Source organism: Lynx rufus, unplaced genomic scaffold, assembly GCF_022079265.1.
Source record: "Lynx rufus isolate CCGP_SWC_20201006 ecotype Redwood Valley unplaced genomic scaffold, mLynRuf1.p SCAF_2, whole genome shotgun sequence".
Classification (NCBI taxonomy): domain Eukaryota; kingdom Metazoa; phylum Chordata; class Mammalia; order Carnivora; family Felidae; genus Lynx; species Lynx rufus.
In genome coordinates, this window is record NW_025814834.1 from 115907790 (window position 1) to 115979878 (window position 72089).

At 43.0% G+C, this 72089-nt stretch overlaps 2 protein-coding genes and 1 pseudogene across 3 annotated transcripts in view; all 3 read left to right on the plus strand.

Annotated features, from left to right (window-relative positions):
• The first annotated feature begins 19744 nt into the window (after window positions 1-19744).
• THEM4 (thioesterase superfamily member 4) lies at window positions 19745-44679 on the plus strand. Its single transcript, XM_047083981.1, has 6 exons — window positions 19745-20093; window positions 27911-28094; window positions 34271-34427; window positions 35026-35136; window positions 40998-41122; window positions 44590-44679. The coding sequence occupies exons 1-6, from the start codon at window positions 19863-19865 to the stop codon at window positions 44628-44630; spliced, it is 849 nt and encodes a 282-aa protein (XP_046939937.1). The 5' UTR covers window positions 19745-19862; the 3' UTR covers window positions 44631-44679.
• Window positions 44680-66482: 21803 nt separating this feature from the next.
• LOC124515261 (golgin subfamily A member 7-like) lies at window positions 66483-66859 on the plus strand (annotated as a pseudogene).
• Window positions 66860-69871: 3012 nt separating this feature from the next.
• THEM5 (thioesterase superfamily member 5) overlaps window positions 69872-72089 on the plus strand; it is a 9625-nt gene continuing 7407 nt past the window's right edge. For both annotated transcript variants that reach the window (XM_047085732.1, XM_047085731.1), the window contains exons 1-2: window positions 69872-70715; window positions 71883-72084. In XM_047085732.1, the coding sequence (XP_046941688.1) occupies window positions 70593-70715; window positions 71883-72084 (325 nt within the window). In that variant the 5' untranslated portion in view covers window positions 69872-70592. The remainder of the gene's footprint in view (window positions 70716-71882; window positions 72085-72089) is intronic.

Here is a 72089-nt window from a genome sequence, read left to right on the forward strand (position 1 = left end):
GGTCAAAATTTTGTCTATGACTATCTGAACCTAGAGCCCAATTCCATTTTATGTATAAATGCAAAGCATTTTTCCCACACCTTGAACATTACTGAATTTTACAGGAATGCAACTGGCATGTAAATCAAGTAAACTTCAGTTGTTTAGAACCTTTCCAAGAATTGTTCACATTTTGTAAAATGAGGTTAACTAACAACAAATTTGAGTCACCAACATAACATACCTGTATCAGCCAGTAACTGTACTATTGCCATCACGGTGATTTCTACGTGTACTTGCGAGATTCTTATTCCATCATATGTCTTCCAAGGTAGCTATGCCTGAGCAATCAGATGCTGGAATCGGTATATTTTATTATAAATTACTACCCTGTCATTTCCCCTTTATATGACTGTTTGGGTATTAGATTGGTTTTTTAAATTATACAACTAGACCATAATCAAGGGTCAGGAGACCCCTCACTCCACAAAAGACTTGCTGTACGAAGTTATAAGAATCAGTAATCTTTCTGGGCCTCCAGTGTCCTCATTCAGATAACAAATATTTACGGAACACCTGCTACTAACCAGAGTGTGGGCTGAGCTTTATCAGGTCAAAGAATGGAACATTGTCCTTGGTCTCAAGGAGATTCTCGGTCACTCTGAAAGAGAAGAGAGGTGACTAGATGCTCTCTGAGGTCTCATTCAGCTTTAACAGTCTACGAATCTATGAATCTAAATAGAATTTAATGTTTACTACCTTTTAGGTACATGAGTGAGGTTCCCTGAGCTCACAAAGTTTGTTATATCGCAGGAAACAGTTATTTGAAAAGTTTCTCCAAAACAGTAAATCACAATCTTTATTTATCTCAATTCAAAGCATGTCTGTGAAACTTTCCTTTTTTCCCCCCAAACTAAGGTACAAGTATTGTTATCACTTTCAATTCCATTTAATTTTAATTCAGTGTCCCCTCCCTCTAAAAAGTCAGTGAGCACCTACTGGCCCTCTCTTCTCTCAGCAGTAATTACTTATTTTATCATACTGATGCTGCTGTTATCTTTACATGTACAGAGGCAATTTTAAATGAGTATATTTTAAGACAAATTTAAGGTTTTTAAAAATAAGAGAAATAATCTTAAGGGAGGGATAGAAGCATAGGGAAGAGAGAAAGTCGCAAAGAATACGGAAGCTTAGGTAAGAAGCACAATGTAATTATGGTGGACAGGATCAGGAAGAAAGTTAAAAGACAACACAAAAACAAAACAATTTTTAAAGAAAAGGAAGAGCAACGTGGTAGGAAAACAGCAGGGAGGAGAGCGAGACACATCCTCTTTGTTTTATTCTTGCCCCCAACAGCTGATACAGTGCCCCTTGGCTTCTCTCTGAGCTGTGCCAAAGGCAAAGGAGCACCAGGGTCAATGGGCCTCTGATGCCCCCTGCAGGTCCTCAAAGCAACTTGCTTTCCCTTTTTTAAAATAGGACTGATTAGCCCGTTATTTAACCTATATAGAGAAACCTGGGTCCGACAAGGAGACAGAGCAAAGCCAAGTTTCCACAGTGTATATTTCTGCGGATGACATCAAGATCATTCTGTGGCATTCCTCATATTAATGAAATGAGAGATTTCACCTGGATTTATCCAAGACCGGTAGTGTAGTTAGTTGTGATTTAGTTAAAATGCATGAAATTTGTCAGAAAGACTGGGTTTGAATTCCTGCTCTATAAACTTATTAATTTGTAATCCTGGGAAAGCTAATTGATCTCTTAGAGCTGCCTCCTCACCTTTAGAATGGACATATCAAGGCAGACCTCATAGGGTTGCTGTGAAGAATTAAATGTGGCATTATGGGTATAAAGTGCCTCATTCAGTGTCTAGTACCTGGTAGCTCTCATCACCTCATTCCAAAGAGAAAAAATACATTAAGAGCTCTAGATCTCTGGTGATACCAGAAGCCACGGAAACATAAATAACTGTCATGTTCTTCATATTCTCTCTCTCTCCCTCTTTCTCTCCCTTTCTCCCCTATTCCTCCACGCTGAAGCTCATTGCAGCTCCTGTGGTTTCTGATCCGGAGTGAGAAATCCCACAGGTGGAGCCCATGTTTCCTGAGCTGCCGCTCCCATGTTTCCTGAGCTGCCGCTCCCCTGTGAGGACTATCCTCACTGTAACTCGAACGTCATTTCCCAGGAGGATCCTTAGAACTCCCAGTACTTCATTCTCGTAGCCCTAGAAACTTGGAGGAGCGTGCACCTACAGACTTTTCCCACAACAGATGTCTGTGCCTAGAAACCTGCTGTCTCCAACCTTAATCCCACTCAGGGGAGGACACAGACACTGTTCATTAGCTGCCGCTCTTACCGTGTCTGCTGTACAGTACTACTTGGCAGAGCACCAAACAGCAACAATCCAAAAGCCATCCGCTCTTCTATGCCGTACGATTTGATGGCGACAAGTTTTGCAGGCCAGGTTTCCAGGAGATCTAGGACGGGTATTCCTAGCAGTCAATTCTGAGCTAGTCTGCATCACTAAACATACTTCATTGCCCTCCAGGCACATTTAGTCCTGCTATGGATGTAAGAACTGGAGAATCTTATCCCTCTTTTCACAGAAGAAGAAACAGTCCCAAGATCTCATTTTATAGATCTATTGCCTCTTCTGTACCCAATTCGGAAACCAAAAAGGTTAAATAACAATTTATCACTGTGTAAGGCTCAGCAGACTAAGTTTTAAAGTTTTCCTAAGCCCTTAATAAGACAGTAGTCATCAGTTAAAGGGACAAACTATTAGGTACTGAGACAGACAATACTGATCAGCTAATTGAGGAAAATTAGTCACAAGTATGTAGGGAAATAAAGATGTATAAAATCTTCCTAATGACTCAAAAGATGTTTATAAATAACCAAAAATTTTACCTACTGACCACAAATTGAGAAGATTTAGGATAAAAGTCAATGGAAGGTACAGATAATTGTCTAAAAACACTTGTAGGCAGAACAGAAGGCCCCCCAAAATGTCCACATTGTAGTCTCCAGAATCTATGAATGCTACCTCATGGGGCAAAAGGGATTTTGCCAGATGTGATTAAACTAAGGAACTTTAAATGAGATTATCCTCAATTGTCTGTGTCGGGCCAATGTACTCACAAGGGTCCTTAAATGTGAAGAGGGAGGCGGAAGAATCCAAGGCGGTATCAGGACAGAAGCAGAGGCTGGAGTGATACCGTTGCAGGCTGCGGCCTAGAACCAAGAACTGAGGGTGCCCTCTAGAGGCTGGAAAAAGCAAGGAAACCGACTCTGTCCTAAATCCTCCAACCCTGCTGACACCTCAGATTTTAGCCCCGGGAGATCCATTTTGAGCTTCTGACCTCCAGAACTATGTTTGCACTATTTTAAGCCACTAAGTTTGTGGTGATTTGTCAGAAGCAATAGGAAACTAATACATGTTATTTTGGCTATTTCAGGTTAATGTGCAGTTTTGGTGAGAACATACTCAACAAAATTGTCAACAAATTCTATGATGTTCCTTTTGTGTGTACTCAGTGTATCACAAGGTATTTTCAGAAGACATGAAAGGAAAAAAAAATTAATACATAAATGGAAGGCAGAGTTACTACAGCCTAATTGGACGTATTAAAACCACAAACTTTATGGAACGTATACCTGCAAACAGTTCCACACAAAGGCACAAAAAGGGGTAATAAACTACAGAAACCTGGTGTTTATTCTTAATGCATTTCTTCACAAGCTGGTAAGATGTCAGTGGACTATTAACTGTGCTTAAAGCCCGCCTCTCCTCATCCAGAACAGTAGCCTAAAAACTGAGATTTTTAATTTCTCAAACGAAAGAAAGTGGCATACATCTGACAAAGAATGTCTAAGAAGCAAACAGAGCCATAATGTTGGTGTTACTTCTCAGTATCTATAAAAAATTTTTTTAGTGTTTATTTATTTTTGAGGGACTGAGAGAGACAAAGCGCCAGCAGGGGAGGGGCAGAGACAGAGAAGGAAACACAGAATCTGAAGCAGGCTCCAGGCTCTGAGCTGTCAGCACAGAGCCCGATGCAGGGCTTGAACCCACAAGCTGTTGAGATCATGACCTGAGCTGAGGTCAGACACTTAACCAACTGAGCCACCCAGGCACGTGTCTACCAAAAATTTTTTGGAGGATTATCTGAAGTATATGTAAGTTGCAGTACATTTTTCTCTGAAATAGGCCAGACTGTCAGAAAGCTATATACCTGTATTTTATTTTTTTGCCTCCCCTACTGGGTCTCTCTGTTACCCTTGAATTTCTTTCCTTGGACTAGGGTACCATCAGCTTATGTTGAGGGACATTACATGGTAGAGCCCTGTGAGGCTTTTTCCTATCTATACAGGCAGGATGTCATCGAGAGTGTTATTCACTGCATTATATAGAATTCCCTCTGAGAACCCCTGTATACATCCATGCCTTAACGTCTCAGTACCAGAAACAGGTGAACTGTTTCTAAGCAGAAAGTGGTTCTTTTGAACTTTTACAGAAATATAATATATATGACATTATACATTTGTCAAAAACCATGGAACTATACAACACAAAGAGCAAGCTCTAATGTAAATTATGGACTTTAGGTATGGCATTACTACTGGTTCATCAACTGTAACAAAGGCAAGGTATTAATAATAAGGGAAACTGTTTGGGGGAGAAGGGGTACATGGAACTCTCTGTACTTCCTGTTTAACTTTTCTGTGAACCTAAAATGCTCTAAAATGGAAAGTCTATCTAAAATATCTATACAGCAAAGGGCATGTATCTGCAGCATAGAGGATTCTGGAAGGATGGGGGCAGGGGTGACAGCAGCTATTTTTCAATCTCTGAATCTCACCTAAAACCAGACAAGCGAGTAGATAGCAAAACCAACACCTTATGGACATTCACAGTGTTGGGAGCAAGAATTTCCTGTCCCCTTCAAGGTCCTTCTGGCTGGACTAAGAATCAAATTGACATGAGACAGATTAACAGGAAAAATTCAAATTTAATTTTGTAGGCACAGGGAATCCCCAAAACGGTCAGGCAACATGAGGTGTATATGTGGTCCTGAGCTAAGGAACAAGAGGTAGGGTCTAGAACTTCAAAGGGAAGGAATGCAATTCCCAGGAAGATACAAAAGAGTAAATGTTTGCCAGGCCACTCAGAAACAATGGGACACAGAGGACTTGGATCAAACAGGCCTTGCCAGGTTCCTCCCTGTACCTAGTTCATGGTACCATGTAGTTATCTATGGTGACAGCTCTCTTCCTGGAGCAGGTCCTCCATCCAAATTCTTTTTAGGCAATTGTCAGAGAGGTAAAGAGCTTTTCCTGAGTCTGCTGAATTGTCTTGCTGAATTTGATTGCTTTTTAACTCAAAATAACCAGACTGCTGTGTGAGGCACAGTCCATTCTTTATCAAGGCATTAAAGAAGCTGTATGAGTTTGCCACAACTTACCTGTTCTACTGCTGATGGCTATCGAGTGGTTTCCATCTCGGTACTGTTACCAAAGAAGCCACTATGGACATTCTTTCCCTCACTTCTGTTCGGTATAAGCCTAGGAGGGGAACCGCTGGGTCACAGAGAATGCGTATGTTCAGCGTTAGTAGATCCTGCCCAACAGTTTGCCAAAGTGATTTTTATCAATTTATACTCTTACTAGTGGAGAATGAGAATTCCAGTTGCTCCTCCAAAACTTGGTGCAAATACAAAACTTGGTATTGTCAGGGTTTTTTTAGTAGCCATTCTGATAGGCATATATTGGTTAATCTGCATTTCCCTAGTGATGAATAAAGCTGGTACCCTTTCATTTGCTTATTGACCATTTGGATATCCTCTCTTCTGATGTGCTTGATCCAGGCAGGTGGGGGAGGGGCTGTGGGTGTGTTGTTAGACCTTTTCTCATTACATAAAGGTGTTCTTCGTATACACAAAGCCCTCTGTCAGATGCATTTTGCAAGTATCTTCTTCTCTGAGGCCTTTTTACTCTTATTGGTTATCTTTGGATTAATAAAAGTTCTTAACTATAATGAAGTTCAACTTATCAATATATTTCATTTATGGTTAGAGATTTTTGTATCTTAAGAAATATTATTTCGGGGCGCCTGGGTGGCGCAGTCGGTTAAGCGTCCGACTTCGGCCAGGTCACGATCTCGCGGTCTGTGAGTTCGAGCCCCGCGTCGGGCTCTGTGCTGACTGCTCGGAGCCTGGAGCCTGTTTCCGATGCTGTGTCTCCCTCTCTCTCTGCCCCTCCCCCGTTCATGCTCTGTCTCTCTCTGTCCCAAAAATAAATAAACGTTGAAAAAAAAAATTAAAAAAAAAAAAAAAAAAAAAAAAAAGAAATATTATTTCTCCTCTAAGGTCATCTTTATGACCTCTACTTCCATGTTCTCTTTTAGAGGTTTTATTGTTCTACCTTTCCTGTGTACGCCTATAATCCATATGGAACTGATTTTTGTGCATGGTATGAAAGAGGGTCAAGGCTCATTTTTTCCCATGAGCTACCCAATGGATCCAGCACCATTTGTTAAAAAGAACATATCTAACCTGCTCTACTGCAATGACACCTTGGTTGTAAAGCAGGCGTCCATATATGTGGAGTCTGTGTCTGCATGCTCTTTCCTATTCTGTGGGAAATAGGTTTAAGAATCCTGTAGGCTTGCTCCAACGGGTTAACAAGGCTTAGGGTGGAAAGGCGCCACAGGGTGAAAGTGCCCAAGGCTAGTCATTAAGTAAGACAAAGCATAGAACCCCCCAACAGTTAGAGGCCATTAAGAGCCAAAATACCCAAGGTTAGCTAATGAAAAGGTGCCTTGTTAGCCTTAAGGCAGCATGCTCCAGCAATCTGACACTTTGGAGATAACAGCTACTTGATTGTATCCCCCACAGAGAAACACTTGTCTATCTGGCATCTGGCACCAATATATCATTGTGCTTTAATCTCAACTTCTACTGCCACTCGCCCCCCAAACCCTTTGCTTCTTACATACACAAATTAACGGTCACTACCTTATTGGTTTCTTCTGCACGTTCATCACATGTGTAAAACCTTGAGAGCTCAATAAGTACAGAGACAAAACGCTTGTTTGGGTCTCTTGTCTCCTCCTGGACACTAGCCTCTCTCATATTCAATTCTGCATCCACTCTCTTGCTGGACAAGAGGGAGCTCCAGACTCAAAGTCTGTGACACTATTCTGTGGATCTGTTTGTCTATCTCAAACCTAATACATCCAAAATGGAATTCCTGATCTTTCCCCCTTAAAACCTGCTCTAAGTCTTACTGTCTGCCTCGTCTCAGTTGCTGGCGGTTCCATACTTCCAGTTGCCCAGGCCCAAACCCTTGGTATCATCCTGACGCAATTCATCAGTGAATCCTGTTACCTTTACCGTCAAACTATATCTGGAGTCACTACCTCTATCACTCCCACCCTGGTCCAAGAGACCATCCTCTCTCATCTAGATGACCACATTAACTTTCTAACTGGTCTCCTTGACTGGTAGTAACTGGTTGGATATGAGGCATGGGAAAGAAGGATGAATCAGGATGCCATCTAGATCTTTTGCCATGAACTTTGGAAACTGCTTTTCAAAATGGGGTAGGGAAGAAACTGGTTTGGGAGCAGAGGGAAGAAAGGCCCCTGCTTCTGTTGACTATCTACCTAGTGGCCAGGGTAATACTTAAATTAGCTCACACGAGTTACATCATGCCCCTGCTACACAGAAAAGACTCCAGTGATGGTAGGAGTAAGAGTCAGAGTCTTAACAATGATCTACAAAGCTCTATGTAATTTGGCTTTCATTAATTAGCTCTTTCCTTTTTTTTTTTTAATGTTTATGAGAGAGAGAGAAAGAAAGAGAGAGAGAATGTGCAGGGGAGGTGCAGAGACAGAGGGAGACACAGAATCCAAAGCAGGCTCCAGGCTCTGAGCTGTCAGCACAGTGCCTTCCTTGGGGCTCGATCTCATGGACCACGAGCTCTTGACTTGAGTGAAGTCAGATGCTTAACTGAACCACCCAAGGCACCCCTAATAGCTCTATATTATTCTCTCCTTTATTCACCATGATATTGCCATAGTGGCCTCTTTGCTATTGCTTTAAAAACCAGGCAAATTCCCACCTCAGGGCCTTTGCACTTGTCATTTTCTCCAAAACCTCATTTTCACCAAGCCTTTGCTGAAGTATCATGTTTTCAGGGAGTCCTTTCCCTGATTACCCCCTTTCTAGTACTCCCTATCTGCTTTTCCTTTTTTTTCTCCTTAGTTCTGATCACCTTGTAACTCTAAAGTCAACAAAAGCAATGTTGAGAAAGACCAACGTTAAAGAAACACTCTTTAATGAAAACCATACACTACAGACTTCTGAGGAATGCATCAGAACATTCATAAAGGACTTCAAAAACTTTTTTTTGTATATTTTGTTTACTGCTATTTCTCCAGCACTTAGAAGAGAACTTAATATATAGATGTTTAATAAACATTTTATAGTTTAAGCTAATGAAATAACTCAAGGCAGAGCCCCTAGATATCTTCAGGACTGGAGAGCCTACCTTGTGATTGGAGGGCTAGAACTTTCTGTCACACCCCGTGAGCTCTGGAGAAGGGAAAGGGGCTGGAGACCGCTCAAACACCAGCGGCCAGTGATTTAATCAATTGTGCCTACATAATGAAATCTCAATTTTAAAAACTCAGACAGGGTCTAGGGGAGATTCCAGGTTGGTGAACCTGATGTGCTGGGCAGGTAGCACACTCAGAGAGGCAGGGAAGCTCTGAACCACCCCCTCCACCCACCCCCTGCCTTTATAATAAAATTGCCATGGTAACTATGGGCTGAGTTCTGCAAGTTGTTGAACTGGGTGGGGAGAGGGGTACAAGAACCTCAGGATTTATAGTCAGCTGGCAGAAGTGAAGGTAGCCTGAGTGCCCGGATCTGCAGGTGGTATCTGAAGTGGGGGCAGCCGTGTGGGATGGAGCCTTCATCCACCTGGTCTGAAAAAGAACAGTCACTCAGCCAGATTTGAACCCACGCTTTTTAGCAGAATATGGTTGAAGAGTAGCCAAGGTTGCCAGATTGCACTCTGTAAAAACAGAGAAAGCAGGATACATGTCCCAAGATGTAATGAGAAAGTTGATGACTCCACATAAAAGCAACTTTGCAGAGATCCAGGAGTTAAAACCTGGATGAGATGAAGTTAAGAGAACCAGAGACAAGGCACTTTAAAGAAAAGAGATCAATACTTTTAACTGCTGAGAAGACACCGAGTAGGATGAGGCCTGACAAATCCCCACTGAATCCAGCAGTGAATGACAATTCAGTATTACCTGGGGATAGAATACACAGGCTGAGAAATGTGGGGTTTCAGAATTGTGGCTGTGGTGGAAGAGAGGAGGCAGCACTGGGAGTGAAGGCATCTGCCAGCATTATGGCATTTCATTTTGGGTGAACGAGCAGGTGGGGTGTGGGGTGTGTGTGCGTGTGTGTGTGTGTGTGTGTGTGTGTGTGTGTGTGTGTAGAGACAGAGAGAAAACGAGTTGGGGAGGGGCAGAGAGAAAGTGAGAGAGAAGATCCCAAGCAGGCTCCAAAGAGCCTGAGGTGGGGCTGGATCTCAGGACCATGAGATTGTGACCTGAGCTGAAACCAAGAGTGGGCACTTAACTGACTGAGCCACCCAGGCGCCCCAAAAGAGCAGGTTTAAACCAAAAGGGGCCAGACGTAGAAAGTGCCAAAGGGTAGGTGCCAGGCCCCCAGCTCAGAAGTCTGGTCACAAAGCAGGCTGACAAGTTGTTAGTTTTACTTTTATAACTTGTGTTGTTTGAATGTTCTTAGCTTGTAGAGTTGGTATTTTCTCTGCATTTAAAAAAAAAAAAAGAAGAAAGAAAAAAAATGAATCTCATTTTTGAGAACAAACAATCCTTTCTTGTGCTACAGCTGCTGCCCCCCCTTCTCCTCACAGGGAGGCTTCCAAGGGGCAGTCAGCCCATTCCTACAGCGTCCTGTCTACTCGCTCCCACCGCTGCCACCCACCCCTGCCACCTACCCCTCCAGTCCAGCCGCTGGCCCCACTTCACCCCAGCAGCTCTAGTAGGGGCCTCCCATGTGTTCTATGCGAATAATTCAAAAGACACTTTCAGGTCTTCTCTCAAGCTTTTTCTATTTGCCAGTTGGACATCTCCATGGGTATCCCCAACTCAACAGATATTCCTTCTTCCCTTTGCCCCCAAACACACTGCTCTTTTTCCCACTCTGATGAGTACCTCCTACCATACCCCACCCAAGCCAGAAACATGGCATCCTGACTTCTTTTCTTCAGGCCCTGGGTCGCATCCATCACTAACCCCCCTCACTGACACCCAGCCTCCAGACAGCTCTCAAGCATATCCCTGATTCAAATGCAATTTCCACAGAGCCTCCGTGGTGATCATTTTCTTTTTTAAATCTAGGCCAGATAATGTCAGTCCTCTGCTAACAGGCCTCTTGTGGCTCCCCACTGCCTAGGGTAAGCACCACCACATTAGTGTGGGTGGTGATGGTTCTTTAGGATCCTGAAGGCCCCACCTGCTGCCCCACCCTCATCTCTTCCTACATCCCCTTCTTAACCGATGCCCAACCCCCACAGAAACCACTGATGGTTCCCTGGACTTGCCAAGTGACTCCATGCTGTCCTCTGGCATTGGGAACTGCTCCTGGACACCCTGCACCTGCACCTGCCCTCTCCTGCTTCACCTACTGGGCCAACTCCCATTGGCCCCACAAGACTTACCTCAGACTTCACCTGCTCAGGGACTTAGTGACTTACACAGGGACAGTTTCATTATTAACCTATTGCAGATTCCCTTTTCAAGACTCTTAAGGCATTTGGGCTAGTGTCTAATCCTAAATGGTTTCATACTGTAGCAAAGCAAGTATGGCCTACAGTAATCCCACAACTATGGAAGTAGATTTGTTTCTTTAGTCACATGTTGGTGCCTCAAAATCAATCCGTTTTGAGTATTTATAAGTATTTATAAATGGTGCTTTTAATTAGTCATGGCATACCAAGCAAAAATAAGCTTTCTTAAAATACAATTCTGTAAAGAACACTGTTTATCCAGAGTAGTCGACCCCACTCACTACCAGAATCTTCATCTAAAAGCTTGGGTGGATCCATCAATCCAGGTGTCTTTACCATAACAAATCTTATGGTAAAGAAAGTGCCAAAAAGGCTTATGGAAGCCTTTAATTCTGAAATTGACAAAAGCAATGTTGAAAAAGACTGACCCAGCACTCTGTGAAAAGAACGACATGGCAGAACCTTTTTAGGAGTGCATCCTAACATCTAAGAAACCCTCTCTTTGATGATAGCACCAGGACATATAATTTTCTCCGTGTTTCATCTGTAAAATAGGGGTAATAATGGTTATCCCACACAATTGTCCTAATGACTAAGTGAAGAGAGCTTTGAATCAGAGATAAAAAGTTGGGAGCATCAGCATATATATAGACAGTGTTTAAATCCATGGGAATTGATGAGATAATCTAGAGAGGTGGGTTGAGAGAGAAAAAGAGTCCCCAGCCTCTTTCCAAATGTTTCCTGTTTATTTGTTCATCCAACAACTATTTTCTGAGTGCCATGATCTACCAGTAACTGCCAGGCGCTGGAGATGCAGGGCTGAGCTTGGAGACGGAGAGAAAGCACGGCCTCCTGAGGGAGGCAGAGGGCACACGAATATCTACTTAATTACAAACTATACTAAGTGCTTGAAAGGAAAAGTCAGAGCTACTGTGGGAGAACGTCATGAGGACCTAATTCAGATTAAATACTGACTGTAAAGCACCTAGCGTTGCCTCTGACACACTTGGTCAAGGAAGGTGTCACTAAGTGACAATTATGCTGACACCAGAGGATTAGCTGGAGTTAGCAAGGTGAAGAGTTGGGGGTAAGAGCACTGCCAGCAGAGGAACAACATACAAGAAGGCCTGAGGCAGGAAAGAACCTAGGGTAGTCCCCGAAAGGGGACCCAATATGACCAGAGCATATGACAGTTAGAAAATGGCAATGAAAAAAAAAAATATACAATACAAAGACAGAGGCCTGGCCACTGAGGACAGAACTCTCTCCCTTGCCACTTGGTTAAAATGACTATGAAAACCACCCAACACCTCTAGATACCACATCAACATAGTAATAACGCAACGTGAATTGCATCTGCCTGAAGTGGTCCTCTTTCTAACCACCCCTTTCTTCACCCCTGTCTCCCCCCCACCCCCCCACAAAGTGCACCCTTTGCCATCCAGAATCTCACTTTGGTGCACTGCCCTGGGGAAAACAATTCAAGAATGCATCCTTCCTAGGCAGAATATATTCAAAGTGCTGAAAGGGAAAAAGGTTCAGCAAAGAATACTCATCCAGCAACACTGTCACTCAGAATAGGAGAGGTAAAGAGTTTCTCAGACAAACAAAAACTTAAGGAATTCATGACTACTAAACCAGACCCACAAGAAATATTAAGGGGATCCCCAAGTGGAAAGGAAGACCATAAGTGAGAGGATGAAAAATAGGAAGCACAAAAGCAGTAAAAATAAATACATTTGTAAAAATCAGTCAAGGGATTCACAAAATAAAAGGATGTAAATGACACCATATACCTAAGGAGTAAAGGTAAAGGAAAGGAGTAAAGAATGGGTTTAAACTTAAGCAACCATCAACTTCATATAGCAAGCTATATGCAGAAGATGGTTAACCAAATGGTTAAACAAAAATCAAAAACCTAATGGTTAACCAAAAATCAAAAATCAGTGATATGCAAAGAATAAGGAGAAAAGAATCCAAGTATATGACTAAAAAAAGCCAGCAGACCATGAGAGCAAGAAAATTATCAGAGAAAACCTATAAAAACAACCACAAAAGAAGTAACAAAATGGCAATAAATACATATTATCAGTAATTACTTTGAATATAAAAGGATTAAATGCCCCAATCAAAAGGCATGTGGTGACAGAGTGGATAAAAAAACAAGACCCATCTATATGTTGCCAGAAGAGACTCATTTCAGACCCAAAGACACCTGCAGCTGGAAAGTGAGGGGATGGAAAAACATTTCTCACGCAAATATGTGTCGAAAGAAAGCCAGGATAGCGATATTTACATTGGACAAAATAGAGTTAAAACAAAACTGTAACAAGAGACAAAGGATACTATATAATAATAAAGGGGACCATCCAACAAACTATACATACATACAACAACTGTAAATATTTATGCCCCCAACATGAAACCACCCAAATACATAAAACAGTTAATAACAAACATAAAGGAACTAATCAATAGTAATATAATAATAGCAGGGGATTTTAACATGCTACTTACATCAGTGGACAGATCATGCAAACAGAAAATCAACAAGGAAAGAGTGGTTTTGAATGACCCATTAGACCAGATGGATCTAACAGATATATTCAGAACATTCCATCCTAAAACAGCAGAAAACACATTCTTTTTGAGTGCACATGGAACATTCTCCAGACTAGATCACAGGTCACAGATATCAGGCCACAAAACAAGTTTCAACATATTCAAAAATATTGAAGTCATACCATACCATCTTTTCTGACCACATTATGAAACTAGAAATGAACCACAGGAAAAAAAAACCTGGAAAGAGCACAAATACATGGAGGTAAAATAACATGCTAAGCAAACAATGAATGGGTCAACCAAGAAATCAAAGAAGAAATAAAAAATGACATGGTTAAAAAATAAATTAAAAAAAATTTTTTTTAACTAAAGAAATAAAAAATTACATGGAAACAAATGTAAACAAAAAAATGGTCCCAAATCTTTGGGATGCAGCAAAAGGAATTCTAAAAGGAAGTTTAGAGGCTCCTGGGTGGCTCAGTCAGTTGAGCATCCAACTTCAGTTCAGGTCATGATCTCATGGTTCATGAGTTTGAGCCCTGAATCAGGCTTGTGGCTGTCAGTGCAGAGCCTGCTTCAGATCCTCTGTCCCCCTCTCACACTCATGCTCTCTCTCTCAAAACTAAATGAACATTTTTTCAAAAGTGAAGTTTATAGCAATACAGGCCTACTTCAGAAAGCAAGAAAAATCTCAAATAAACAACACAATCATACCTAAAGGAGCTAGAAAAACAAGAAACAAAACTCAAAACCAGCAGAAGGAAGGAAATAATAAAATTAGAGCAAAAATAAATGATATAGAAACTGAAAAAAAAAATAGATCTGTTCAATGAAACCACAAGCTGGTTCTTTGAAAAGATCAACAAAATTGATAAACCTCTAGCCAGACTCATCAATTAAAAAAAAAAAAAAAAGGAAGAGAGAAGTCAAACAAAATCACTAATTGTGGGGAATAAGCTTAGGAATCCCCTGGGCTTACACCAATGGGTTAACAAGGCATAAAGAAGTACAAAGCCATAGGATGCTCACACCTGAGTTTGGGTAAACACGCTCAAGACCCCAAGAGAGAGCAGGGGGTTGCAAAGGCACCCAGGATATAGAGGGGCACCCAGAAGAGAGAGGGGGGCAAGGGCCCCCAATAGAAAGCTATATGAGGTAAGCAAGATCAGCCCTTCCAGGTGAAAATGATCCCCAATTTAGTACAATAGCAGAAAGCTGCTTTCACAGGAGGGAAGAACCAAGTTAGGTAAACAGTTAAATAGGGCTATAGACCACTGCACTGCGCTGCGGTGATGCTGCCCAGAGTAGAGATGATTAACAAAAGAAAGGTGTCTTGGGGCGCCTGGGTGGCTCAGTCGGTTGAGCGACCAACTTCGGCTCAGGTCACGATCTCGCAGTCTGTGAGTTCGAGCCCCACATCGGGCTCTGTGCTGACAACTCAGAGCCTGGAGCCTGCTTCTGATTCTGTGTCTCCCTCTCCCTCTGTCCCTCCCCTGCTCATGCTCTGTCTCTCTCGGTCTCAGAAATAAATAAACATTAAAAAAATTAAAAAAAAAAAAAAAAGAAACGTGTCTTGTTAACTCTGACGTCATGTGTCCTATCTGTCTCATCCCCTAGGCTAGCTAAGATAAACTGAGGTGGTGCCTCATGTCCACTGTAAACAACCCTATGCCCGGCTGCCTGGTGCCAAGATTTTGTTTTGTATTAACCCACACCCCTAATCCTGAATATCTTCAAAACCCCCTTTTCCCTCATGCCCATGAGTTAATTTTCACTGATTCATTGTCTCTTTGTGCATGTCCATCACCATGTTTGTAAGCCTTCCAATCCTAATAAAAATGGGGCAAGGACACATATTCCAGGCTGTTGTCTTTTCCCAGACAAGATTCTCACTTTTCATCCTGCGTCCTGCTCTCTTACTAGACCAGAGAGAAATTTAGACCCAGAGACTATGACAACTAATGAAAGAAGAGAAATAACCAACACCACAGAAAGACAAACTATTTTAAGAGAATATTATGAAAAATTATACGCCAACAAATTGGACAACCTAAAAGAAATGGATAAATTCCTAGAATTACACAACCTACCACAATTGAATCAAGAAGAAACAAAACTTGAACTGACCAATAGCTAGTAAAGAAATTAAATCAGAAATCAAAAAAAACTTCCAAGAAACAAAAGTCCAGGACCAGATGGCTTCACAGGAGAATTCTAGCAAACCTTTAAAGAAGAGTTAAAGTGTGCTTGGGTGGCTCAGTCAGTTGAGTGTCTGACTCTTGATTTTGGCTCAGGTCATGATCTCATAGTACATGGGATCAAGCCCAGAACCAGGCTCCATGCTATCAGCCCAGGGATGCTCTCTCCTCTCTCTCTGCCCCTCCCCTGGGTCGTGTGTGCACACATGTTCTCTCTCAAAATAAATAAATAGTAAAAAAATTAAAGAAAATAGAGTTAATATCTATTCTTATCAAACTATTCCAAAAAATAGATGAGGAAGGAAACATTCCAAATTTGTTCTATGAGCCCAGCATTATCCTGATACCAAAACTAGAGAAAGACATCATCAAAAAAGAGAAGTACAGGCCAAATATCTCTGATGCAAAAATCCTCAACAAAATACTAGCAAATCAAATCCAACAATACGCTAAAAAAAATCATTCACAACAATCAAGTAGGATTTATTCCCAGGATGCAAGTGTGGTTCAATATCTGTAAATCAATCAATGTGATTCATCAACAAGAGAAAGGATAAAAACCATATGATCATTTCAGTAGATGCAAAAAAAGCATTTGACTAAGTACAACATAGTCAACCATCCATGATACCCATTCATGATAAACCCTCAACAGAGCAGGTCTAGATGGAATATACTTCAACATAATAAAGACCTTATATAAAAAAATCACAGTGAACATCATACACAATGGGGAAAAACTGAAAGCCTTTCTTTCCCCTAAGGTCAGGAACAAGTCAAGGATGTCCACTCTTACCACTGTTAGTTAACATAATACTGGAAGTCCTAGCCACAGCAATCAGACAACACAAAGAAATAAAAGATAAAGATAACTGGATTACAAGGTAAACTCAAGAGTATACGCTATATATACTCAAGAGTATATGCTAACTGGATGGGGAGAGGGGTTGTGGAACAAGGAGAGGTCAAAGGTGACTCCTAAATTTCTAACCAGGAAATGGTGCCTCATGTAGGGGCACCTGGGTGGCTCAGTCGGGTAAGTGACAGACTTTGGCTCGGGTCAAGATCTCGAGATTCGTGAGTTCCAGCCCTCTGTTGGGCTCTGTGCTGACAGCTCGGAGCCTGGAGCCTGCTTCAGATTCTGTGTCTCCCTCCCTCTCTGCCCCTCCCCTGTGCATGCTCTCTCACTCTCTCTCAGAAATAAATAAAATTAAAACATTTTAACAGATTAAATATGTCAGAAGGAAAAAGATTAGTGAACTTGAAGGCATAGCAATAAAAACTATAGAAAACAAAACAAAGAAAAGGGATTTTTAATAATGAGATTTGGAAAGAAAAAGAGAGCATCAATGAGCTGAGAGACAATGTAAAGTGGCCTAATATACAAGTATCTGGAGTCCTTAAAAGAAGGGAAGAGGGGGGAGAACTGAAAATATACTTGAAGAAGTAACAGCTTACGATTCTCCAAACTTGATGAAAATTATAAATCCACAGATCCAAGAATCTCAATGAGCCCCAAACACAAGAAATATGAAAACATTACATCAAGGCAAATCATAACCAATTTGCTAAAACAAACAAACAAACAAAAAACAGTGATAAAGAGAAAATCTTAAAAGCACCAATAGGCTTGCTCGATGTAGGATGGCCACAAAACTTCAATCTGTAAAAACACATCTGCAAAGTCCAATAAAGAGAATCACAAAAAAAACAAGGTATTCCTGTATGGCAAAAGATGTACAAGACCCACATTACAAAACATTGCTGAGAGAAATTACATGAGTTAAATAAATGGGAAGATATAACTTTGTTCATAAGAAGACCTGCTGATGAAATACAACTATTCATAAGAAGACTTCATTTGCTGAGACATCAAGTCAAAATCACAGCAGGTTTTTTTTTGTAGATATTGACAAGCTGATTCTAAAATTCATATGGAAATGCAAAATATCTCTAGAATAGCCAAAACAACTTTGAAAAAGAACAAAGTTCAAAATAATTTTGAGACTAATTATGAAGCCACAGAAATAAACACAGTATGGTATTAGCATCGAGAAAGAACTGGCTTGGGGCACCTGGGTGGCTCAGTTCGTTAATGGTCCAACGCTTGGTTTCAGTTCCGGTCATGATCTCAACGGTTCCTGGGATGGAGCCCGCGTTGGGCTCTGCGCTGACAACATGGAAACTGCTTGGGAATCTCTCTCTTCCTCTCTCTCAAAATAAATAAATAAACTTAAAACACACACACACACACACAGAAAGTTAACTAGCTCAATGGCACAGAATACAGAGTCCAGCAATAGACCCAAAGGTATATGATAATCAATTTTTTATCCAAGTGCAAAGACAATTAAATGAGGAGAGCTTTTCAACAAAGGGTACTGAAATAATGGGAAATTAGTGTCATAGATACCAATCGCTCACCAAAAAAATGTAGAATGGGGGAGGGGTCTCTCAACTTAGCGCCAAGCTCAAAGCCAAGTTTATTTATCTCTGATAAATCTTTCCCCGTAATGGTCCCTCGAGTTCTACCTTTACTATGTGAGTAGTGACAGAAGTGTGTTGGTGGGAAAACACTATGTAATGAGCATGTGCTGGCTGGTAAGCAATTTTAATAACTATTATGCCAGTAACTTTTAGAGTCTTAAGACTTCAGGATGTACGAGGACTGTCGTATATTGGTAAATGTTTAATAAAAGGGAGAGAAGAGGCCCTCATGTGCAGTGAGTGAATACTCCCAGGCAGTGGATTTCAAGCCGCCAGGTGATGTGACTGAAAGTGGATGTTAAGAGATTTGTGCCTACTATTCCCCCCACACAAATAGGATAGAGGTGAACAACCCCAAGAGCAGATAGTAGTAAAATAATTAGGAAGTTACAGTTTTCAGTACCGAACACCTTCGTTTAAAAAATAATTTATTTAGTGGAGTGCCTGGGTGGCTCAGTTGGTTGAGCATCTGACTTCAGCTCAGGTTATGATCTCGCAGTTCCTGAGTTTGAGTCCTGAATCAGGCTCTGTGCCGACAGCTTAGAGCCCGGAGCCTGCTTTGGATTCTGGGTCTCCCTCTCTCTTGGCCCCTCCCCTGCCTGCACTCTTGTCTCTCCCTCTCAAAAATAAATATACATTAAAAAAAATTTTTTTAGGGGCGCCTGGGTGGCGCAGTCGGTTAAGCGTCCGACTTCAGCCAGGTCACGATCTCGCGGTCCGTGAGTTCGAGCCCCGCGTCAGGCTCTGGGCTGATGGCTCAGAGCCTGGAGCCTGTTTCCGATTCTGTGTCTCCCTCTCTCTCTGCCCCTCCCCCGTTCATGCTCTGTCTCTCTCTGTCCCAAAATAAATAAAAAACGTTGAAAAAAAAAATTTTTTTTTTTAAAATTTTTTTTAATTATTTAATTGTAAGGCGACATAACTTAAGTTTTGATAATGGCAGTATTTAAGGATCGTCTAGCCAAACTCTGAATTTTTAAGTCTGGTCCCATGAGCCAGCGCCAGCACACCACTGGCCCGGGGCAGTTTCCTAAGGAAAGTACAAGGTAACTCCAGGTAACTTCTAACTTCGTGACTCCCAATGAAAGAGAAAGTTCTTCGGTGCACTTTTTTCAGTACGCGCAACAAACAAATGACGAAACAGAGGCCAGGTGCAACTGAAGAGTCCATACATGGTGTCAGGTGGGAAAGGGTTTGAGCTCAGGTCTGTTCCCAAAGCTAGCGACGAACACATCCTACGAGTTTCTCCATTTGAAAACAGCCTGACTTCAACTTTTAGTTCTGCCCCGGGATTTAAGGGGGCGCGGAACGAGGGGCAGCGGAAGAGGCAGAAAAGGAGCATTTTAAACGTATAAATGCCCTTTTAGCAGCCGGAAGGCTCTCTACAAATCAGTACCAACCCGATCCCAGGTACGTGTCTGTGGCCTACGAGCCCTTATTCCTACAACTTCTCGTGTGCGCTCCTACCTGCCAAGAGTCTTAAGTCTTAAGAGGAGGAGGCTGCTTGGGAACACGATTGCGCAAAGTGCCGAAGCGCGAAGCCGGAGGGCGCGGAAGCTGCAGCGGAATGGGCGGCAACCGCGGTGGAGGAGGGGCGGGGTGGGGCGGGGCCGCCCGTTCTCCCCGCCTCCCGGGCCTAGCGCGGGAGGCCGGCCTAGCTCGTCTGCGCCCCAGCGCTCTGGCGGGCGGGGAAGTGGTTAAGGCTGGTTGCCCCCGTAGGGGCGCAGAGTCTAACGAGATCAAAGGCTGCTGCCCCGCCCGCCTCAAGGCGCGCGCCGGGGTCACGTGCCCCTTCGGTGAATGGGAAGGAGCTGGCGTGCAGGGGGCCTAGCACTAATCCGGACCGGAGCCTTGGTCGCTGTCGGAGCCATGCTGCGGAGCTGCGTCTCACGACTGCGCACGCTTGCGGTTCTGGGCGGCCCGCCCGGAGTCGCGCCTCTGCCGGCGAAGGACCCGTGGTCGCCGTGGGTGAATCCCGGAGCCGGGCGGCGGGAGCGGGCGGCCAAGCCAGGCTGCGTCAGGGGTGACCCGGTGAGGACAACTGTGCCGGACTGTTGATCAGCCCGCTGACCGTAGAGTAAACGCTACCGTCAGCCCCAGAGGCGTCGGTTTTATTTTTAGCAGGGGTCGCTTACTTAAAGTCCTGAGGTTCAAAGACGGAGAGGGACAGGGAGGGGACTCCGGTATGAAGCAGCGTGCTGTATGCTGGATTCTGGTCATTAGGTCGGGAAATCCCGCTGCTACTGATGACCAATAAAGAAGGGGTCATGGTTCGGGCAAGGTCACAGCAGGTGCCTGGTGGAGCTGGAGTCTGACTTAGCACTCCGGCTTTTGACCGTCACATTGTAGGGTCGCAAGAAGAGCAGTGTCTCTCCCTAGAGGTTCATCCTAATCGTCTCTGCTTGACGGAAAATTGTATCCTCAAACCAGTTTGTCACTTTTGGTGAGGTTGTTGTAAGATTAAAATGAGGTAATATTGCTTGTTCTGGTGTTCCTATGTTTTGCTTCACTGACATAGTCAATTAATATTAATTAAGCCCCAACAATATGCAAGGCATTAGTCTCTGATGATATCTTTATGACAAGTAAAAACTCTCTCAGTTGAGTTTGGGAGAAAAAGATGAGATTGTAAAATTAAAAAAAAAAAAATGTACTGGCGCAACTGGGTGGCTCAGTAGGTTGAGCCTCTGTTCAGCTCAGGTCATGATCTAACGGTTTGTGAGTTCAAGCCCCAAGTGGGGCTCACTGCTGTCATCGGGGAGCCCGCTTGGGGTCCTCTGTCTCCCTCTCTCTGCCCCGCCGCTGCTCGCAGCTCTCTTTGTGAGCTCTCTCCCAAAAATAAATAAAACATTTTTTTTAAATGTACTGTATGCTAAAATGAAGTACTAAAGGAACATAGAGGAGGGAACAGCTCTGTATTGAGCTCTTTCTTGTACCTTTTAAAGAATAACGTGGGCGAAGGTGCCTGGGTGGCTCAGTGGTTGAGTGTGGGACTCTTGATTTTTGCTCAGGTAATGATCCCAGGGTGTGGTATCAAGCTCTGCATAGGGCTCCATGCTGGGCATGAAGCCTGCTTAGGATTCTCTGTCTCTCCCTCTGCCTGTCTCCCCTGTTCATGTGCACTCTCTCACTCTCTCTCAAATTAACAAACAAACAAAAAAAAGGAATAATGTGCAGATTGGTTATTAACCCAATACCATCTTTCACTTGGGAAAAGATAATGTCCAGTGCCCCTCTCACAACAACAAAGATAAATTCCTTTCTTTAATTAGTCGGTGCCTTGTAATCTGTGTTGAGAATATTTAATAGTACTATTTATAGGCTTTGTGAGTCTTTTCTTTCTGTTCAGTAACTGAATCTTAAAAGGAGACATATTAAAAAGAAGTCATAACTTGGGGCACCAGGCTGGCTCAATCAGTAGAGCATGCAACTCTTGATCTTGGGTGGTGAACTCTAGCTCTATGTTGGGTGTAGAGATTACTTTAAAAAAAAAAGTCATAACTTCAGGTAACAAGCCCCACCTGAAAAATATATTACCAAAGATCAAGTAAGACTTTTCCTCTTCCAAGGGCTACAAAAGGTAATGTTTGTCCCTAACATTTATCCCTCATGTATACAGTCTGTGCTGAAAATTTACAAGTGACTTTACATCAGGTATCTCTTAGTTTTCACCCCCTTGAACTGAAGCTTTCATTGTTTTTATTTCTCACATCACACTGTTCATCTGAGGACCTAAACTCAACATGCCTGTAACTAAAATTAATAGATCCATTTCTACACTTCCCCCTCCTAACACACACACAAACACTAACAAAAACCTCCTTTCTTCTTCCCACCCTAATCTGCAAAGCAGATTGCATCATCCAAGGCTCTCCTACTTCTCTTTCCCCATGATCAGTCTCTCTCCACGTTCCTTGTTCCCAGTATCTTTTAAGTCTTTTTTTTTTTTTTTTTTCATTTCTCTCCACCTAGTTCAACTTCTAATCATATCTCACCTGGATCTTGGCGTCAGTCTTTTAACTGCTTTCCGGGCCGTTCTTCTCACCTTGGAATTCATCCTTTACAACAGAGAGAGGTTTTTGAAACCTAAATTCATGTTACTGCTTTGCTTAAAACTTTGTAAGGCTCCCCATAGTGGAAAAAAGTGTTTTATCATTCAAATGCCACCTTCATGATTTTTTAAAGACTACCTTTCTTTTCTTTTTCTTATTTATTTTTTATTTTACATCCAAATTAGCATGTAGTGCAACAATGATTTCAGGAGTAGGTTCCTTAGTGCCCTTACCCATTTAGCCCATCCCCCCTCCCACAACCCCTCCAGTGCCCCTCAGTTTGTTCTCCATATTTATGAGTCTCTTATGTTTTGTCCCCCTCCCTGTTTTTATATTATTTTTGTTTCCCTTCCCTCATGTTCATCTGTTTTGTCTCTTAAAGTCCTCATACGAGTGAAGTCATATGATTTTTGTCTTTCTCTGATTAATTTCACCTAGCATAATATCCTCCAATTCCATCCACGTAGTTGCAAATGGCAAGATTTCATTCTTTTTGATTGCCAGGTAATACTCCGTTGTACATGTATACCACATCTTCTTTATGCATTCATCTATCGATGGACATTTGGGCTCTTTGCATGCTTTGGCTATTGTTGATAGTGCTGCTATAAACATGGGGGTGCATGTGTCCCTTCAAAACAGCACACCTGTATCCTATGGGTAAACGCCTAGTAGTGCAATTGCTGGGTCGTAGGGTAGTTCTATTTTTAGTTTTTTGAGGAACCTCCATACTGTTTTTCAGAGTGGCTGTACCAGCTTGCATTCCCATAAAGACTACCTTTCTTTAATGAGCTTTATCCTGAGAAATAACTTATGAAGTCACAAGTGTGATGTGTTATTTATGTCCTTTGATAATATGCATTTAAAAATACATAAGTCGTTGTCCTTGTGCCACCTAAAATCATCTTTCATTTTGGCCTTTGGAAACATTGACCTAGCAGGTGAAATCTAAGCCCTGTGTTAAGGCCAAAGAGCCTCTGTGATGTGTTTCATCTTCCACCTTGCAGTCCACATCTGGTTGCTATTCTCTTTGCACCTTACATCCATGAAGACTGAAATCCTGGCAGTGCCCCCAAGGTGTCACACGGTTGTGTCATCTCTCTACACCTTTGCTTGGTGCAACATTCCCCTTCTCTCCTTAGTGAACTTTGTATCCTTTAGAAATCACTCCATCAGTCCTCATCTTTTTGAAGTTTTCCCTGAGTGTCCCTCCTATGTCTGTATGTACCTCTGTTAGGGTATTTTTCACATCCGAGGCTGCAAGCACTTGAGGGCAGAGCCTAAGTCTTCTCTCTTTGTCTTAACCAGTTGCTGGCATAGAGCGAAGTGTATAGCAGATTTTAAAAAGTCACTGCATTTAATTGAATCCCACACTTTCAAAGTTGAAATCAGGTAGGAGAGCCCACAGCCAACGGAGTCATTCTTGAGTTATCTCTATCACCCTGGTCCTTAAAAGGATGCTGGGACTGATCCATCCTACAGTTGCCTGTTTAAGATGAGACCTAGGGATGGGCCAAATCCTACACATTCTATTCTACCTTTCAACTGATATATGTTGGTCAGTACATATTTTATCTGTGATTACTTGTATCTGTTAGTTATTTCCAGAATTCATGTGCTTTAATTTTTTTGAGAGAGAGAGAGTGTGTGTGTGTGTGTGTGTGTGCCCTTGCAAGCAGGGGAGGGACAGAAAAAGGAGAAAGAGAATCTCAAGCAGGCCCTGTCCTGTCAGCACAGAGCCCAACATGGGGCAAGAACTAATGAACCTTGAGATCATGTCCTGAGCCAAAATCAAGAGTTCGTTGCTTAACCAACCAATTGAGCCACCCAGATGCCCCCAGAATTCATGTACTTTAAAAGCCATGTGATTGAGACTGGATTCTAAGGAAATAATCCAAAATAGAGAAAAAGCTATTTTCATAATGTTCTAATGAACATTTTCATTTAAAGCAGCAAAAAATTGGAAACAGTTTTATTTTTGTTTTTAAATGTTTTTAATGTTTGTTTATTTTTGAGAAAGAGAAAGAGAGAGTGTGAGCAGGGAAGGGTCAGAGAGAGACACACACACAGAATCTGAAGCAGGCTCCAAGCTGTCAGCACAGAGTCCAACGAGATCATGACCTGAGCCGAACCAAAGTCAGATGCTTAACCAAGTGAGCCACCCAGGTGCCCCTGGTAACACTTTTAATGGCTAAGTTAATTAGTTTAAAGGACTATTTTCTGCTGTTGAAAATGGTGATAGTTGAGATTAAGGACATGAGAAAGTGGGCACTAAATACTTTTAAGTGGTGAGGCAGAAAAAAAAATCTCTTACTGAAATTACAAGTTTATTAAGAAAGATTACATTTAACAAAAGTTGGTAGAGAGACATCAAAATTTTAACATTGTTTTTCTTAAGATAGATAATAGGTAATGGGTGGATTTTTTAAAATTGTTTTTTCTTTCCCAAATTTTCTGAGCTAGGTTCTAAAGATGAGTGAATTCAAAGCCATAAGGAAAAAATAAAGGTACAAATCTTGGGCCAGGGAGTGGAGCAGTCTGATCCTGCTCACATTTCCTCTGTGAAGTTGATGCTTTTTCTGTTCAGCCAAGACGTTTTTAATTCTGTAGAGTTTTTGAGACAGGCCACCTATAGTGTCCCCATCCGGCCAGGATGAGAGCCAGCGAGGTGTCAGCAGAAGTCTGGTCGGCTGCTTCTCCTGTCATTAGCACAGCCTTGCTGTTTTGGTTTCAGGGTGTTGTCCTAGTGTTGTAGATCCATTCAATCTGAATTGACATAGGTGGCTGGAAGTCTAATGCCACAGAGCTGATAGCTTCTGTGATCTTAAATGTTCCAAGATTTCTGCCAAAGTCAAAAGAACCAATTTTCCTTTCTGGTGCCTTTGCTTTGTCCTGCTCCTCTTAGTTAAGTCACACTTTGTCCCCTTCCAGGGCCTCTGCACCATTCCACTTGCTTCCTGGGCACAGGAGTGTTAGTGTTGCTTAGTGCTGCAGAGAAATAGCATGGGTGGAAGCTGTGGTTACTATGAACCCAAGCACCTGTCCCCCCAACCTCCTCCTCCTCTTTATATCTCTTTCTTGGTAATTGGTTCTGTCACTCACTGTGTTGCACAATTCAGAAACCGGGGGTGGATGCTTGTGTTTTTCCTCTTCCCTTTCTCCTTATCAAAATGACCACCAAGTTCTGCTTCATGCAGTCATAATTTTTCACTTGGGTTACCTCTAAAATCCTCCACTCAGGGTCCTCAGATCCAGTCTTGGTCCTTCCCACTATCTTTCATATGATGACCAGATCACATCTTGTCATTTTGGAGTACTGCAGATACAGATCCGTTCAGGCCAACAAGCTTAGTGTGGAAGTTTCTCACAGCCAAGCCTGTTTCTGTCGTAGACTCTAAGGCTAAAGTTCTCTCTTGTCTAGCAAGTGAGCGGGACACAGGATTAAAATGCAAGAGATGGCTAATGTCCAGGAAAAGACAAGAGCCCCGAATAAGGGTCCTTGCCCCATTTTTATTAGGATCAGAAGGCTTACAAACATGGTGATGGACGTGCATAAAGAAACAATGAAACTGAACATTAACTGGAGGACGTGAGGGAAAGGGGGTCTTGAAGGTATTCGGGTTAGGGGTTTGGATTAATACAAAACAAAATCCTGACGCCAGGCAGAAGGTTGTTTACAGTGGACATGAGGCACCACCTCTGTTTATCTTAGCTTGCCAGAGTCCAGCTCCACCAGGTCCAGGGATTCCCGAAGGATGAACGGCATCGGCGAAAAAGTGAAAATAAAACTAAAATAAAAAAACAAAAATAATGGACACAAACAACAGTAGTGTGTTGAACTGGCTGATTTATTGTGGCAAACATAGCATTATATTTGCTAGTGATTTCCTTGTAGCATACATCATCTAGTTTTTCTAACATTACCTAATTCTAAAAATGTTCCTATGTCTAATCAACCTTTAAGAAATAACATGGTTATTTTCTCATAATGTTCCCTCCTGCCCTTTGCTTATTGATTAATTTCTTACATTATTTTCATTATGTATCTACATTTATCTATAATCTGTAAAGCATTTGCTTTGCTGTTTTCACGAAAGGTCATCTATCTCTCAACACCTCAAGTGGAAGAGTTACAGGGACATGACCTCTTAGTTGTTTCCCTGAATCTTTTGTGGTTTGAGGAACAAAAGTGTTCACCTTGGTCCAAGGTGCCAGGAGGGGGCCAAAAGGGCCTTAGGAACCCACACCTTATACATTCTCAGAGGGACAATGTACCTAGGAACTAATGAACCATTCTGTACTTTAACCGACTAGGTTCAATCATCATCTGAAATGCCTCCTGGGGGCCAAGTGGGCCTAGGGGTTAGAGTAACTTGTGCCTGTAGATACACTCCTTAGTTGCTGGAGTGGGGCTTTTAAATTCATATGTCCCTATGCTGGCAAATGTATGAGGCTATTCTTCCTTTAGGTAGAGGAGTCTTCACAAGGAGTAGCAAGGGCTGAATGTGGGGCCGCACAATTTCCTTGAGGAACCTATTTTTCTTTTCTAATGGTTCTTTTCCCAGGGGGCCTGTCGAGGGCAATTCCCCCACAGACAATACCCCTTAATAAAAATTAAGGCCAAATTACCTAAGAGCGGGAGTACAAGAAGCTTCACTGTCAGTGGGCTGCCTTACAGTCCCAATCCATCCACAGCAAGGGCTTTGCCATCAGGCTAGGATAGCTGGGCTTCCAGCATTAGCTAGCCTAGGGGATGAGACAGGTAGGACAAGTGACCTCAGAGTTAACAAGGCACCTTGCTTTTGTTAATCATCTCCGCTCTGGGCAGCTTCACCTACAGCATAGCGGTCTATAGCCCAATTTACCTGTTTACCTAGCTTGGTCCTTTCCTCCTGTGAAAGCAGCTTTCTGCTATAGTACTAAATTGGGGGACATTTTTGCCCTGAATGCCTAATCTTGCTTACCTCATATACCTTTGTATTGGGGGCCTAGTCTGGGTGCCTTTGCACTCCCCTGTCTCTCTTGGGGTCCTAGTCTTATTTACCCAAGCATCCTTTGGCTTTGTACTTCTTTATGCCTTGTTAATGCATTGGTATAAGTCCAGGGAATTTCTAAGCTTATTCCCCACACGTTTCTGTAGCCATGCTCCTCCCCTTGCACTGAAACAAAGCCAGGCTTCTTTTAGGCCTTAGTTTCATCATCTGTAAAATGGGGATAATAATTAGTACCTACTTCATATGGTTGTCCTAAGGCCCCTCAAAACTATGTCATGCCTCCTTGATTTTGCATACAGTTTTCCCTTGCCTACAATACCCTTTCTAGTTTGCTAATTTCTGCTTGTCTAATCAAGATTCAAGTCCCTGAACCATGCACCCCCCCCACCCCCCCCACCCCCCCCCCCCACCCCCCGCCATCTGAGATAAACGCTTTTCCTGTGCTCTGGCTCCCCGCATACCCTACTGATGACACTTTTTACATGGAGGATGTGTGTCCTTCATCACTTTATCTCCAGTTCCTGGCTCACTTGTGCTTAAGGTTTTTTTAAAAAAGGAATCCACAGACCTGGGAATAATGCTGCTCTGCTAGTAGGTAGTTGGGTGATATTGAGCACATCATTCACCCTCAGTCACCTCCTCTCAAGGAGGTTGGACCAGGTGATACTTGAAATATGATTTCACTCTAAAATGACAGTTTTCTGGGAAGAGGAGAAGCAGCAAGTTACAGTCTCAGAAAATACAATATGTTATGAAATAGAGTGCACCTCCCATTATTCATTTTCTCCTCTCTCTTTTTTAGAGGTCATTTTCTTCTGAGGTCATTCATATGGACCTTTCTCTCCCCAACCCCAGTTGGAGCGAGGACATGAGACTTCTCTTTGACCAGTTCATGAAAAAAAGTGAAGACGGCTCTTGGGAACATTTGCCTTCATATAAAAGTAAATTTACTCAAAGGACTGAAGACATCAAAACCTATTTTCCTGGTAGGAACAGCCACTCTCTCATAAAGAATATTTAAGTGTCAGTATAAAACAGAACAGAAGGCACTGGTTACTGATGTGAAAATGTTGGGGTTCAGGAGTGAACAGTCAAGAAAGAATTCTTAAGGCATCTTTGGTGCAAAAAGGGTGATTTTATTTTATTTTATTTTTAATTTTTTAAAAAAAGTTTATTTTTGAGAGAGAGAGAGCACAAGCTGGGGAGGGGCAGAGAGACAGAGGGAGATACAGAATCCAAAGCAGGCTCCAGTGAGATCATAACCTGAGCCAAAGTTGGACACTTAACTCATTGAGCCACACAGGTGCCCCCAAAAAGGGTGGTTTTATTAAAGCACAGGGCCAGACCCATGGGCAGAAAGAGCTTCATTGGGGTTTCAAGGAATGGCTGATTGTATACTTTCAAGTTGGGAAGGGGTTAGGGATAGCAGTAAATCTCTAAGGAATTTGGAAGCAAGGTTTCCAAGACCTTGAGGGGCTAGCTGCTGTTAGGAGAAGGTCATTTATTACTGTCTAATAAAAACTCTGTCAATGAGACCCTTCAGATGTATATCAGGGGGTCATATGCTTGGAGGATGATTGCTAACATATATCTTGGGGGACAGGGGGGAAGTGGAGAGAAAGGAAATTTCCTAAGGAACTTTTACAGGACCCTGGAGGTCAGACTAATGTCAAGGTAAGGTTGCCTTTTGCCTCTAGCAAAGTATTAATTAGCATCAAGGCAGCTAAGCTTCTTGAGGAAGGTCACTGTGCCTGTCTCAAGTACTTGTCAATGGGCTATAACTTTTTTTATGACCTGCTAACTTTTAAGAGTCAACCTAAAACCCAAAATGGCTTTATGTTGGTCAACTTCTCTTCTGAACCTTCAGGTACATGCCTATGGGCAGTAAAGGTTAGATGTCATTATCTTGGGGTCAATCACAGATTGGGGGGTGGGGGGTTGTTCTGGCTGCCTCAGGGCAGTCCTTATTGCTTGAGGGGATAGTTTTGGTTCCCATCATGGGATACTTTGCCCAGAGGGCTTTTTGCCTGAGTTCAAAGATAAGCTGGAAAGAAGAACTTAATCAATTAGGAAGGTTGAGGTGGTTGAAAGTCCTCCAGCAGTCTCATTTTCCTGGTTTGCAGTTTGACTATCTCTGGTGATGTCATCAGGTGTGAACCCTCTGAGTAGCCAAACTGCAACAGGCAAAGCACTATCCACAGGTGAGCCATTGTGATTTCTGTGAAGTTTCTATCAAAGCAGTTCAGCTTCAGTTTGCAGGGCTTCAGGAAAAGTAGTTTTGTTCTTAGTGATTCCAAGTCAGAAGGGTGGGAGAAAATTAGAAACATTAGTTTGGAGGGTCGGAATTGGATATTTGAGGAAACTAGAAGAATTTAGAATCCAAGTAAATTTGCAGATAGATAACAGAACCGCAAAGACAGTTAATAGCACTGGGACCTGATATCCGCAAAAGTGTGGTATGGAAATATACTTTTTCTCTCTACAATCACCCATTTGGTTTTTGTTTGTTTGTTTTAAAGTTTATTTATTTTTGAAAGAGACAGAGTGCAAGTTGGGGAGGGGCAGAGAGAGAGGGAGACACAGAATCCGAAGCAGGCTCCAGGCTCTGAGCTGTCAGCACAGAGCCCGACGGGGGGTGGGGGCAGAACCCATGAACCACGAGACCATGACCTGAGCTGAAGTCGGACACTTAATGCCCCTACAGTCACCCATTTGTATCAGAAATAATCACAGTAAGACTAGTTTGATTGCAAAATAAATCTAGTCTCATTAAATATGACCTGATTATTTACACAGGTGCTGTAAGAATTGTGATTGGCCACATAGGTTTTTTTGGAGTGTTTACTTTTAATAAGGAATCCCAGATTGGACTTTCAAAAGCCACTCACTGTCTTTGCCTATAATACGTATGAATTTGAGTGGATTCTTCTTCTTTCAGGGTCCCCCAAATATTCTGCAGTTCCTCAGGCTGCCAGGAAGCGACCATCTTTACCCACCTGTAATGCTAGGAACCCAGTAAGCAAAATACCAGGCAGTTTTCTGAAGGAGGTTTTATTGACGTAAAGTCAGCCTTAATCCTTGAAGCTGTTGGGTCTTATCTGTGTCTATTATAAGGAACAGATTATCTCCAAATAAATAGATTACTATGAAAATAAGAACACTCAATAAGAGTTTCCAAATTCTGGTGGGATCAGATAGGAGAAAGATAAATATTTCAATTCTATATATCTTCATCAACTCATTCAGTCCCATGTAATTCTTGTTTTGCTTGATCTTGACAGCTTTATGAATTGAATTTTCCACTAGAGTTCTGGAAATTCTTACCCAGTTCAGTGGTGTGATCTTAAAGTTATCAGAAACCTGTACTTGTCAGAGTCTTTTTCTTGAATCTCTTAGAAGACAAAGCACTTTTACAAAATCATCAGAATAAAACAACTGTCTGTAAATGACGAAAAGACTAAAAAATAGCCATGGTTAAAGATCTAATGAGAGTTCGTTCTAATGCAAATGACAAGGAAATGTGGTTATTTCTGTGACATAGATTTTAAGATAACTAGAATTATGACTGATAACATTATGCCAGGACATACCAGATTATTAGAAATTTCATACACTTGAAATAGTTCAACATCTCTTCTTTAGAAGGTGTTCTGGGGACCTGCTGGGAAATCCCAGAGTTCGTCTGAGTTCAAAGACTTGATTTAAACTTTGGTTTGGTTTGGTCAAATATCAAAAGTTTTAGAGTATCTTATCAAATAGATCAGTGTGGAACAATACTTATTCATTTAGCCAGAGTGATGATTAAAAGTTGTCAAAGGCAAACCAGAAAAGTACATAGTTGTAAAAACAAAACAAAAACTTAGATCTTTTAATAGAGAAGAAGACTCCATATCTTAAGTGATCAAAGACCTGAAAAAGACAACACAAAACGCAGGAAATTATTTCGGTAAGATAAAAAATTTTTACTTTCTGGGCAGATTACTTCAAAGGTAAAGAAAAACTTTTCACAATGTCTTATCAAGAGTGGAATGGGGCACCTGAGTGGCTCAGTCAGTTGAGCATCTGGCTTCGGCTCAGGACATGAACTTACTGCTTGGCTCGTGGGTTTGGGCCGGAGTCAGGCTCTGCTGACAGCTCAGAGCCTGGAGCCTGCTTCAGATTCTGTCTCCCTCTGTCTCTGACCCTCCCCCGCTCATGCTCTGTCTCTCTTTCTCTCAAAAATAAATAAACCTTCAAAAAAATTTTAAAAACGTCCTTTTAACAGATGAAAGATTGTTAAATTTTAATTTTGTACTGATATTCTATTAAAACTTATATTAGGGGCGCCCGGGTAGCTCAGTCGGTTAAGCATCTGCCTTCAGCTCAGGTCATGACCTCACGGTTCGGTTCGTGAGTTCAAGCCTCACATCAGGCTCTCTGCTACCCATTGCTGTCCATGCAGAGCCCACTTCAGTCCCTCCCCTCCCTGACCCCTCCCCTGCTCCTCTCCCACCTGTGCACACACACGCTCTGTCTCTCTCTCTCTCAAAAATAAATAAGCAGGTAAGTAAGTAAAACTTATTTAAAAAAACTTTTATAAAAATTCATTCAGTGTTAGCCACCTTGATCACACAAGGTAAGATTCTCCCTCTCTCCTCTCCAACTTTATCTACTTAGTTTGCCCTTTATTCTCCTCTTATCATTCTGAAAGAACTAGTTATTCTGCTTGCAGACAAAATTATTCTTTTGTTTCCTTAACAAAAACCCATCTCCACACATCATAACCTTTTCTTACCAAAAATACATCCTACTTTCTTTGCATACAGTTATTTCCCTTATTATTTCTAGTATTTTTAAGGACATTAAAATTTAAAAAAAAAATTTTTTTTAATGTTTATTTATTTTGAGAGAGACAGAGACAGAGTGTGAGAGGGGGAAGGACAGAGAGAGAAGGAAACAGAATCCAAAGCAGGCTCCAGGCTCTGAGCTGTCAGCACAGAGCCCAACATGGGGCTTGAATTCATGAACCATGAGATCATGACCTGAGCCAAAGTCAGACACTTAACTGACTGAGTCACCGTAGGCGCCCCTATGTTAGAATTCTCAACCTATTAAAACCTTAATTTCTAGTGAAAATGAAAAAGTAAGCAATTGTGAACTGTGTGATGCCATCATGGTGTAGATTGGCAAATTTATGAATACATTTTATGATTTCTATAAGCATATGCTTCCTCATAGTGCAGTTTTTCAGTGTGGCACAGGACATGTTTACTAACAGACTCCAATATGTTTGGCTAACTCTGTAATAAGAGGCCACAAGTAGGTAAACTTGGACTTATTAGCAATTAATGTTTTGGTATTTTTTTCTTTTTTTTGTTTGTTTTTTTTTTTTATGAATGTTTATTCATTTTTTAGAGCATTAGTGGAGGAACGGCAGAGAGAGGAAGACAGAGGATCTAAAGCAGCCTCTGTGCTGACAGCTGAGATCCGGATGCCACTCCTCTGCTATCATCATTGTTGTCCGATGTTGTAAACGGCCAGTGCCTCAGATTTGAACATGAATGTGAGTCTTGTTAAAATGCAGACTGCATCACGGGGCGCCTGGGTGGCGCAGTCGGTTAAGTGTCCGACTTCAGCCAGGTCACGATCTTGCGGTCCGTGAGTTCGAGCCCCGCGTCAGGCTCTGGGCTGATGGCTCAGAGCCTGGAGCCTGCTTCCGATTCTGTGTCTCCCTCTCTCTCTGCCCCTCCCCCGTTCATGCTCTGTCTCTCTCTGTCCCAAAAATAAGTAAACGTTGGGAAAAAAAAAAAAATTTTTAAATGCAGACTGCATCAGTAGTTCAGGAGTAGAGTCTAAGAGTCTGCATTTCTAACAAACTTATTTCACCACCTTTATTTTTCTCATTTTATATGAGATAACCTCAAGGTTTAGTAATCTAGATCAGGAATTTTGAATGCCTGTGTAAAAAATTAGAAGGTTTTGGTGCTTATCTGGAAGTTCCAGAATGTCAGAGCTGGAAGGATCTCGGAGATCATTGAGGTTTATCTCCTCACTGTATGGTTAAAGTGTGGAGGAAGGAACAAGTTCAAGGTCAAAACTAAATTCTCCCATCTCCTATGATACTGGTCCTCACTTGTAACTCTTTCTCCCTTAATTTTCTCAGAAATCCCTAGAGTGCATATAGTGTGCGCATATGCAGTGTATGCCTCTTATTGAGTGTACAGAGTCTAGAAGACCAGGCACCTTCCCCGCCCCTGGGATGTTCATGGCCTAAATAAAAGCCATTCTCCTCACTTCTCCTAAATCTTCACATCTCCTATCTTTTTCCAAGTTGGTAAATGTAAATTCAGTAACAATAAAAGAAACTTAGTGTTATGTGTGGCAAATCATGATGAACCAAGAAAGAAAGCTAAGAGTTGGGGGAATTAAATCTTAACATAGATGTGTAAGGATAAACACACCCTACCTTTAGAACAGCTTTCAGGGGCACCTGGGTGGCTCAGTCTGTTAAGTGTCTGGCTCTTGATTTCAGCTCAGGTCATGATCTCACAGTTCGTGGGTTCAAGCCCCATGTCAGAGCCTGCTTGGGATTCTCTCTGCCCCTCCCCTGCTCTTTTTCTCAAAGTCTGATTACAACTCACAAATTTGATTTCATGAACTTTAAAGGTTCTAACCCTGAATTTTGGGGCTTAGAGTCCTAGTCACACAGAATATTGGGCTGAACTGGATCTGAGTTTGATTCAGTATGGTAACTTTCCTTTACTGAAGCTGAACTCCCATCTGCAAGGAAAACCTCCTTACTGTTACACTATTCATTTTCTTTAAATCCCATTTAAGCCATACTTATTCTACGAAGACTTTTTGTCTATATCTTATTTACTCTTTCATTTAGTATACCCTCAGCATTTTATACTGTTTTTCCTGATTGCCATGTGTAAGTGTTTGGTTTTGATTTCATTTATGTTTACTGTGTCCCCAGTTAGACTGTTAATTCCACATGGGCAAAGATCCTATATTCTGTTTCTATGGGACACTCCCATTCCCTTATAATTTTGTACCCGGTTGACATTGTAATCAGTCCTCCATTAACCTGTGGTTCTTGCAAGGTACAGGTGCTTAGCTCTGCCATGGCATCTTCCTTATACCTGTTTCTCATACGCCCATCCACTTCGTTTCCCTACAGACGCAAAGCTAATGAAAGAAAAACTGTCACAGGCCCAGCTCTTTCCCAGAAGCTTTGAGGAAGGCCTGGGCTTTGAATATGCAATGTTCCATAATTGTGTTGAAGACAGGACAGTTTGCATATTTCAAGGAGGTCCCTACCTGCAAGGAGTACCTGGGTAAGAATGACAGATAACATCCCATAGATCAGTAGAAGTCTCTATCTGAAAGATTATTAACTTATAGTATCCACATATATCCATAGACTACACTAAAGACATTACAGTGGCAATGTAGATACATATTTATTGACATGGAAAGGTGTTTATAATTATTAAATCACAAACTCATGGGACAGAACAATAGAGTATAATTTGAGAGTATCATTAACATGTTAACAGCAGTTTGTCACTAGATGGTGGGATTATAGGCCTTCAATTTTTTATTTTTCTTTGTTTCTGTTTATCTACTTTTCTTACATTGTTAAACAGTGATGTGTGCAGTTAAATAAAAACATAAATTTCTTACATTATAATTTAGCTTTCTGCTTGATTGTGCTCTGATTACCATTAAGTTCTGGTGTATTACCAATACTATGCTATTATGTTATGACCAAAAATGCTGGGGACATGGATATTATTTGACATTCAGTTCATTGAATATGGACGAAGTGGACCTTTCATAAGTAAATTATATGGAGATGTTCTTGGATAATTTCTCCTGAGAGGCTCTGTTTTTAGACCTTTTGAGAACTTTCTCTTTCTCTGTTGTAACTAGATTCCTTCACGGAGGTGCCATTGCAACCATGATTGATGCTACTCTTGGTATGTGTGCTATAGTAGCCATAGGAGTTGCCATGACTGCCAGCCTCAACATCAGTTTTAAAAGGTAAATTCCTGCGTATTCTCTGCTTTTTAGATGTCATGGGTCAGGCTCCCCAGTGGCAGACCCTGAGACAAAGATTTGTGTGCAGTGATAAAAGTGGTCCCAGGGGAGACTAGCACAGGAGTGGGAGGAACAGAACAAACAGGGTAAAGGAAGAAGCCAACCAGGCTGGGCTGTCGTCAAAGTCCTGCAAAGGGCAGCTTCAGCCTGATCATCCAAGGGGCTCTGGAGTGAACTGTGTGCCTCTGAATTGTTCCTACCTCGAGGGAACTCTGTCACACATCAGTCCTACGATGAGGGCTGTCCTGGGGACCAAAATTCCAAGCACTTCGGGCTTTCTGTGTTTGAGCAAAGCAGTTTCTAGGCAAAAATAACCAAACAACAAAAACAAAGGTGAGAAAAGGATTGAAGGGGATCTGAGTGGAGCACCAGGATCCACTGCCTAACCGAACATCCAAGCTGTATAACTTCACACAGAAATAAAAGAGCAGGCAACAGGATGAGTTTGGTATCCATCAGAAATAAAGCCCAGCATGGTCTTCCTTAATTCTTTGTTTCTACAGCGACACACCTACAGTTAACAAAAACAGTGTGGAAACTTGCATAGGAAGAGCGAAAGAGCAACAAGGCAAAACAGAGTTTAAGAACAATTCAGTAGATGAGGTCTCCAAATGAGGTTTTATGGGTTATTGCTTTGCACAGTGGGGGGCATTTAAGATACAGAACATCTCCGTTTTCTACCCCAGAGAGTTGTCTGGTTTGTGTGGCCATCATCAGGAAACCATGCCTTGTAGACTATGGGTTTATTTAATGTAAGTAATCCTTAGTGAGGCATTCTACAGAAAAGGGCACTTCCTCCTAGGTGCTTTTTTCACTTAATTTCTGGGGCAGCAAAAGTTTTTCTGTAAATATTTTGTTTTGCAGTCCGTACTGTCTCTAACATAACTTCTCAACTGTGCCATTGCAAAACAAAAACAGCCATAGACAATACATAAATACATAAATGAATATAGCTGTGTTCCAGTAAAACTATTTACAGGGGCGCCTGGGTGGCTCAGTCGGTTAGGCGTCTGATTCTTGATCTCAGTTCAGGTCATGATCTCACAGTTTGTAAGACTGAGCCCTGCATCAGTCTCTGTGCTGACAGCAGGAGCCTATTTGGGATTCTCTCTGTCTCTCTGTCTCTCTCTCTGTCTCTCTCTCTCTCTCTCTCTCTCAATAAGCATGCTCTCTCAAAATAAATAAACATCTAAAAAAATAAAATGTGTGTGACCTCTCTCTCTCTCTCTCTCCCTCTCTCTAAAACATTTTTTTAAAAATTAAAAAAAAAACCCTTTATTTACAAAAACAGGCAGCTGGCTAGTGGGGCTATAGTTTGCCAGTTTCCTGGAGGCCCAGTTGAAAAAACTAGACAATGTCATTTATCGCCTTTTCCCTGGAGGGTTTCTGTCTGCTCCCCACCTCACACATACACATACACAGGCCTGCATGTGCACACACATACACAGATGTGAAAGAATTGGAGGCCAGCTGCTTTAATTTCTCCCTCCTCAGCTGCCATAATAGTAACTTCAAAATAAAAATGACTTAAACAAGGTAGAAATGTATCACATAAAGGAGTCCAGAGGAAGGCTTTCTGGGCTGGTATGGCAATTTCCCTGGTTCCCAGAGACGCAGTCTCCTTCCAGCTCACCTTTTCACATTACAGAGTGGCACCAAGAGTCATCACATGTCCTGACAGCAGGATTGAGGGAGGGCAGAAGAGCCATCTCCTTTTTTAGGAGACTCCCTGGACGTTCCACACAACACTTCCATTTAAAGTCAGTAGTGGGGCGCCTGGGTGGCTCAGTGGGTTGAATGTCCATGCTGACAGCTCAGAGCCTGCTTGGGATTCTTTTTCCCTCTCTGCCCCTTCCTCCCCTTCTTGCTCACTCTCTCTCTCTCTCTCTCTCTCTCTCAAAATAAATAAATAAACAAAATTTGGGGGGGCACCTGGGTGGCTCAGTCGGTTAAGTGTCCAACTTTGGCTGAGGTCATGATCTTGCGGCTCTTTGAGTTTGAGCCCCACATTGGGCTCTCTGCTGTCATCATGGAGACCGCTTTGGATCCTGTCTCCCTCTCTCTCTCTCTGCCCTTCCCCCGCTCGCACATACACACTATCTCTCAAAAATAAATGAACATTAAAAAAATAATAAGGGGCGCCTGGGTGGCGCAGTCGGTTAAGCGTCCGACTTCAGCCAGGTCACGATCTTGCGGTCCGTGAGTTCGAGCCCCGCGTCAGGCTCTGGGCTGATGGCTCGGAGCCTGGAGCCTGTTTCCGATTCTGTGTCTCCCTCTCTCTCTGCCCCTCCCCTGTTCATGCTCTGTCTCTCTCTGTCCCAAAAATAAAAAATAAATAAATAATAATAATAATAATAATAATAATAATAATAATAAAATAATCAGGGGGACCTGGGTGGCTCAGTTGGTTAAGTGTCTGACTCTTGATCTCAGCTCAGTCATGATCTCACGATTTGTGAGTTCGAGCTCCATGTCGGGCTCTGCTGACAGCACGGAGCCTGCTTGGGATTCTCTCTCTCTCCCTCTCTTCTCCTCTCCCACCCTCGAAAGAAAGGAAGGAAAGAAAGAAAGAAAGAAAAAGAAAGAAAGAAAGAAAGAAAGAAAGAAAGAAAGAAAGAAAGAAAGAACAATCAAATTGTACTAAATACTTCAGTAAATAAAATAACAAGCCCAATATTGGGGTTTTCCCTTAATGTGGGTTTTTTGCTATGAACACAATTATCTCAGTGATCATAAAACTTATTATTTCACCTATACTTATTAAAAATTTTTCATTGTGAGCTTAATTAATTTCTTTAGGATGTCAACATTTCTATTTCCCTCAGGTTAGTATACTTATTAAGCTCATTAGGCATCCAGTAATGGTGTCAGACCCTGGCAGAACCATTTCAGTTAACTGAACTTGTAGGTTCTAGGCAGTCATCCTGGACATTCTTGGTGGGTCAGGATTTTTCCTTTGAAGGCAATTGGTGTACATGCCTGAGTTCATGAAGCCAAGCCCCTGTTGGCATCAAGATTCCCTTACCATGTCAGAGGACTTTGCAGACCTACACTTTTTCTTGTAACCTACTACTTCTCCTTTTTGGTATCCAAGTCCATTGTATCTTCATTGTATTTTTTTCTGCTTTGGTTTATGGCTTACCTACAATTAAGTGCATCTCATTTAATTGGCAGGCTCCATCTCCCAGGAGACAAGGACATGAGTTTTCTTCCAGCTGGGCAAGACATTTGCCTTCCTTCTAGCTGGTTATTTTCTGTCATCAGTCCTTTCTGTTAAGGGTAAAATTCCTGCATTTTCTTGAATTGTTTGGCTTCCTGACAGTTCTCTGACTGTAGGGGAAAGGGTTAGTGAGGGTTCTTACGGAGATTGTCTCAAATGGCATTTGTCCCTGAATGTAAATCTACCAAACGTATATAGATGTTTTCTCATGTCAGCTCACCTGCATGTCACACACTTTGAGGGAGCATAAGACGTAGTAGCTCTGATGGGCATGATGAAGGCTGTCCAAGTCTTCGCCTGCCCTCAGTTCATGCAGATTCGTAAGTACCTTCAACTAAGGCACTTGTTGAATGTAGGAATCCTTTATAGATCTTCCCGTACAGCTCAGAAAAACTGTACGGGATTTTATGATAAACAATTTTTTAAGATTGTTTATGCCGTGAGTGTGTAAACATAATTCTTTGAATGCAGCCTCTCCAAACCTGACCTATATACACCCCTTACTCTGTGTCTGCAATGTCCTTTCATAGAGTAAAATACATGTGAGACAGACATATACCGTGTAAAAGAAACACTTGTCAGCACTGTTCTCTGTATGCTTAAAAAGTTAAACTTATCCTCTCATAACCATCCTTATTTTTGAATTATAGCTATAGTTTTATAATTCTTTTGTTAACTTTTCCCTCTTTTGAGAATCATTAGGGACTCCTGGCTTTCCATAACATAGTTAGTTATAATTATCACCCTCTTTTCTGTGCTTAAATTGCATTTGGCCTGTTAGGAGTCTCTTTAGACGGACTCCTGTCCTTTCATTTCTATCCAGATATATTTTTAAGTACTTTTGTCTCCAGAGAGACCATATAATGTACTGGTTAAGAGGACAGACTTTGGAGCAGGTTCAAATGCCCATTTTGCCATTTACTAGCTGTGTGACCTTGGACAGGTGACTTAGAGGTTGATAATATACTATATAGGGTCATTATGAGCCATAAACTAATTCATGTAAAGCACCTAGGACAGTATCTGGTGACATAACAAATAGTAAATGTTGGCTGCTTCTTATTTTTAACGTTGTTACTATCATTACTTTTGCAACAACAAGGCATGTCTGTGTCAAGACATGGAATAGCTGCTCTACAAAGATTCCTGATTTCTTTTTAATGGAGAATAGTGCTAAAGACTAGGAAAATATTAGATGTGTTCTCATGGTGGGCAGGATAACCTTGCTGCCGGGCCATTTCTGTGTCACAGCTGGAAAGTATTTAATGTTTAATAAAGGATAGGAGTTCATAGTGGTATTTTAGATTGAACAGGTTTTGTGCCTTACATTTTTCAAATATTTTTTTGAGGGGTGCCTGGGTGGCTCAGTCAGTTAAGCGTCCGACTTCGGCTCAGGTCATGATCTCGTGGTTTGTGGGTTCGAGCCCCACGTCAGGCTCTGTGCTGACAAATCAGCCTGGAGCCTGCTTAGGATTCTGTGTCTCCCTCTCTTTCTGCTGCTCTCCAGCTCATGCTCTGTTTCTCTCTCTCTCTTTCTCCCTCTCTCTCTCTTTCTCCCTCTCTCTCTCTCTCAAAAATAAAACATTTTAAAAAAATAAAATTTAAAAATAAAATTAAAAAAATACATTTTTGAGTAGTGTGATGTATATTCATATTGTTGTGAAACAAATCTTAAGAACTTTTCCATCTTACAAAACTGAGACTCTATGCCTATTAAATAGTAACTCCCTATTTTCCCATCCTCACACCCCCTGGCAACCACCATTCTACTTTCTGTTTCTATAAATTTGACTACTTTAGTTACTTCATGTAAGTGGAATCATACAGTATTTATCTTCTTATGACTGGCTTGTTTCACTTAGCAAAATGTCCTCAGGGTTCATCCATGATGTAGCATGTGACAGATTTTTTTCTTTCTTAAGGCTAAATATTCCATTGTATGTATATGCCACATTTTGTTTATCCATTCATCCACTAGTGGATATTTGGTTTTTTTCCACCACTTGGCTATTGCAAATGATGAACATGGTTCATCGCAGTAGCTGTGGCTGCTCTATTAACAGCTCAGAGGTGGAACACGTCTATCACCACAGAAAGTTCTCTTGTACAGCGCTGGCTTAGTACATTAAGCTGTTACCGGCAATTTTTTATTGGATGTCTTTCTAGTGATAGTCACTCTAAAGGGAATTGGGTGAAAATGTTTTATTATGACAGAAAATGAGAGAAGCTGATGGGACCATCCCATGGTCCCATTTTCACTTCTTTAAAGGATTTCAGCTCCCTTCAGACTTTGCTCTGGGTCTTCAGAAGTGACAGCCTGAATCCCTGGTGGCCTCTCTGAACCTAACCACGAGAACAGCTTAGGCCCAGGTGCCCAGTTGCCACCTGAAGTCAGTGACACTCAGGAGGGAGGGGCTGTGGACAGCCGCTGGGGTCATCCCAGGTAAAGGGGTGTTTTATCTGACGTGGTTGGTCGCACATGATACCAGTTATTACAGACTGCCACCCTTCACAAGCACTTGGTCATCTCAGTGTTACATAAATCTGATAAAAACTAATTTTGTCTCCCTTTTTTCTTCTGCAGGCCTATCCCCCTTGGTTCTGTTGTTGTGATAAATAGTCAGGTTGATAAAGTTGAAGGAAGGAAATTGTTTCTTTCTTGTAATATCCGAAGTGTGGATGAGAAGACCGTGTACTCAGAGGCAACAAGTAAGAAGCTATCATTATCTCTTTTTTGGGTTTGGTTCAGTTTGGTTTGGACTATTTTGGGTTTTGTGTTTGAGGTTTTGGAGGCTGTTTTTTATTTTTGCTTTGCTTTGGTTTTATAATCCACAAATGCTCAGAAATTCTCAAGTCCCTGTCATGCAAAACATAAGTTAAAGGTATTCTTATACACTACTGGTAGAAAGCTACTTATCAAAATGTATCCAGACTACAAAGTCATGTACTCTCTCACCCATTTCCAGGACTTTATGCCACTAAAGTGTGCAAAATTACAATGTAGAAGTTGCTGTGCTGTCACAGTAATTACATTACTCGTGTAAAGTTATTTGGAGTAGCAAGATTGGCCAAACAGATATCCATCAATATGAGACTGGTTAAACAACCATATTGAGTATGGCATAAAAAATTCTGTGGAATATCGTGATGCCATAAATAAGAGTAAGGAAATTCCTTAATTATGGAGCTATCTCAACATGTTGAATGAAAACCACAAATGTAGGACAGTGAATGTTGTATGTTATCATTAGTATGAAAAATGTAGAGAGACCCTTTCATTCTCTTCCCCTTTTCTTCCTCTTTCCCTTTTGCCCTTTCCTTTCTTCCTTTCTGAATAATTTACCTCAAAACCAATTAGGTAGAGTAGGCATGGTAGGCTTGGGATTGACCTGGAGGCCGCAGCGACTCATGGCTATGATGGCCCAAGTACCATGTCAGAGCCTGAGTGGAGTGAGGAGGGTGTCCACATAGGCAAGTGTCTGGTGGAGGATGTCAGAGCCCAAGTAGGGTAAGGCACAGCTCCACATGGAGTGTCAGAGCCCACGGGGGACGGTGGCATCTATATAGGCTGGCAGCTGAGATGGGAGCTAGGTTCCTCACTGTCAGAGAAGGCATTTCCAGATATGGAAGGAGAGAAAACTAGAATGAGCTCTGTGGGTTGGAATTGGAAATCTTGGACATGAATGTTTTCCCAGTCTTTTGCTCTTAGATATAATATGAATAACTTCATATATCATCATTTTACCCACATTTTGACAAGTTAGTCTCCAGTGGTTCCGGAGGAGACCATTCTTTGTACTAGTCTCACAGTTTTTCTGTCAGCTTGCCATTTCAAAATAAAAAGTAATACATGGCAGTGAGGGGAAAAGATCTGTATATACCTGTGCTGCATAAATCTTCAGGAATGCCACACAGACAGTGGTTCCCTCTGGGAAGGAGGCCAAGTAGGTTGGAGGGAGAGACCACCTTAGGCCCTTGTACCTTGTGACGTGCTTATGTCAGTGGATTACCAGCACAGGAGCTAGGTTTTGTGGTACCTAAAGCTTGCACAATTTAAGAAATTTAAGCAAAAGGATGTAAAATTGGGTACAAACCTGAGTTTTTATTTCAAATGGGGAAGGAAACCCCAACATGCTGCTGCTATCTGGGAAATGCACGTCCCTTCCCTCTGAGATCTCTACAGGCAGTTTACCAGAAGAGCTTCCAGATTGTGTCCTTGAGCACTCGCAGCCCCTGCTCTCACAGGGCCTTTGCAAGGGAAGAGCCGTTGAAGCCTTACATCTGTAGCTTCAGATTTAGACAAGTTCATGTAGATATCCATTAATTTTTCCTTGCTTCTATTCTGTTTTATCTTGTTGGACCTCAAATGCCCAGGTTTGGGTTCATCAGAATTTTTGAGTTAGGACACACAGGCTCATTGGTACGTGAAACACTCGTCTTTTATTTATTCATTCACTAATGTGTTTATTTTTTAATTTAATAATAAACACCCTGAAGCCTACCACCAACTAAGAACCAGAATCTTAATATTATATCCCTACCTAATTTCTTTCCCATCTCATCCTCCTGCTTTCCCCCCCGAGGTTTAGTAAAGTATAATTAACATACAATATTATATTTGTCCACACCTTATTATTTTTTTGTTAAGTTTTATCAACATTATATGTGTATACCTCAGGAATATACAGTTTAGTTGTTTGTTTTGAACTTTGTGAAAAAGAGATCATACTATTTGTACATTTCTGGGAGTTGATTTTCTTTTCATTTAGTTTCATGTTGCTGAAGTTCACCCTGTTGTTGGCCTGTAGTTTCCTCATTTTTCCTGCTGTATGATATTCCATTGTGTGACTAAACCACAGTGGATTTATTTCCTCTCATCACGTTGGGCCCCGGATTCCTATGAATGGGCTGCTGTGAACATTCTGTGGTGCACACGGGCAAGAGGTTGGCAGATAGTTAGGAGTAGAGTAGGGGAGTGTTCAGCTCCACAGGGGAACACCAGCTTGTTTTCTAAAGCTATACCAAATTATACTCCCACCAGCAATACATGAGATCCCTATCTTCTCTGGCAATTGGTAAAGTTAGACTTCTGGATTTTTGCCAATCAAATGGTTATAAAATGTTATCTCTGTGTGATCATCTTTTTATTTTTCTGATCACCTATGAAGATGAGCATTTCTTCATATATTTGTTGACCATATTTGTTCCCATTCTGTGAAATTCCTGTTTGTTCAGGTTTTTTGTTTTTTTCCTTTTTTCCTTTGTTTTTTAACTGATTTATAGGAGTTCTTTCTATATTTTGTATTAAACTAATGTTTCCATTGGATATGTAAGCTGCACATTTCACTTTCCAGTATGTAAGTTGTCTTTTATTTGCTTTAATGTATCTTTTTCTATGAACAGAAGGTTTTCTTCATGGTAATATAGTTGCATCTATTAAGTTTTCTTCCTTATCGTTAATGCTTTTTGTGTCTTCTATTCCTCCACACCTACCCCACCCCCCAAGTATCAGCTATTTGCAGAAATGATGGATAAAAGAAGCAGGAGGAGGGGCGCCTGGGTGGCGCAGTTGGTTAAGCGTCCGACTTCAGCCAGGTCACGATCTCGCGGTCCGTGAGTTCGAGCCCCGCGTCGGGCTCTGGGCTGATGGCTCAGGGCCTGGAGCCTGTTTCCGATTCTGTGTCTCCCTCTCTCTCTGCCCCTCCCCCATTCATGCTCTGTCTCTCTCTCTGTCCCAAAAATAAATAAACGTTGAAAAAAAAAAATTAAAAAAAAAAAAAAGAAGCAGGAGGAAGATCCTGAACACTTGGAATCCACAGTCAATTTAAAAACTCCATTCCAGGCTGTGGTTTAGGTGTCCTATCTCCCTAAACCTTTCAGTATCAAAGGTTCCAAATAGCTTAGTTGTAATTTCACTTCCTTTCACTTTCCTGACTATCTCTAATGGAAGTGGTAATGAACTGTGAAATGACAAAGTGAGAGAGGACTGGGAGAGGAAGAGAGGCACTGTGGTATTATGATAGTCAAAAGTTGACTCTTAACATGGCTAAGAAATGAGAGTAGGCCCAGAGACGGAAGGTACAAATATGAGTCTAAATCCCTTTCCTTGTGTATACATTTCTACTCGGAGAAGTCCCATCCAATGGCAGTCACCTTCTGTTATTTTGTTTGTTTAGGTTTATTTGTAAAGCTGGATCCTAAAACAAGGTTGACATAAACGAGCTTCTGGTACATTCTACACCAGTCTGCGTTAGGGTCTCCTTCCCCCAGAAGAAGCTGTTGTGCCACTCCTGCTCTACTTACCTGCCATTGAGTCCCCCAGAGGGTGAAGCCTGCTAACACACCTTCCTGAACAGATCTTCAGAATACAACTCCAGGGACTCTGATGCCATCTTCTAAACTCTTCAACACAGAAGTACTCCTTGTGAGAGTGGCAGCAATTACTTGTGTCTCCTTAGGATAAGTGTCTGGTTCACGTGACTTTGAATGGGTTCCTTAAGGCTGCACAAGCATGCCTTGTGCACAAGCACAAACACATGCACAAGCATGTCTGCCCCGTTGTTGCCTGGAGAGAAAACTCATACTGAAACTCTTACCACAAACTTGGATATGCCAGAAAACCAAAGGAAGTAATGAGGTATGTGTGCGTGTGTGTGTTATAAATTACAAAGCTAGCTTTATTGTATCCAAACAAATCTTTCTGGCTACAGTAGGAAGTGCAGCTAGTTCCTATTGGAATGAATAACTCAACTCTGGATCCTAGAGAATAAACAGCTGTACGATTTTTTTTTATGTTTATTTATCTTTGAGAGACAGGGAATGAGCATGGGAGGGACAGAGAGAGAGGGAGACACAGAATCCGAAGCAGGCTCCAGGCTCTAAGCTGTCAGCACAGAGCCCGATGCGGGGCTCGAACCCACGAACCATGAGATCATGACCTAAGCAGAAGTCCGACGGTCAACCAACTGAGCCACCCAGGCGCCCAACAGCTGTACCATTTTTAATATAAACTGTCCCTTGTGTCTTACCAACAACATAGTTTATCATCACTGGAAGAAGCCCATATTTATTTCCTAGATATCTTAATCCATTCAGTCTGCTATAACAAAACACCACAGACCTGGTAACTTATATACAACAGAAATTTATTGCTCACAGGTTTGGAGCCTGGAAAGTCCAGGATCAAGTTACAGCACAATCACCATCTGGTGAGGGCTAGCTTATGGGCTCATAGCTGGCACTTCCTCACTGTGTCCTCACTTGGTGGAAGGGGCTAGAGATCTCTCTAGATCTTCTCTTATTAGGGCATTAATCCCATTTGTGAGGGCTCCATTTCATTCTTTATAATTCTTAAAGGACTACCTACTAATACCATCACATGAGCATTAGAATTTTAACATAAGAAAGGTTTGGGGGGGTGGGGCACAAACATGCAGACCGTAGCATTAGCACTGTCATATCCAAGTTAATACAGTGGGTGATTTGAAACAACAGGAACTCCTTGCCTCACAGTTCTGCAAAGAGAAGTTCAGAGTCAAGGTTTCTACAAGGCCCAGCTCCCTCTCAAAACTATAGGGAAGGAATTGCTCAAGCCTCTCTTCTAGCTACTGGTAGCTTCAAACATTGCTTGACTTGTACATTCATCATTCATGTCTTCACATGGTGTTCTCTGTGTGTCCTTACATCATCTTCTCTCTGGGCATATCTGTCCACATTTCCCCTAAGGACACCACTCATTGGTAGGGCCCACTCCAATGACCTCACTTTAACTTGATTACCACTATAAAGACCCCATTTCCAAATAAGCTCACATTATCAGGTGGGGGGATGTGGACTTCCAAAACACCTTTTGAAGGACACAATTCAACTCCTAACAGAGCCTTAGACAAGATAAAAAATGAATTGAGAGACTAGTATTCTAGGAAACATATTCTGTTTCTAAGAAGAGTGAATAGAATCTATTGCAGACAAGAGTCTGGGCTTCATTTCTTGTCTTTTTTTTTCCCCCTTATTAAAAGTTTAGGTCGAACCCATGTGAAATAGCCATTTTTGAAGGTCTGAGTAGTCAAATATTGACCATTTCCTGTGGCTCAACCGAATGATTTAGGGATAGCCTTGTGGTAACCTACCCAGTCATCCTTGCACAGCTGAAAGATCAGCTGGACTCCTCCACTGCCAGACCCAGGTGACCTTGGGATGGATGGCCCAGCCCATGGAGGACTCCCATCCCTAGGGCCCACCTGTAGTTCCCCAACCATAAGAAAGGCCTCAGCAGAGGGTCAGGGTCACAGCGATAGTGAGGCTAGCAGTTCCCTCTCCCTAGAAACCCTGGTAGAGCTTGGGGAGGTGCCTGGCCCAGAGCTGTGCAGTTGCATGTCTGCCTAGTCTTCTGTTTAATGAAACTAGAGACTGGGCTCCTGCGAGAGCCCTCTCAGCTTGCTTCATGGATAGTAGGCATGTGTAAAAATGGGACGCTGAAGGGAGCCGGCACTGCTGTCTAGTTTCACTCTGGTAGAAAGGAGTTTAGACACAGAAGGTACTTAAACATTTCATTTATTTGAACAGGCTTGCCAAACTGCTGAAGCACACCAGACCTTCATGTAAGGCAAAAAGAACCTAATAGAAAGAATGCCAAAAGAACCATTTTTCTTCTTTCTATTACATATGTGCACACCTCCCTTCTGCCCACATCAAAGGTTTTAGTTCTGGTTCGATGATGTCCGGGCTGCATTGCAGCATGTGGGGGCCCTGGCTGATGCAAAGGTCGGCTAAGGGGAAAGCTAGGTTGCTAATACAGGGGTTCCCCACATCAAGCGAGAGCAAAATGGTTTCCCTGCTTTGCAGCAGACTGTTCCTGGGCTCGACAGAGCCTGCATTCTTGCCTTCATCATATTGTATTTTGATAAATATGCAAGATTGGCAGAAGATAACTAAACAGAAGGAGGGAGGTGTGTGAGAATTGTGCCGGCCCCACTCCGTCACCAGCTTGCTGAGTAGCTGCTGCTGTACAGCCCTTCCTGCCTGGCCCCCTCTTTACCCTGGGGGTTAGGGGGTACTTTGAGTGAAGATTATGAACTGTTGGGGGTCAGTGTTAAAATATCCTTGAACTATCAGACCAAACAGAATTAGGAAGTAAGCTTTTGCTCTTAACCCCAAATTTAAGTTTCTAAATGCCTAGGAAATATAATAGAAAGATACTCATGTGCAGAAATACGTTGTTGGGGGAATTTAAAGGACAAACAGAAAATAAGGTTAATTTTTTTATCTAATGGGAAATGAGTCAAGAAAAACCATTTTTCTGAATTAAGAAACTTCTGTCCTTCACGTTCCTATGTTTCACTTCCCATTACCTTCTCAAGACCCTGACCTTCCCTCTATCCCAGGGAATCATGAGGCCAAATTTATTATTCTATTTAATAGCCATCATGGAACCCTAGACAGACATCTCTTTCAATGCCAAGTATACAACATTCTTTATGGTAGAGATAAGAAAATCTCTTTCAAATTTGAATCATTGAAAGTCATGGATTTTAGGGGCACCTAGGTGGCTCAGTTGCTTAAGCATCTATCTGACTCTTGATTTGGGCTCAGGTCATGATCTCATGATTTGTGAGTTTGAGTCCCGCTTTGGGCTGTGTGCTGACCGCTCTGAGCCTGCTTGGGATGCTCTCCCTCTCCCTCTGCCCCTCCCCAACGCCTGTGCTCTCTCAGAATAAATTAAAAAAAAAAAAAAAGTAATAGATTTTATGTCTCAGGAAGGTTTAAAAACATTTTTTTAATTTTATTTTTAAGAATTATCTACACCCAACATGGGGCTTGAACTCACAACCTTTTTTTTTTTTTTACGTTTATTTATTTTTGAAGGGGAGAGAGACAGAGCATGAGCAGGGGAGAGGCAGAGAGAGAGGGAGACACAGAATCCAAAACAGTCTCCAGGCTCCAAGTTGTCAGCACAGAGCTCGGTGCAGGGCTCGAACTCAAGAGTCTTGAGATCATGACCTGAGCTGAGGTCAGACACTTAATGAACGGAGTCAGCCAACCAGGTGCGCCACAACCTTGAGATTAAAAGTTACATGCTTTACAGACTGAGACAGCCAGGCGCCCCCAAGGAAGGTTTAAAAAGTTTTTTTTTATAATCCCTACCATGATCAGCTCAGAATTACAGAATTGGCTTATTTCTCATCTTAGTTATTGATTTAAAGTTAAGTGGACTAACCACAAAGATAAGAAGAAAAAAAGCTATAGATCAATATCCTTGAAATATCTATTGAAAACCCACAGCTAAGATCATATTCAGTAGTGAAAGACTGACCACGTCCTTACTTAAGATCAAGAACAAGATTCGGATTCACAAGGTTACTACTACTATTTAACACAGTACTAGAAGTCCTAGGCAGAGCAATTGAGCAAGAAAAAGAAATAAAAGGTACCCAAATTAGAAAGAAAGAAGTAAAACTATTTGCGGATGACATAATTCTATGTATGGAAAATCCTAAAGAATCATCCAAATCCTTCCCATCCTCCACACCTTCACACCTACTAGAGCTAATGAGTGAATTGAGCAAAGTTGCAGGCTACAAGACTTCATAAAAATTAAGAACTTTTGTCCATCAAAAGACATTATCAGGAAAGTGAAAAGATGACCTAAGAATTGGAGAAAATATTTGCAAATCATATATGTGATAAGGGTTTAGTATCCAGAATATATAAAGAGTTCTTAAAACTTAACAACAAAAAACAACCCAACTTAAAATGAGCAAAGGATTTGAACAGGTCTTTCTCCAGACAAGAGGTACAGAATGCCAATCAGCACATGAGAGGATGTTCAACATCACTGGTTATGAAGGAAGTGGATATCAAAACCACAATGAAATACCACTTCATACTCACTAAGATGGAGATACAGATATAGAGATATATTTTTATGGAAATAACAAGTGTCAGTAAGAAGGTGGAGAAATGGGAACACTCACACATTGCTAGTCATAATTATAAAATGGTACAGTTGCTGTGGAAAACAGTTTGGTGATTCCTCAAAAGGCTAAACATAGAATTACCATATGACTGAGCAATTCTACACCTAGGTATATGTCCAAGAAAAATGAAAACATACATCCACACAGAAGCTTACACACAGATATTTATAGTAACATTATTCATAATAGCCAAAAGGTGGAAACATCCTAAATGTCCATCAATGGATGAATGGATAAACAAATTGTGGTATATCCATATACTGGAATATTATTTAGCCATAAAAAGGGATAAAATACTGGTACATGCTACAACTTGGATGAACCTAAAAAACATTATGCTAAATGCAAGAAGTTAATATCCAGAACAGGCAAATCCATAAAGACAGAAAATAAATTAATGGTTGCCAGGGAATGAGGGGAGAAGAGAACTGAGTGTGATTACTTATGGGGTGGTCTTCTGGGGTGATGAAAAATGTTTGAAACTAAAGAGGTGGTGATAGTACAACATTGTGAATTACAAAATGCCCTGAGTCATACATTTTTAAATTGTTAATTGTATGCTATGTGAATTTCACCTTAAAGACACATGCACACACATGCACAATGAGATATCGCTTCACACCTACCAGGATGGCTTTTGTTAAAAAAAAAAAAAAAGAAGGAAGGGAGAAGTGTTGGCAAAGATGTGAAGAAATGTAACCCTCGTATGATGCTGGTGGGGATGTAAAATGGGGCAACCGCTATGGAAAACAATTGGCAGTTCCTCAAAAAGCTAAACAGAATTACCATATGAACCACCAATATATAGCCACCGAATTAAAAAGAGAGACTCGGGCGCCAGGGTGGCTCAGTCTGTTGAGCGTCCAACTTCAGCTCAGGTCATGATCTCACGGTCTGTGAGTTCGAGCCCTGCGTCAGGCTCTGTGCTGACAGCTCAGAGCCTGGAGCCTGCTTCAGATTCTGTGTCTCCCTCTATCTTCACCCCTCTCCCACTCATGCTCTGTCTCTCTCTCTCTCTCTCTCTCTCTCTCTCTCTCTAAAATAAACAAAAAAAAAGAGAGAGAGACTCAGATACTTGGATGCCAATGTTCCTTGCCACATTATTCATAATAGCCAAAAGGTAGCAACAACCCAATGTCCATCGACAGATGAATTGATGAACAGATGAGTGGTGTGTGTGTATATATATATGTGTGTGTGTGTATGTATATATATATAAGAATATTATTCAGCCATAAAAAGGTAATTCTGACGCACACTACAACATGGATGAACCTTGAAAACATTATGCTAAGTGAAATAAGCCAGACACAAAAAGACAAATATTTTGTGATTCCACTTGTATGAAATATCTAGAATAAGCAAAGTCATTCAGAAAATAGATTAAAGGTTACCAGAGTCTTGAGGAGAGCTGAGAATGCGGAGTTACTACATAATGGATATGGTTTCTGTTTGGGTGATAAAAAATTTTGGAAATAGATAATGATAATGGTTGTACAATATTATGAATGTGATTCATGCCACTGAATTGTACACTTGAAAGTGGTTAAAATGGCTAATTCTATGTTACATGTTTTTTCCCACAACTTTTTTTTATGTAAGTGGTTTTATTTATTTTTTTAAGTTTTTATTTAAATTCCAGTCAGTTAATGTACAGTGTAATATTAGTTTCAGGTGTACAATTTAATGATTCAACACTTCCATACAATACCCAGTGCTTATCACAAGGGCACCCCTTAATCCCCATTACCCATTTAACTCCTTAATCCCCTCACTCCCTCCCCTCTGGTAACCATCAGTTTGTTCTCAATAGTTAAGAACCTGTTTCTTGGTTTGCCTATCTCTTTTTTTTCCTCTATGTTCATTTCTTTTGTTTCTTAAATTCCATATAAGAGTGAAATCATATGGTATTTGTCTTTCTCTGCATTATTTCACTTAATAATATATTCTCTAGCTCCATTCACGTCATTGCACATGGCAAGATTTCATTGTTTTTTTTATGGCTGAGTAATATTCCATTATAAATATAGGTATAAAATTGCCCACATCTTCTTTATCCAGTCACTAATCCATGGACATTTGGGCTTCTTCCATAATTTGACTACTGTAGATAATGTTGTAAACATCAGGATACACGCATCCCTTTGAATTGGTATTTTTGTATCTTTTGGGTAAATACCTAGTAATGCAATTGCAGGATTGCAGGGTAGTTTTATTTTCAACTTTTTGAGAAACCTCCACACTGTTTTCCAGAGTGGCTGCACCAGTTTGCATTCCCACCAACTTGCAGGAGAGTTCCCCTTTCTCCACATCCTCACCAACACCCATTGTTTCTTGTGTTGTTGATTTTAGCCATTCTGACAGGTGTGAGGTAATGTCTCATTGTAGTTTTGATTTTTATTTCCCTGATGATGAATGATGTTGAGCATCTTTTCATCTGTCTGCTGGCCATCTGTATGTTTTCTTTGGAAAAATGTCTATTTATGTCTTCTGCCCATTTTTAATTGGATTATTTGGTTTTGGGGTGTTGAGTTGTATCAGTTCTTTATAGATTTTGGATACTAACCCTTTATCAGATATGTCATTTGCAAATTTGTTCTCCCATTCTGTAGGTTGCCTTTTAGTTTTGTTGACTGTTTCCTTGGCTGTGCAGAAGTTTTTTATCTTGATGTAGTCCCAGTAGTTTATTTTTGCTTTTGCTTCCTTGCCTTCAGAGACATACCTAGTAAGTAGTTGTATGGCCGATTTCAAAGAGGTTACTGCCTGTGTTCTCTAGGATTTTGATGTTTTCATGTCTCACTATTAGATCTTTTGAATTTCTTTTTGCGTATGGTGTAAAAAAGTGGTCCAGGTTCATTCTTCCTGCATGTTGCTGTCTAGTTTTCCCAACGCCATTTGTTGAAAAGACTGTCTTTTTCCCATTGGATATTCTTTCCTGCTTTGTTGAAAATTGATTGAGCATATATTTTCTCCACAACTTTTAAAAGTCAATGTAATATGCAAAAAAAAAATTGAACTGTACGCTTTAAATGTGTGAATAATATTTTATATAATTTCTGTCTCAATAAAACTGTTCTTTAAATAACACAATGCAAATACAAGCAAATACAAGAAAGTGGCAGAGCTGTTATTGGTACTACCAGAAGTCCTTTATTAGCCATGTTACAAGGACAAAACCACGTCTACATTTCATTAATCCCCCTAAAAATACTATTATAGTAAGGTTTTTCTGATGAAAGCAAAACTATGATTTGTACTGATACTAAAAAATTATTTCAGTTGTTAAAAAAAAAGTAAGTGGGCTAGAAAATGTATCAATCTTGTGTCTGTGATAAATGTTTACCTGGTAGATCTTGTTTTACTGCTTTGGAGAAATTAAAATTGCCGAGGTAAGTGACTATGAAGGTTTCATTTTCTTCCACTCCTGCCTTCTCAGCCCAGACAACTAGGCATTCTAGACAACTTCCATTCCCGCCAGCAAAACTTTTTCAACCTCATTCAACTTATCTTTAACTCTTAAAAAGCTTTCAGTACAATGATCTGAATCTTACCTAATTGCCTAATTATCTAACAAACTGATAAGAAGCCAGAAAGTTCCCTCACTGATGTCTTAACTTCAATTTTTTTTTAATTTTTAATTTTTTAGAGAGAGAGAGAGAAAGAGAGAGCATGTGCAAGCAGGGAAGGGGCAGAGAGAGAGGGAGAGGCTCTTAAGGAGGCTCCACACTGAGCACAGAGCCTGACTCGGGAGTTCGATCTCACAACCATGAGATCATGACCCAATTCGAAATCAAGAGTTGGACACTTAACCTACTGTGCCAGGTGCCCCTTAACTTCAAATTCTTTTTTTTTTTTTAAGTTTATTTATTTATTTTGAGAGAAAGAGACAGAGCGTGTACAGGGAGAGAGCGCCAGCAGGGAAGGGGCAGAGAGCTATGGAGAGAGAGAATCCCCAAGCAGGCTCCTCACTGTCAGCACAGAGCCCAACGCTGGGCTCGAACTCACCACCATGAGATCATGGCCTGAGACAGAATCAAGAATCGGACGCTTAACCGACTGAGTCACCCAGGCACCCTGAGAATTAGGTGATTTAAATGCTAGTGGCACAGAATGATCCCAAGCTAGATAATGGTAGGAAGATTTTTATGAAGCAAGATTTTTAGGAGAATTTTTATGTAGCAAGTTTTCAGATCTAATTAATGGACTGATATCAGAGTGGTATTTCCTGAGTAGACACTGTACTTGTGACAAAAGCCTGGGGGTGATGTTGAAACAAAAACAGGGGTTACCATTTGCAACTATGTGCATGGAACTAGAGGGTATTATGCTAAACAAAATTAGAAAGACAAGTATCGTATGACTTCACTCATATAAGGACTTTAGGATACAAAACAGATGAACATAAGGGAAGGAAAGCAAAAGTAATATAAAAACAGGGAGGGGAACAAAACATAAGACTCTTAAATATGGAGAACAAACAGAGGGTTACTGGAGGGATTGTGGGAGGGGGGATGGGCTAAATGGGTAAGGGGCATTAAGGAATCTACTCCTGAAATCATTGTTGCACTATATGCTAACTAACTTGGATGTAAATTAAAAAATAAAAAAGTAATAAAAATTTTAAAAAGGAAAAAAAGGGTTAAATATTGGCAGCAAATAAATCACAGAGTAGACCAAGAGTTTGTGATATTTCATTTTTTATTTACTTTTTTAAATTTTTTTTAATGTTTATTTTTGAGAGCGAGAGATAAGAGTGCAGCAGGGGAGAGGCAGAGAGAGAGGGAGAGAGAGAGGGAGACACAGAATCCTAAGCAGGCTCCAGGCTCCGAGCTGTCAGCACAGAGCCCAACGTGGGGCTCGAACTCACAAACCACGAGGTCATGACCTGAGCTGAAGTTGGACGCTTAACCAACTGAGCCACCCAGGTGACCCTGAGGTGGCTATTCCAGTTCCTTTTCTTTGTCACATGTATCCTTACCTGTGGTAGTAGATTTATTTTTCCTGAGAACAATAAGCCACCTCAGAGAGGGAATCAACAGCCTGAGTGTTGTCTACTTAGAACACTTATTAAGTTCGTGCTCCTGACTCAGCGAAGGTACACAGCTAATTACAGCTTTATAACATCCACCCCCAGCCCTTGACATTTACTTACTTGGTATTGTTATTTTTTCAGAGGGCTTTTTTTTCCTGACCCTAAAATGGACACTAACAATACACTACTATCAAAATTTGCCTTATGATGAAAACTTTACCAATTTCGTGACTGGGGTATCATTCTTTATAAAATACAAAGTTTACAAAATTCAAGTTTGAAAACCCTGGCCTTGAATCAGTGATCAAGGAAATGTCCGTCCTCCTCTGCCTTCTTCCAGATCTCCATCCATCACACTTATACACTTCTGTGCCTGGGTTTGGAACGACAGGAGGACAGTAAGTCCTGGTGTTGGAGGCTTGGGATCTGGAGTCAGGATGACCCAGATGCAAATCCCAGGTTTGCCTCAGCTTCCTCATCTATGAAATGGTAATAATCAGAGTACCTACTTCATGGGGTGGCTCTGTGATTTCGGGAAATTTAACCAGTTTGCTTACTGGTAAAATATGGCCATCAGTAGTATCTAAGAAATAAAGGAGGTAAGGCAATCATGTGTTTATACAGTGTCTGGAAAATTATGATTTTAAGTAATAGCTATCACTGTCTTAGTAATCCTTGCACTGCTGGTAGGCTTGAACCACTCTAGATAAGTCTTATGGGCCAATTTGTGTCCCTTTGATTCATGAAAGGATATAGACTCTGCATATCATCTTTAACACTGCTTCTCCCGGGGACAACTCAAGATGCCATCAGCCGATGAGGGCAAAAGCCTTGCATTAAAATCTATTGCACAGGTGCTGAGAAAGAAGGTACTTTTTTTTTTTTTTTTTTTAAAGTAGGCTCCACACCCAGCATGGAGCCCAATGCGAGGCTTGAACTCATGACCCTGAGATCAAGAGTCCACTGAGCCACCCAGTTGCCCTAAGAAGGAAGATTCTTTTTTTTTTTTTTTTTTTTTAGAGACAGGGTGCAAGTGAGCAAGGGTGGAGAGAGAGGGAGAGAGAATCCCACAAGGGGTAGAAAGGGAGAGAGAGAGAGAAGCAGGGCTCACCTGAAGTGGGGCATGGGCCCACCCAATGCGGAACTTGAACTCGTGTATGACCTGAGCTGAAGTCCGACGCTTAACCGGCTGAGCCACCCAGTCACCCCAAGGAGGAAGATTCTTTTTTTTTTTTTTTTTTAATTTATTTTGAGAGAGACAGAGACAGTGTGAGTGGTGGAGGGGTTGGGAGGGAGAGAGAGAATCTCAAGCAGGCCCCACACTGTCAGCACAGAGCCGGACGTAGGCTTGAACCCACAAACCTCGAGATCATGATCTGAGCTGAAACTGAGAATCGAATGCTCAGCCAGCTGAGCCACCCAGTCACCCCAAGGAGGAAGATTCTTAAGGTCAGTGTAGATTGCTCCACTTGGAAGTTGGTAGCCCTCAGGTTTTGGCCCCTTCCTCCCCTGTCCCTTTTCTGCACTTGGCTAGATTGCCATTGTCTGGAAGCACAAGGCTGAGGGCAGGAAAGGGTTTACAGGAGGTGGGTGGGCTGCCACAGTTCAAGGCGGGGCACATTTTTCCAAGGGAAGCCAGCTGGGACCTTTATTTTCCTGAATGTCATTTGTAATTATGCACACAGCATTCCGAGTACTGAATGCTAGTCTAATGGAATGTGCCCTGAGTTCAACATATAAGATGCATATAAGTGGCCCCTAACCTGTGCAGGCGAGTCAGATTTTACCCACCCCAGGGTTGCTCCTCCTTCCTGCTGGAAGTCCAAGAAGCCAGGAGCCACCTGGGACCAAGGGGGCAGGCCTAGTTCCTAACATGGGAAACAATGGGTAGGGATGCTGAGGGACCCAGTCTCTGAAGCTGATGTTCTGTTATTTCTCCAGTGGACCCTTAGTTCACTGTGGTGACTGAGGCCTGCCCCCCACTGACCCTGTCTTTCTTCCACAGTTACTGTGGCTACCCAGGCACCACCTTCCTTCCATGGCAACAGCCACCACTGCTTTCTGGGGCATAGGGCAAGAAGAGGACATTCTTTTCCCAGAGTGAGGCTCACTTCTTTGTGCTACAGCGCTCTATGGATAGACACAGCTCTTCAGCTGTGGTCATGCATGTTGCCACTTGTGGCCTGCAGATTCTGGCACCCAAAGGGCTGAGAGGAGCCAGCTTTAGAGTCCAGCCATCTTATGGCCCTGACTTTATACACCCCTTCTTCCCCTTCCTATTCTTGCCTACTACCTGCCCTTCTCTCCTCCTGCCTCCCCCTGCATCTCCCTCCTCCACCTGGGTACTTTCAGACATGATTCAAACACTTTGAATCTTAGAGAACTCCCAAGATCCTTATGCAGATTGCCTCCCTACCTCCACACTGACTCTCTAGGCTTCACATGACATTAGCTGCAGGGGAAGAGTGCGTGAGGGGGTGGAGAGAAGGGTGATTTGGCTGTGCCTGTCCCTCTGCCAGTCTGACAAGATTCCACTAGCAGAAATGGGGTGGTATGTCAACCAGAAATGGCTAATATTTTGCTGTATTAACTCACCAGGCACTTCTCTGGTAATTGTATGTTGAGTTTATCTCATATAAGTTATATATATATATATATATATATATATATATATGGGAGAGAGAGAGATTCCTTAACTATAGCTATCTATGCTTATTTAAGCTCCAAACACTTAACACATTACTGTGTCTTGTGGGCTCAGATGTGTATTGACAACCCATGACAACCAAGTCCCATGACAACCAAGAACTAAGGACTAAGGTTACTCCATTTTACAGATAAGGAAATAGGGGCACACAGAGGCTACCTAACTTGCTCAAAGGCACGCAGTCAGGATTCAAACCCAAGCTGTCAAGCTCTGAGGCCCAGGCTCTGACTTTCTTTCCCTGTGACAAACCCTGACAGATGGTAGGCTGCCAGAGGACTTCTCTTTAGAGGCAGCCTGGGCAAATGAGCTACAAGGAAAAGGACATATACTTACCAAGCTCTTCCACCAGCCAGAGGCTCTAAGTCATGGTGTAAGCATCTCCTTAGATGAGCATAGAGTCCAGTCCCAGCCAACAGAAGCCAAGTTTCAGCAGGCTTTGTCTTCTCTGTAAGGGCAAGAGTGTCCTATTTAAATCGCTTCTCTACCTGGGGATCTGTACACATTTTTACTGAACACTTTCTCTGCATTGTGCTAAATTCTGTATATGGATTTACTCTTTTAAACCCCATATCCTTGGGGCGCCTGGGTGGTGCAGGGTTTGATCTTTCAGTTTGTGGGTTTGAGCCTCACATGGGGCTCTCTGCTGTCAGCACGGAGCCTGCTTCGGAACCTCTGCCTCCCTCTGTCTCTGCTCTTCCCTTGCTTGTGCTGTCTCTCTCTCTCAAAAATAAACAAACATTAAAAAAAATTTTTTTTAAACCTCACATCCTCATGAGGAATGCGCTATTTTAAAAATACAGCTTTGGGGCATTTGGGTGGCTCAGTTGGTTAAGTGTCCCACTCTTGATTTCAGTTGGCTCAGGTCATGATCTCATGGTCCGTGAGATCAAGCCCTGAGTTCAGCTATTTGCTGATATCGCAGAGCCTGCTTGGGATTCTCTCTCTCTCTCTCTCTCTCTCTCTCTCTCACTGCCCCTCTACCACTCATGCATGCTCTTTCACTCTCAAAAAAAAAAAAAAAAAGATAGAGAAAGAGGGCACCTGGATGGCTCAGTCAGACTTCTGTGTCTCTTCCTCTCTCTGTCCCTCCCATGCTCATGCTCTCTCTCTGTCTCTCAATAATAAATAAACATTAAAAAAAATTTTTTAAGAGAATATGCACCTCAGTCATATCTAAAATATGGAAAAAAAAAAAAACTTCCACAAAGTCACCCAAGTCCTCTATCCATTTGTAACATGCCACACCAACGTCCCCAAGTTTCTGAAGCGCTAACTCTAGAGTTAAAGACAATCTGAACTGTAACGCATCTAATGAGCCTCAGCAGAGAGTGACCACCGTTACCCCTCCTCTTACTTTGTCTGCACTCCATCCCTGCTCCCCCAAAACACAGTCCTCACACTGGGACTCGCCCCCTCGGCTGCCCCTCCCCCATCACGACTGACCTATGTGTTTATTTCTGTTGGAAACTCTGAGGCCGAACATTCTAGACAATTGCTAAGATACAGTCATGGTCATCAGTTTTTTTGTTTTTTTGTTTTTTGTTTTTTGGGGTTTTTTTTTTGGTCTGCTCACATCCCTGCCTCCTGGTCTCCTGCTAACAGAACTATGCTGACTAGGCAGGCAACCCTTTTAGGTTTCCTTTGATTCTATTGTGTGTGGAGGGCTCCCAGTCACAGCCTGGGGGGGTGGGGGGGTAGGCACCAGGCCAGCCCTAGTCTCTTCATCCCCTTGATCCCCTTGACTGCAGACATTGGCCTAAGGAAAGGGCACATAACCTAAGTATCAGTCTTGCCCTGGAATAAAATCCAGGGCACATGGATCATAGGGAAGAGAAGTAGACAGATTCAGATCTATTTTGGAAACACAACCTAGGAGACTTGATTAACCTCAATGAATTTGAGTTTCTCCCTCTCTAAGGTGAGGGACTTAGACCAAAAGCTTTTGGAGGCACCTCCAGAATCAGACAGTCTGAAGCTCTGTAGGAGTTCCGCTTCAAAGAAGTCACTCTGTCTGGTCTAGCCATGCCCTTTCAGGGACAGGGTACCTGACAAAATTGTGCCTCCAGGGAAATGTTACTTCCATAATTTCAGACTCGGAGTTGTTGTCCCCCTTCTCCTCATCAAAACCTACTTTCAGGTTCCCAGTTAAACTAAGAAATAAAATAACTAATAACCGCTTCCAGTGTGACCCTTTACAAGAATATTTACTGTTTTTGGTTTTGGGTTTTTTTGCCAGGAATATTTAAAATATTTACATCTTAAAAGAGAAGCAAAACTTTAAACTATGATGAACAATGCATGGCACAATACCTCTCAATATCACAATATGTAAACAGGTAAGTGTGTATGTGTGTGTGTGAATATATGCACATGTGTGGTGTTTATGTGAGTGTGCGAGTGAGCATGTATGCATGGGAGTATGTATGCAAACGCCATGTGTGTCCATACATGTGCATCCGTATCTCTGAATGTATACATGTGTGTGGCCATATTTGTGTATGTGTTTGTGAGTGTGTGTACGCCCGTGTGTACATTGCATATACATGTGTACAGTATGATTTACATATGTGAATGGGTAGACATGCACACACAAACCCATGTGTGTGTTGTGTGCATGTATATATACCCATATCTGTGTATACGTGAGTGCATCTGTGTGAGCACATGTGCACATATATAAGCATGTGTGGCCATGCATAGTACGTTTGTGAGGGTGGGCGTGCCTGCCCCTGTGTATGTGTGCACTATAACAGCCAGGTGACTCTGGAGCTGCAGAAGGCAGGGGCAAAGAGTAAAGCACTGGCATTCACAGTGTGCAGGAACCAGGCCACCTCAGACTAGCAGAAGGCCCCAGGGAGGGAGCAAGGCTTTCTCTAAGCCAAGGAACTCTACACCAGAGCGGCTACAATATTGTTCTTTGCTGACAGGACCACCAAGGCACAGTGGTGATGCCATGTGCCCAGTGCCCAATGGACACTGCCCAGCCATGGACAGGAGAGCTGCCCTCTAAAGAGCCCACGTCTCCTGAGCTCCCATGGCCCACTGAAAGCCAGCAGCCCCGGCCTCAGGAAAGGATCTTTCTACAGGTTTTTTACTAATTTTCATAGACAGAACCCAAGGCAGAGCCCCAACGCCAGACACTCCTGGACAGCCTGACGTCAAAGAAGGAATCCAAGGTCAGGCTGGCTCAGTATGAAACTGAATCTTCACCTGACACTCAAAGAATGGAATGGTTCCTGTCATCTCCCAGAGATGTGTAGATGGAGCCCTAGTAGTCCCCAGGAAAGGAAGAACTGTTTTTTTCAGATGCTAATCATCCAGGGTTTATGGGTTCTAGAACTCTAGTGACAGATGGGAAGCATTTGGAGAAGTAAGTGGGCCTCCCTCATGTGGACTAAGTGGAGGTCTGAGGCCCGGCTGGGGAGAAAGGGAGGTGGAGAAGGGTGGCTACAGGGTGTTAGCAGGGGAAGTTGCCCAAAAAAGAGAGGGTTCCTTGCTTGAGAAGCACAGAGGTGGGAGCTTGAGGTAGGAGAGCCTTAGGAGCCTACCCTGTGAGGGCACTGTTCAAGGCCTCCTCTGGGGCACTGGGCAGCTGAATCACCCAGTGAGCATGCTCCCAAGGCCTAGAGGAGGTTCCTCCTGGAGGCCTGAAGAAGACTTGCCTTCACATGTTACCTCACATGTCACCTCACCTTAGCCCCTGCTGTGATTGGTCAGTAGGAGTGCCACCCAGTCAGGGCCACAGGCCTTGGCTGCACACCCATGTGACTGACACGCTCTCTGCCACCAGGATGGCCGTGACCTGAGGAAAGCAGAGCACTGGGCACCCCCCAAAAGCTGGTGAAGTCACCATCACCTATGTTTGGAGGGCTCACAGGCTTGGCCACGGAGCCAGTTCAACACACAGTGACACCTCTGTTTCTGAGTTTTCAGGGGAGAAACGGTTCAGGATATCATGGGAGCAGTGTTAGCCATTTGATGTGTTTTGGAAATGGAACGTGACCTTATTTCATGCCCCAAACTAGTAAGGCAGATTTGCCAGTGACACCATGTAGTCCCATTGATTTGAAGGTACCACCTCCCAAGTGACTGTCTAGGTTTGAAGAAGAAGGGATTTCAAGTACAGGCCTCGCCGGGAACTGTGAGCCCCACCCTGAGTGTGCCCACACACCCATTCAGGATTTGTCGCTTTCTGAGCTTCGAGGGCCTGGCTCTCTGCCTCTTGGTAGTTCACAAATAGGTAACTCCAGCTGAGCTGTGGGAGGGGCTCTCGCATCTGGAGGGAGGGGAGCTCAGGTTCCATCAGTCCTGGCACATCCCCTACCTGTACTCTGTTGGGACCCCCACCATCAGTGCAGTGATCATACCGGGCAGTGGCACCTGGAGCCAGCCCCTGCTTGTCAGCCACCCAGCTCCCCTGGGCCCCGGGCCTTCCACCACAGCCCTGTTCACCCTCTGTTATTCTTCTCTGGGTGGCACCCGCTCAGGGCCCTTCTGGGCACAGCACTTAGCAACCGCTTCTTTTAGCTCCATCCTGTGCCCAGGTTTGGTGACCACAGGGTTCCTCTTCACCCGCCCCCCCCATGTTGGCTAGTCTGAGGCTAAGCTTCTGCATTTCCCCAAGCCGCTCATTCACCCATCCCACCCGCAGGCCAAAACCCTTAACAACTGGATGAAGCAAAAACGCCAAGGCAACTGATTTATCACTTTCAATACGCGACACGTATTTTCCTTTCCGAAGGCCAGCTGTGGGAGTCCAGGGTGTACAATGAATCTCAGGATGATACCTCCCGGAGGAAACCATAAACGAAGGACTGCTCTGGGGGTAGTCAGAGAGACGGGATTTGGGCAGAAGAGCAGGAAGGGCGGGGAACGAGCTTATGACCAGGTGGCATGATCAGCAGCCTGCCAGACAAGATCCAGTCGGAGACGTCTAGTTTGGCTCCAGCAGTATGTTTATAAATTAGTTACAACATTTAAAAGTTAGAAGGTTTCAGGGGCACCTGGGTTGCTCAGTCTAAGTGTCCAACTCTCGATTTTGCCTCAGGTCATGATCAAGGGTCATGGGAGGTCCACACTCAGCATGGAGCCGACTTAGGATTCTCTCTCTCTCTCTCTCTCTCTCTCCCTCCCCACCCCCAAAATAAACAAAATAAACTTTAAAAAGAAAAAGGTTTCACATAACATAAAAGCCTGGATTTGTACTGGCTTTTCCGGAGAAATTAGGAAAGCTGGTAATTGGGCCTGTGTCCTTTCATAGCACCTCCTGAGTGGAGCAAGACCAGGATGGCCGCCTCTGAGCATCCTTCAGTTTCCCATCACTCAGCCTGGCCCCTGACCCTTGGCTCAGAAGAAGGTCAAGAAACCACCCTTCCCTGAGGTCAGGGCCAGCCTGAGCAGTCTGAAGATCAGTCACAAAGAGGGCACGAGCAGTCTGGGACCCCTCTAGAAATTGCAGGGGTGAGCCCAAGAGCCAAGTCTTCAGGAAGAAATGAGTTCATAGACCTCTAGGAAGTCCAGTAGGGAAGTCCCTGCCTCATCCAAGAAGGCCAGATGGGGCCACCCTGACAAACCACTCCAAAGTGCCGGGAACCCACCATCACAGGAGGGAGCCGGCTGGCCCCCATCAAGGGAGCTCCACCACATGTCTGGAATGGTCTGAGAGGGCTTCCAGGGCCCCCAAACTGAGGAGGACTTTGTAAGGTTTTTGGAAGTGTTGCTCTTTTTCTGTTTCCTCTTAGTGATTTACAGTTGTATCTCTAAGCAAAGAGTGTCCTGTGAACTTGTTTAGTGGGAGCAAGGGAGGAGGGCAAGCTGGGGAGACTAAGGGCTACTCCATGATGAAAGGGAACTCCCAAAGAGACAGGGGTGGCTATGAATTTAGATTTGGGAGCTGCTAAAAGGAAGAAAGGATCCTGAGACCAGGAAGTGATCCATGGAAACTACCAGGCCTTGGTTACCTCTGTTGCTTTGCGCCACACCAGAGAAATTTCTAGATCAGTGGGTGCTGGAGCCAGTTCCTACCACCTTGCAGGAGCCAGCTGTATACATCTTTCCCCTGCCTCACAGTCAGGGTAAGTGGTTTCACTGGTAGCTTGAAATCAGCCAGCTGTGGGAATATTTCTACCATAGAAGTTGGCAAAAGCTACCAGTTAGAGGTCCCCCCCACCACACCCCCGCAGGAAGTGGTTGTTAATTATTGATGGGCACACCACTGCTGGTTCTCCTGTGGACCACCTACCTGTCAGGTCTGGCCCAGGATATGCCTCTGGGGACAGGTCATATCGCAGTGAGAGAAACCCCCAGACTCCACATTCCCCCATGAGTCCCAAACAGAAAGTGAACCAAGCAGGCAAATAGGCTAAATCAAAATCCAACGGGAGTTCTGAATTATGCTGAATGTTGACTGACTTCTCTCTTTTTTCTAATTGCATCTCCAGGTGGTCCAGGTCTGGGGAGATGCTTTCTTTCCTCTGAGCTGAGTTTTCTTTGTTTTTCCTGAGCTGAGTTCACACAGAAGAAGGGTTGGGGCCAAAATTCATGCTGGGAAAAAAACCCATTCAAGGCACCGGCCAATACCTTTCCACCTCCCTGCATAGCTGACCTCCCAGCCCACATCTGCAAGGGTCTTAGTATTGCACGGGGAATCCATGACATGTGTGGAATGGTGGGGAAAGGAGTCAGAAGGGGAGAAAGTAGCACTTTCTCCACATTCCAAGTCTTTCTCTCCCTAAATGGCCTAGAACAAACTCCTTCATTCTACTCCAGCCACTGACTGCAGGATCACACCTATGGTTTTGCCATCGGCATAAATGTTGTCCTCAGATGTCTTTATTTCTAGTCACCTTTAATCTGTCATACCATTGATCCCAATGTACTGCTCTTAAATATCACAGACATTGCCAGGTCTTTATTTCTTTTCTTTTCTGTCTTCTGGATCTCTTCCCACCCAGCTGGGAGATGGAGGTTGACCCACTGGACAGCCCCTTCAGTTTTTCGTATTGCCCTGGACAGTAGCATCCAGCTGAACTTTGGTAATCATCAACTCAAGGAAAATAAAAGTTATACAAGAAAGGATGTATAACTGGTACTTGGCAAGTGTGAGAACAACACTTTCGTAATCATAATGATGTAAATATTTAACAGTTGATTTAACCAAAAATTGTGAAACAACTCAAGTGGGAGAAGGCCTACAGGAAAATTCTCTTGTGTTTCTCCTTCATGGTTGCACCACACTTCTCACGCCAGATGCATGGCCTTGTCTCACACTGAGCAAGTCTCTGCAACACCACCTAGATGTCCTATAATTCAGCTCTGACACTAACCAGAGTTAGATGCAGACCCCACAGGTTCATGGCTTAGTCCCACGAGACTTCAGATGCCAATGGCAAGTGGTGGGTTCCTGGGTTGCTTACAATGTCTGTCTGACTCGGCTATAAATCAGAGGTTCCCATGACCATTTTGCTCGGATTCGATCATTGGCTGGAACCACTCACAGAACTCAGGGAAACACTTATGCTTACTGGTTTATTACATAATGAAGCATATGACAAAGGATACAGATGAACAGCCAGGTGAAGAGGTGTGGTCTGAGAGGGTCCTGAGCACAGGAACTGCTATCCCCATGGAGTTGGGGTGTGCCAACCTGGAAGCTCTCCAAACCCTGTACTTTTAGTGCTTTTATGGAGGCTTCATCACATAGGCATCATGGATCATTAACTCAGTCTCCAGCCCCTGTCCCCTTCCTGAAGAATGGAGGGTGGGACCTGTTGGGGAAGGTCATCAAGAAGACGTGACTGTTAGTTGACCCATAAGTTGGACCCCAGTGATCAGAGGTCCCCACCCCCTCCCCTGTCCTTGGAGTGTGGGTTCCACTTGCCTTTACTACTCCTAGAGGCTGCTCCAAGGACACAGCTTTGAGTAATGATGTGGTTTTGAAAACGCCTGCATAGTATACATGATTGGCTCCAGTTAAGGACTTTCTCTCTCAACCTAAAATGTGGCAGGTGGGTGTGGGGATCCACTTGTCCTGCTGCTGCCCAAGACTAGCCTCTCCTATAAGTTCCCTTTGCTTCTTAAAACTGCCACCTGCTAACCTGGCGTGGCCTGCCTCTTTCTTGGGTCTCTCATTGCCCTTCCCTTATGGGCTGGTTTCAGATTACACCAGGGAAGCTCCCAACGGTTTCTTTCTTTCTTTCTTTCTTTCTTTCTTTCTTTCTTTCTTCTTTCTTTTTTAATGTTTATTTATTTTTGAGAGAGAGAGAGAGATATAGCTTGAGTGGGGGAGGGGCAGAGAGAGAGGGAGACACAGAATCTGAAGCAGGCTCTAGGCTCTGAGCTGTCAGCACAGAGCCCAATGCAGGGCTCAAACCCACGAACCATGAGATCATGACCTGAGCTGAAGTCTGGTGCTTAACCCACTGAGCCACCCAGGCACCCCTCCCAAAGGGTTTCAAAACCTACAGGGACTGGAAGTTCCAAGCTTTTAATTCTGGTTTGGTCTTTTTGGTGACTGGCCCCCATCCTGAAGCTATCAGGAGACTCATTATCCAGAGTTGCCTCATTAGAACAAAAGACATTCCTATCACCCAGAAAATTCCTATGGATTTAGGAGCTGTGTTCAGGAACCAGGGGCAGAGACCACTATATATATTTTCTATTACTTCACAGACGGTGTTACTTTTCTAGTCAGGCAACAAGAGATGCTGATCCCACTGGGGTGTACCATCTACAAGGGAAGTCTGGCTGTGCATGGGTGGTTAGCCAGGTCCCACGTAGCTTTCGGGCAACGAAACAAGGATTTCTTTTCTCAGGTTCAGCTATTGATTCTTCCTGGAATCAGGATAAACCTGCCAACCTGAGGCTCCTGATAACCTTCCTGGAATCAGGCCCCTCCTTCTTCCTACTCCCCTTTTCCTCCGATTCCTCTACAGTCCATGTACCCTCTTTAAGATTCCTCTTTTCTCTCCTGTTTCCTCCTCGAGTCCCATCCTCCCAATCAAGTATCACACATAGAGACTGGCAAGGGAATGGAGGGATGCCAGGTACCAGGAGAGGCCTGGGACGAGCCAGAGGGCATGACGTCTGGCTCCAGCCAACAGCTGCTGCATAGGCATAAAGGTGACTTGTTCCCAGATCCTTCTACTTATCTGGAGATCCTCGACCTGTTTTGTGTAAAAGTCTGCATTTTAAATGTTGGCATTTTTGGCTAGACCCAGAGACTTGAAACGATGAGAAACCTGGTTTCCGCATCTTTGAATAAATTTCATTCAAACATTCACAGAACAGGACAACATAGGCGGTGTGACTGCCGCTGGAGGGCCGAGGAGGCGGCAGGCCCAGCCAGTCCTCGCCATGAGGTCGCGGCAGGCGCCAGTGTCTGGGAAGGTATTCATTCAGCAAGACGACGGCAGCACCACACACTGCCAGCTCCAGACCAAGGAGAGCCGGATTGATAGGCAGCAGTTTGAAAAAACAATTCGAACTCTAAGTAACCTTTATGCAGAAGCAGAGAAGCTTGGGGGCCAATCACATCTTGAAGGCTGTTTTGGCTTCCCCATATTCTTATGCATGGAAACCCATTATGAGAAGGTTCTGGAGACAGCGTCCCAGTAGGAGAGTGAGAAGATATATGCTTTCCAAGGCCTCCCCCGACAGATCCTATTGAGAGAAGACTTCGAGTTATTGACATCACCATTTATGAAGACAGAGGTGTGAGCAGTGGGAGATAAACCTAGAACTAAAGATCGCTCCTCCAGCTGGGACCCTCATCTATCCACTGGCCGATCACAGAGTGTCCCCTACCTCCTCTCTGCTGCCAGAGCAACGGCGCCATTTACCCCAAGGACTAACTTTCTAAAATTCCACACCTGGAGTGACCTCTAGTCACTCAGCATCCACTTTGTGTCTCCAAACTGTGTAGGACTCTGTAATCTTTTTATTAGTTTCTGAGAAAACACAATGAAGCATTTCACTTTTTTTTTTTATTCAAAGCCATTGAGGGGCACCTAGGTGGCTCCGTCGGTTGGGCGGCCAACTTCAGCTCGGGTCATGATCTCATGGCTTGTGAGTTTGAGCCCTGTGTTGGACTCTATGCTGACAGCTCATCACCTGGAGCCTGCTTCAGATTCTGTGTCTCCCCCTCTCTCTGCCCCTCCCCGACTTGTGCTCTCTCTCAAAAATAAATAAATGTAAAAAAATATTTTTTTTACAGCTGTTAAAATAAGCCATTAGGCAGCTCAACACAAAGCTAATTTCTCATCTGCCACCAGGATGGTGGTTCTCTCATTCCTGGGGCCAGCTTCCCAGGTGGCTCGAGACTTCAGCAAGTCCCATCTTAGCCAGCGTTCAGTCTTCTTTCCCCCAAAGTCAGAAAATACTTTTCTCCAGGATTTTGGTGAAAGGTAGGCTGTGTCTGTGGTTTTGCTGACGCATCTCCCAGATCTCAGAGAATTACCAGTTTTGCATGACCAAAATCTTAAAGATCGATTTCTGCTGTTCAGTTTCTCCAACTGAAGCTCATTGGAAAAATAATGCATAATGTTATTTGTTTTGTTATAGCAATTATTCCTAATTAAAACAGTATTTAGTGCAATTTCCAGTTATTTTTCTTTGGAGAATTTTGCTATTGCATTACCTTGAATGTTGGGAGGATGTAGTATGTGTTGCGTGTTCCTTACAAAAATAAGTAAGCACAATAAAGTGGATGCTAAACTATCAAACACATAAATGTCCCTGCCCTGTCCCTGAATGTGTAATAAGCAAGTATAATAAATATTTTAATTATAGTTTTGTTATAAACATAAATTATGAAAAAAATATTTGATAGGAATAATACCGTATATTCCTAATTTTTAACTTGTCCCTATTGGCAAACCTTATGATTGAGAGACCTTCCTCATATACAGTATTCAGTGCACAGAAATCCTAGGATTGGTTCAAGTACAGTAAGTTCAGTGAGTTCCAACTAAAACTCTTAAGTCCGAGTCCGTGTTTATAGTTCTTCTGGCGATATGTTTTTGGTTTCAGGGTTTATTACGCCCTTCATTCATCTTTGGGGTTTGAGAGCACTGTATTTGGGAGAAAGTTAAAAAATATATTAGGAAAGAATGAAACAGTTAAAAGTTTTACTTTCAGAGATACTCTAGGTGCTACTGGATTTCATATTTCAGACTTGGTTTCCTTTATGGATCTGTTAGTTATTCAGTAAATCCCATCAGTCTGTGTAATATTTTAATTGTATAAAATTCCTTTGTTACTTTATAGCCTGTGATAATGTATGCCTTTTACACCTGTTGCAATAACTTTACTGAAATAATAACACATTAGTAAAGCTTTTCTTTTTTTAATTTAAAAAAAAATTTTTAATGTTTATTTATTTTTGAGAGAGAGGGAGAGACAGAGCATGAGCAGGGGAGGGGCAGAGAGAGAGGGAGACACAGAATCTGAAGGAGGCTCCAGGCTCTGAGCTGTCAGCACAGAGCCTGACACGGGGCTCAAATTCACGAACCGCGAGACCATGACCTGAACTGAAAGTCAGACACTCAGCCAACTGAGCTACCCAGGTGCCCCAGTAAAACTTTTCTTAAACAAATAAACAAGCAAAAAAACCTTCACAGGACATAATGAAAATATTTATATTCTAGTCTTCTGGGGCAGCCAAACACAGAAAGCAGGTGGGACAAAATCTGTAAACTTCCCTATTAAATCTGTTTGGTCTTTCAGAAACTGCCAAAACTCACCACCACCATCACCATCATCATCATCATCTCCACCACCATCATCATCACCACCACCACCACCATCACCGTCATCACCACCACCACATCATTATCATCATCACCACGACCACCACCATCATCATCACCATCACCACCATCATCATCACCACCACCACCACCATCATCATCACCACCACCACCACCACCATCATCATCACCATCACCACCATCATCATCACCACCACCACCACCATCATCATCACCATCACCACCATCATCACCGCCACCATCACCATCATCATCATCACCACCACCATCATCACCACCACCACCACCACCACCATCACCACCACCACCATCATCATCACCACCACCACCACCATCATCATCACCATCACCACCATCGTCACCACCACCATCACCATCATCATCATCATCACCACCACCACCATCATCATCACCACCACCACCACCATCATCACCATCACCACCATCATCATCACCACCACCACCATCATCATCATCTACCTTCGCACAGTTCTGACCTTCAGAACATGCTTTTCTCCAGTGAACTAAAAACTGGGACTTATAGTTGAAAACTGGCAGTTTTAATTCAACAGAACAAATATCATCACCAAAAAAGCCCACAGGCCTGCAGACACTGGCTGAACACTCTTCCCACCTTTCCCCTGAAAGCCGCCTCTCTTCCAGGCTTGCCAGTGACAAGGCCACCACTGCCCATCTCCCCACCTCACCCTCAGCACACAGCCTCTTCCCTGGGGTTCCCAAAGCATGAGAGCACCTTGGCTAAGCTGCTTCCTTCCAAATAATTTCCTTTTTTTTTTTAATTTTTTAATGTTTATTTATTTTTGACAGAGAGAGAGAGAGACAGAGCATGAGCGGGGAAGGAGCAAAGAAAGAGGGAGACAGAATCCAAAGCAGGCTCCAGGCTCTGAGCTGTCAGCACAGAGTCCGACGCGGGGCTCAAACTCACAGACCGTGAGATCATGACCTGAGCCAAAGTCAGCCACTCAACTGACTGAGCCCCATCCAAATGATTTTCTGTCTCTGCTTCTAAAATCTTCCCCTTCTCGTGTGTATCCCCACGAGGGACCAGCAGGTGGAGGCTTCTCCGTGCCACCCCTTATCTGGGATATCAGAAGGGGCAACTGAGAGCTGTGAGGTGGTTCTCTGAGGGCCAGGACCATACTAGGGCTTTCGTGGTCTTGCTGCAGACCACATGCCCCAAAGGCTCCACCACCAACACACACAGACCCTCCCCCAACATCCTCCAATCAAGAGACAGACCTCCATTATCATTCTGGGGATCTTCTTGGATTGTTCCCCAAACACTTCAGGGCAGCCCTCTGAGGCTCCATGTACCATATGTTATTTCTTTATGTATTTTTTTTGCCTCGTTAACAAATACTTCTTTCTGGACTCAGGCCAGTCCTGTTAAACCTTCATGCCCAAACAGCATTGGCCCCTCCCCAAGTGCTGGGTGGGGCTTGGGACCAGCTAAAGGCCCCAAGCATCTGTGGGTGTTGTGTCAAACCAGCCCCATCTTGCCTAATCATCTGCAGAAGCTTGCTGATGAAAACCTTGTGACAGAAGGGGAGAGAGACTTGTCTTAGAGTTGGCTGTACCAACAGCACCAGGGTGCAGCTAAAGAGCACTCACTCACTTTGCTGCTTCCTTAAGAGCCTGCCAGCAGCCCCACCAGCCCCAATCCTCACACTCAGCCATGATAAGGAGAGGCTTCCAGGCAGTAATAAGACTTGGCCACCACAGAGTCCTTCCTGGAGCCCCCCACGTCCTGCCCAGACTCAACCGCACCTCAGCGTTTGGATCCTCCACAGACTCCCTGGTGAGTAAGTTCCCAGCTCAGCCAGGCAGGCGACCCTTCTCTTGGGGGCTTAAGGCATAAAGAGCACTCCAAATTTCCACTTCCCAGATCATGGATGGGCAGGTGGGCAGTGTAGTGGGAAGCTATTTGATTTGGCAAAGGGAAGGTGCTCTTGGAATACCCAGATCAAGGGGCTCCTGGCTGGCTCAGTTGGTAGAGCATGCGACTCTAGATGTTGGGGTCATGAGTTTGAGCCCCATGTTGGGCCCAGAGATTACAGAAGGAAGGAATGAAGGGAAGGAGGGAGGAAGGTGGGGAGGAAGGAAGACAAAGAAACCAAGGAGCCAGGATCCAAAACTAAAACCACTAGGACACTTTTGTCCTGGTCTGAATCTTGTGTGGCCACCAACAAGTCACTTTCCTTCTGTGGCACACAGACCACTGCAGCTGAGTTGGGGGGTTCCAGATGGAGGGGTCTGTGTGTGGTTTGGCAAAGCAGCTGGCCTACTGCCCAGAGCAGTGACTGACCCGTGAGCCTTCAATGCCATAGAGGGCTCACGTTGTCTCGCAGATGGTATCACACTTCTGTGGGTGCCAAAACCGTGTTTCAAAGGAACTACTCTGCCCAGGCACACTCACAGCTATAGTCAGAGCTGGAGTAGCCCCTCAGGTGTGGGGGTGGTAATAGTGGTCTTCAACAGCTGTGGTCGCATCCTGTAGGGTAGACAGTGTCTCAGAACAGGCTCTAGTCTGACCATCAGTTCTCACGCTCACAAGCTTCAATTAATAGGAGCAGTATTCGCTATTATGGGAAGTTTTATTCCCTGAAACTTTAGCCATATTTCCTCAGTCTCCCCATTTGTACAATGGGGCTCAGACTAGCAGTTCTCAGCCTCAAAGGAGAGTTCACAGGTTTTAAACGGGACCGCCACACAGCAGTATGCCTCTACCTGTCAGCCCTGGTTCCTTTTTTTCCCCTTCCTTTACAGTTTAGCATCTCCTTGCCAGTCACCCACAGGTGTCCCCAAACCCCCTACAAGGAAAATGGGCTGTTTCTTGTATGTCAACACTGGTGGAAGGGCTTGAGGAGCCAGGAACCCAGGAGCAAATCACTTACAGGTCTCACAGCCCAAGCAGCAGCCTCCCTCGCCCAGGAAGCTGTTTGGTCTCCCTGATTTTGTTGCCCAGGTTTCAAGATTCTGCCTGGAGAAGACGGATTTGAAGGATTATGCCCTTCCCAATGCCAGCTGGTGTCCAGACATGCTGAACTTGTACCAGGAATTTCTGGAGAAGACCAAGACTGATGGCTGGATCAAACTACCCTCCTTCAAGTCCAACAGAGACCACATCCAGGGGCTCAAGCTCCCATTCGGGTTAGCAGCTACCTCAGGTAAG

Excerpts from the sequence above, each read along its gene's own strand:
- THEM4 (XM_047083981.1), top strand. The coding sequence starts at position 19,863 with ATGGGAAGGAGCTGGCGTGCAGGGGGCCTAGCACTAATCCGGACCGGA. Across the intron at positions 20,094-27,910 it reads GCTGCGTCAGGGGTGACCCG|AGGTCATTTTCTTCTGAGGT; the intron begins GTGAGGACAACT and ends TCTCTTTTTTAG. Across the intron at positions 35,137-40,997 it reads CTCAACATCAGTTTTAAAAG|GCCTATCCCCCTTGGTTCTG; the intron begins GTAAATTCCTGC and ends TTTCTTCTGCAG.